Here is a 72,089-nt window from a genome sequence, read left to right on the forward strand (position 1 = left end):
CCAAGCTGAATCTTTGCCCCGGGTGTTGGAGAACCTAGCTATGCCTCTGGATAGCCCAACACACACACAGCCCCCTGTAGGTAGCCCAACACACACACAGCCCCCTGTAGATAGCCCAACACACACACACACACACACACACCATGTAGATAGCCCAACACACACACAGCCCCCTGTAGATAGCCCAACATACACAGCCCTCTGTAGATAGCCCAACACACACAGCCCCTTGTAGGTAGCCCAACACACACACAGCCCCCTGTAGATAGCCCAACACACACACACCCTGTAGAAAGCCCAACACAAGCACAGCCCCCTGTAGAAAGCCCAACACACACACACACAGCCCCAGTGACGTCAGTGGCTACTCCTTGCCGACTCTAGCCGGGGATTATTCTCCAGGAGGAGCCCCTGACGTCAATGTTCATATATGGACAGTAAACTCAGGGGTTTCCTGTAGGAGCGGAATCCCCTGCCAGTTCATAGGCATTGGGGATTCCGCTCAATCAGTAGCCACTGACGTCATTGTTCAGTAGTGCTGTGCCCTGGGGGGAGTCCTCGGCGAACGGAGGAGCTACCTCTGCTCCTCCGCTCTGAACTAATGCTGAAGCAGGGAGCTGACGGTTCCCCGCTTCAGTATTGGGTTCAACTGTATGTCTGTCCTGATGATGCAGATACAGTTGACAAGGGGACATAAACCTGGCAGCCTGGGACAGCGGGACAACAACTGGAATCCGGGACTGTCCCGCTAAATCCTGGACGGTTGGGTGGTATGAATTATAGGCCCCAGAGCAAAGAGCGGTAGCTTACTGCTACCGCTCTCTGCCCTGCCCGACGGGACTCACATTTAGCAGGTAATGCGGTGGCGGTCTGAGTGAGGGTGCAAGCCTGGAAATGAACCAGTCCAGTGACCTGACCTAAGTCAGTCACCTGAGTCAGGTCAGGTGACCATAGTGGTCCACTCCCGGCACCTGTTTTTGTGGACTTAAAAGTCCTGCTGTTGTGGCGCTGCAAGTAAAAACCTGATTCCGTTTTTTACATACAGCGGACCTCGCAGGCCACATAAAATGAGGTAGCGGGCCGAATTCGGCCTGCGGGCCTTGTGTTTGACATGTGTTATAAAGAGGATGGGATTAATAGCACTGTTTTTATTTTTCAGATGACACCAAGCTATGTAGTATTGTTCAGTCTATGGAAGATGTTCGTAAATTACAAGCCGATTTGGACACACTGAGTGTTTTGGCATCCAATTGGCAAATGAGGTTTAATGTAGATAAATGTAACGATATGCATCTGGGTACCAACAACCTGCATGCATCATATGTCCTAGGGGGAGCTACACTGGGGGAATCACTTGTTGAGAAGGATCTGGGTGTACTTGTAGATCATAAACTAAATGACAGCATGCAATGTCAATCAACTGCTTCTAAGGCCAGCAATATAATGTTGTGTATTAAAAGAGGCATGGACTCGCGGGACAGGGATATAATATTACCACTTTACAAAGCTTTAGTGAGGCCTCATCTAGAAGATGCAGTCCAGTTCTGGGCTCCAGTTCATAGAAAGGATGTCCTGGAGTTGGAAAAAATACAAAGAAGAGCAACAAAGCTAATAAGGGGCATGGAGAATCTAAGTTATGAGGAAAGATTAAAAGAACTAAACCTATTTAGCCTTGAAAAGAGACAACTAGGGAGGGACATGATTAACTTATATAAATATATGAATGACCCATACAAAAAATATGGTGAAAACCTGTTCCATTTAAAATCCCCTCAAAAGACAAGGGGCACTCCCTCCGTCTGGAGAAAAAAGGTTCAATCTGCAGAGGCGACAAGCCTTCTTTATTATGAGAACTGTGACTATATATATATATATCTGGAACAATACAGGTAAGACAAAGTTGTATCGTTTCTCCCATCCCTTCCCTTTCTCCCATCCCTTCTTGATGGACATATGTCTTTTATTCACCCATATTAACTATGTAACATTCCTATATTGTCTGAAACATCTTTCTTTCACACACAATGGGTGTCCCCTGGTCCTTTGTAGAGTTCTTTGAAGGAACAGATTATGTGCTAGTTCTTTGTATTGACCAGACATATACTTATACATATTAATAAGATCTTTAAGGCATCTTTTTTGCAAGCTTAACCCCTTAGTGACCAGCCCATTTTAGGCCTTAATGACCAAGCTATTTTATTCGTTTTTCTATAGTCGCATTCAAAGAGCTATAACGTTTTTATTTTTTCGTCTACATAGCTGTATGAGGACTTGTTTTTTGCGGGATTAGTTGTGCTTTTTAATAGCACCATTTTTGGGTACATATAATTTTTATATTAACTTTTATTAACCTTTTTGGGGGGGATTATAACAAAAACCTGAAATTCCGCCATTGTTCTATGCGTTTTTAAACGCCGTTCACTGTGCGACGTAATTAACATGTTACCTTTATTCTATGGGTCGGTACGATTATGGCGATACCACTTATGTAGAGGTTTTTTTATGTTTTACGACTTTTGCACAATAAAAACACTTTTGAACAAAAATTATTTATTTTTGCATCATCGCTTTGCAAGAGCCGTCATTTTTTTATTTTTCCATCAATGTAGTGATTTTTTGGGCTTGTTTTCTGCGGGACAAGACGTAGTTTTGAATGGTACTGTTTTGGGGTGCATGGGACTTATTGATTCATTTTTATTATGACTTTTTTGGGGGGCAATGGATAAAAATTGCAATTTCGCCATGGTTTTTTTTTGTTTTTTTTTACGGTGTTCACCTTGCGGTTTAAATGACATATTAACTTTATTAATGGAGTCATTACGGTCGCGGCGATACCATATATGTGTACTTTTTTTTTTTTTTTACACTTTTACTAAATAAAACCACTTTTTATGGAAAAAATGATTTTATTTATTTTTTTACTGTACTTTTTATTGATAATCTTTATTTCACTTTGATGACTTATTTTATTAGTCCCACTAGGGGACTTTACTGTGCGATGTTCCGATCACTGCTATAATGCTTTGGTATACTTCGTATACCAGAGCATTATTGCCTGTCAGTGTAAATCTGACAGGCAATCTGTTAGGACGTGCCTCCGGCGCGTCCTAACAGGCATATGTCCAGGGCAGACCTGGAGGCTTTTATCAAGCCCCCGGCTGCCATGACACCCCATCGGAGACCCGCGATTACATTCGCGGGCCGCCGATGGGTGACAGAGGGAGCGCACTCCCTTTGTAAACAAAGTTAAATGCAGCGGTCGCTATTGACGGCGGCATTTAACGGGTTAAACTGCCGCGATCTAAGTAAACTTCGATCGCGGGCGTTGGAGCAGGAGCTCAGCTGTCATCGGCTCCTGCCTGCACGGGAGACCCGTGCAAGACTTAGACTAGGCTGACGTGAAAAGGCGTCAGCCTAGCCTAAAGCCCATTAGTGACTCACGTGAAAAGGCGTATTGGTGGTCACTAAGGGGTTAAACAAGCCCAATTTGTCTAGTCGTTCATTGTATGGGACACCTCCCATCCCATTTATTAATCTAGTCGCCCGCCTTTGAATCCTCTCCAGTCTCCCTATATCCTTTTTACAATGTGGTGCGCAAAACTGAATTCCATGTTCAAGATGTGGCCTTACAAGGGCTTTATTGTGGGGTAATATTAAATTTGAATCACAGGTTTTTAGCTCTCTTTTTATACACCCTAAAATCTGATTTGCAGCTGCTGATTGGCATTGAGTACGGCTGCTTAGCTTATTTGTAACCAGAATACCCAGGTCCTACTCTAGTTTCGTTATGCCCAGTTTTATTACATATATGCTTTAATATTATTGGTGCATTACTTTACATTTATTAAAATTTAATTTCATCTGCCATGTTTTTTGCCCATGCTGCCAGCTTACCTAGGTTGCTCTGTAATATTTTATAGTCAAGCTGAGTTTTAAGTATCCCACAAAGTTTTGAACTGTCAGTAAACACTGACACCTTGCTACTAATCCCATCCGCAAGGTCATTAATAAAGATATTAAAAAGAATTAGACCTAACACCGATCCTTGTGGTACCCCACTGCTGACTTCAGCCCATTTTAAGCAAGTACCATTTATAACGTCTCTTCTGTGCCCAATAAGCAATGCAAACATACCCTTACTAAATCCTAAGCAAAATTCCCAGATAAAATCTTCCCATGATACTATATTGTCATATAACATTGATTATAACTCAAACAGTGACAAATGCTCTTTAACTCCTTGGAGACACAGCTAGTTTAACCTTGTGAACACCGCCCATTTTTTCAAATTTGACATGTGTCACTTTATGTGGAAATAACTGTGGAAGGGTTTTACTTATCCAGGCGATTCTGAGATTTCTCATAACACATTGTACTTTATGTTAGAGGTAAAATTTGGTCGATACATGCAGTTTTTATTTATAAGAAACACCAACATTTATAGAAAATTCAAATTGTTCTGCTTGTATGATAAAAAGTAATACTACACTAAAAGGTTACTAGTTAACATTTACCATATAAATACTTTATGTTGGCATCAATTTTTGAACATTGTTTTATTTTTCTGGAACGTTACAAGGCTTATAACTTTAGCAGCAATTTCTCACATTTTCAAGATATTTTCCAAATCTTTTTTTATGTATCAGTTCAGTACTGAAGTGGCTTTGAGGGGCTTATTTCTTAGAAACCCCCCATAAATCACCCCACTTTAAAAACGGCATACCTACAATTATTCAAAACAGCATTTAGACATTTTCTTAACCCTTTAGACGTTTCACAGAATTTAAAGCAAAGTGGAGGTAAAATTTACAAATTAAATTTTTGGGGCAAAATTTTTATTTTATTCAATATTAGCTGTAGAAGGTTTAACCAGAGAATCTCAACTCAATAGTTAATACTCAGATTCTTACGTTTTTATAAACATCCCACGTGTGGCCCTGGTGTGCTACTTAATCCAAACACAGGCCTCAGAAATTAAGAAGCACCTTGTGGATCTTGGGGGCTCCTATTTTTTACAAACTTATTTTAGGTATATATCAGATTTGAAGAGGTCTTGTATTGCCAAAACATAGCAAACAACAACCAAAAAGACAACATTTTGGAAACTATGGCAGGGCTCAGAAGAGAAGGAGCACAAATTGTCTTTTGGGAGTCAAATCTAGTTGGAATGTTTTTTTGGGTGCCATGTTGCATTTGCAAAGACTTTTAGGGATCAAAACAGTGGAAACGCACCAAAAGTGACTCTATTTGAGAAACTACACCCCTCAAGGAATTTATCTAGGGTCATACTGAGCATTTAGACCATGCAGGTCTTTTGCAGAATTTATTCGAATTAGGTAGTGAAAATAAAAATCTTAATTTTTTTATTTTTACAAGAGCTAAAAAAGAAAAAGCACCAAAACATTTGTAAAGCAATTTCTCCCGAGTACGGCAATACCCCATATGTAGTCATAAACTGCTGTTTTGACACACGGCAGGGCACAGAATGGCAAGAGCAATATTTGGCATGTAGATTTTGCTGTATTGGTTTTGGGTGCCATGTCCCATTTATAGAGCCCCTAAAGTACCAGTACAGTAGAAACCCCTGAGAGTTGACAGAATTTTGGAAACTATACCCCTCAGGGCATTGATCTAGGGGTGAAGTGAGCCTTTTCCCTCCACAGATTTTCATAGATTTTATTAGAATTAAGCAGTAAAAATGAAAAAAATTGTTTTTACAAAAATATGTAATTTTATCTCCCAATTTTTGACTTTCACAAGGGGTAATAGGTGAAAAAACACCACACAATTTGTTACTCCATATCCAAGTAATGGCAATACCCCATATTTGACCCTAAACTATTTAGGCACATGGTAGGGCTCAAAAGGCTAAGAGCGACATTTGGGTCTTAGAGCGCAGATTTTGCTGGATTGCTATTTGAGCATCAAGCCACATTTGCAAAGCCCCTTAGGTACCAAAGTACAGTGGAAAGCTCAGAGAAGTGACCACATTTTGGAAACTACACCCTTTTGCCTGGACATATGATACGGCTCAAGGTTGAAAGAGCACCATGTGCATTTAAGGGCTATTTTGGTAATTTTCACAGGATTTTCCCACAACTTCAGGGCTCCGAGTCCCATTTTGGAAACTGCACCGATCAAGGCATTTTAAGGGGGCTAGTAAGTATTTTGACACCACAGGTGTTTTGTTTTTAAACTTAGAAATCATGGAGCAATGCAAAAATTTAAATTTTTCTTTAGATATTTCATTTCAGTGCCCAATATGTAGTGCCCATCTCGTGCCACTATGAAAAGGCAGCTCTCTAATTATTATTCTGTTTCCTGGCTTTAAAAACACCTTACATGGGGTCCCAATCTTTTGTTCGGACATTCAACAAGGTTCAGGAGTGAAAAATTACCATGAGCATTTGATTCACGCAGCATTGGCATAAACTGCAGTTTGGGCACACTGTAGAGCTCAAAAGCGAGGGAGCTCCATTTGGCTTTTGGAGCATGGATTTCGCTTGGTAGTAGTTTTGTGAGGGGGTTTTACAGGTATTTCATTTTATAATGTGGTGGCATATGTAAGCTGGGCAGAGTACATCAGGGCATAACAAGGTGGTATAATAATGCAGTAAATAAATAATAATCAACAGATTTGTGGACAGTGTTGCACTGATAAATGGTGCCCAATCTTATTCCTCTTTTGGAACACAATCTGAGAACCATAAGTTTTTTATTTTTTTGTCGACAGAGCTGTGTGCGTGTTTATTGTTTGCAGGACAATCTGTAGTTTTCATTGCTACTATTATACGGTACATGTAATTTTTTTATTACTTTTATTCAATTTTTTGGGAAGCAAGTTGACCAAAAACAGCAATTCTTGTATTGTTTTTCGTTCACCCTGCGCTATAAATGACATATTATCTTTATTCGGCGATACCATATTTATATATATATTTTTTAATGTTTTACAGTGTTTGCACAATAAAATCACTTTTTTTTTAAATCATTTATTTTTTGTGTCACCATATTCTAAGAGCTATAACCTTTTTATTGTTGTGTCGACAAAGCTGCAAAAGGGCTTGTTTTTTGTGGGAAGTTTTTATTGTTATTATGTAGTGATTACGTTTTTATGACGTTTTTATTGGTATTATTGGGGTACATGAGACTTTTTAAAGATTATGCTTTCAAATTTTTGGAAGGCAAGGTGACCAAAAAACAGCGATACTGGCATTGTTTTTTTATAATTATTTATACAACGTTCACCGAGCAGGAAAAAAAAAATCATTTTGTAGTTTGGGTCGTTACAGATGTGGCGATACCAAATATTTTTTTTATATGTTTTCAGGTTTTTCCTATCATAAAAGTCGATTTTTGTTTTTTTAACTTGAAACGTTTATTTTTGTAGAAGATTTTTACTAACTTTTTTAAACTTTTTTTTTATAGTACCACTAGGGGACTGAAGGCATAAAGCCCTGATCGCTGGCTCTGATCCCTCTCGATACAGTAGAGTGTCAGCTGGAAGATACAGCTGACACCCACTGGTGATAGCGCGGGCTCAGCTTCTGTGCCCTCTCCATCACTGGCACATACAGCTACGGGACAATGTGCTAACCCCTTGGTGCAGGGCCGCCATCAGTAATTTCTGGACCCCATACAGCCAAGATGTCTGCCCCCCCCCTCCATTATCGGTGTGGACAACGGAAATTGTGGCTTGTACGTTATACGCATTAAGTGATTTTGGTGCTGATGTCAATTACAGTGAACGAAACCATGGAGCAGGCAGTGACCGGTTAATGCCCTGAATTTTGATCTCTTCAGCCAAAATGTATCGACACTGTATGACATATGCCCGGGGAATAGCCCTGGGGATACTCATGAAATCACTGTTCTTAAATGGACATATGTTAGATCAAGAGATCTCATTTACATGCCACAGATTTTTTCTGCACAAAAACTGACCTGTGGTGCATATTTGAATATATGCTACATGTCAATTTATCTTGCGTCTCCGCTTGCGAATTGTTTCTGACTAGTTTAAAAAAATAAAATAAAACCTGCAGCATAAAACCTGCACCTATTTCCGCATCAAAATGTAAAAACCGCACCTATAAAACATATATAAAAAAAAAAAACACTATTAGGCCGGGTTTCCACGTAGCATAAACGCTGCAGAATTTCCACAACGGAATTCTGTGCGGAAATTCCACAGCGTTTACAGTAGCAGCAAACTGTGTGAGATTTAGTAAATCTCATCCTCATGCTGTGGAAAAAAAACGCAGCATAAACGTTAATAAACTGACCTGCGATGCAGAATTTAAATCCATGTAAATTTATGCTGCGTTTTCATTGATTTTCTGTTGCGGGTTTTCCCTATTGAATTCACTGGGGATGCAAAACCCACAACAGAAAACCATGTGTTGCGACTTTTGCGGCGTATTCAAAGCGTTTAAGCCCCAAAAATCGCAATGCCAAAAAAAAACAATCATACTTACCCAGAACGCGCTCCTTCTTCGTGCAGTCCGGTCTCCTGGGATGATGTTGTATCGGATTTTGTGTACCAAATTCCTCAATGTGTGCGTGTAGCCTTTGCTAGGTATTTACAGCAAATTAACCTATTACATTGTAAAATATGAAATACGTTATAATTCTACCTAATGAAGATATATTGTACACGTTCATTTAAATATAAGTTAGTACTGCCTGAAAGAACGATTAAGAAAAAAAAAATATATATATTATTAAATATATTGTATTAAGAATGGGATAATAGCCAAAGGTAACTACGGTAACAGGCATAAGCAATAGTCACCAAGATGAATGCGAGAGTGCTAGTAACAAGAAGCAAAACGCTCCATCCACAGGTCTCTAGCAACCCCTCTCATACAACCATGTAGTAATGATGCACATTGCCTGTAAATTCAAACATGACTAGAACAAACAGTGTCCCTACGCGTTTCTGCACTCTATTAGTATAAGAGTGCGTCCTCAGGGTTACACATGCAAACAGGCGGTCCTCTGATATATTTTAGGACTAATCCCAGTTTGCGTTTTTATATTATTTACAGTTTATGCCTGACAGCACTTATCAGTGAAGTATCGTATCTACCGGCGTGCGAACAACACTGATATCTGGCCACTCGCACACTGGGAGAACGCCCAGTATAAAAGGACTAGATCCCGCCCATACAATCGGCGTCATCGGAGGACCTCAGCCAATCAAGATTCAATACGTCATACATGACATCAGTGACTGGGAGCGGCCCCACTGTCAGTGAGCCGCCAATGAGATTAGTGGAACATACTAGCGTCCCTGGTTCCCAAGGAAGTCCAGGCGGCTTATTTATAATGTTCACTGGAGATCTACACAGAAACTATTAACTATACAGGGTAAGTATTAATCCAGATCAGCGAATTGTGCAAAACACACTATGAGGGGAACATGAGAGTAGTTAGTACATGTAGAATTGGGAAATTAGAACTCCTGAGGGAGTCTTAAAGAATGCATACCAACATGCTATAGTGTGTAATAGAGACCAACTTCTTAATCCTAAGCAAAAGAAGATCCAGGAAGATCAACCGAGAATTATAGGGACCTTTGACTCCGCCAGTTGGGAAATACGCAGAATCCTCGAAACCTATTGGGGGATCTTAAGGGTTGACCCTGATGTGGGAGATGTAGTTGGGGAACACCCTTCAATTACATTTAGGCGAGGGCACAACATCAGAGATCGACTGATACATAGCCATCTCACTCCACTGCAAATGACAACGTGGTTGACCTCGCCCATCAAGGGTACCCATCATTGTGGGGCATGTAAGGCGTGTGACTCCATCTTCACGAGAAAACCTTCAAAAGTAATTCCACTCGAAGGACCTATGAAAATAGGTCTTTTATAAATTGTAAAATCAAAGGTGCGGTCTATTGCCTAACGTGTATTTGTAATATCCAATACATAGGAAAAACCATCAGGGAGTTTAGGAGACGTATCAGAGATCACGTATGCGACATCATTAAGAAAGCAGATACTTCCATCTCTCGACATTTATGGGATGTCCATCAGGGAGATTATAGGCTGATTAAATTTCAAGGCATAGAAAAGGTTCACCCACCGGTTAGAGGTGGAAACTGGGATAGACGCATTCTTCAAAAGGAGGCCCAGTGGATCTTCAGGATGGAGACAATGAAAGTGATGGGTCACAAATAATATATGTTGTTCACATGTTTCCTTTGACCAATAGGGGTTTTGAGAACCCTTGGCCTCACCCTGTGGGACCCATTAGCTAGGGCTTTGTCTTGGCTGTCCTTTTGTGGTTGTCCTCATAAATAAGTGCTACTTTAGTGGTTGTTTATCCATTATCACGAGGATCACCAGCGTATATTTATGCCTTTGAACATATTTTATTCCCTAGGCCTATATTGAATGTTTACATTCCCGATGACTCCTTTCTCTTTTCTGAGTTTATTCCAGAGTTTTATTTCCCAATTCAACATGTACTAACTACTCTCATGTTCCCCTCATAGTGTGGTTTGCACAATTCGCTGATCTGGATTAATACTTAACCTGTATAGTTAATCGTTTCTGTGCAGATCTCCAGTGAACATTATAAATAAGCTGCCTGGGCTTCCTTAGGAACCAGGGACGCTAGTACGTCCCACTAATCTAATTGGCGGCTCACTGACAGTGGGGCCGCTCCCAGTCACTGATGTCATGTATGACGTATTGAATCTTGATTGGCTGCGGTCCTCTGATGACGCCGATTGTATGGGCGGGATCTAGTCCTTTTATACTCGCGTTCTACCGGCGCCTCTTCTAAGTGCTGTCCGGCATACACTGTAAATAATATAAAAACGCAAATTGAGATTAGTCCTAAAATATATCAGAGGACCGCCTGTTTGCATGTGTAACCCTGAGGACGCACTCTTATACTAATAGAGTGCAGAAACGCGTAGGGACACTGTTTGTTCTAGTCATGTTTGAATTTACAGGCAATGTGCATCATTACTACATGGTTGTATTGGAGGGGCTGCTAGAGACCTGTGGATGGAGCGTTTTGCTTCTTGTTACTAGCACTCTCGCATTCATCTTGGTGCCTATTGCTTATGCCTGTTACCGTAGTTACCTTTGGCTATTAGCCCATTCTTAATACAATATATTTAATAATATATTTTTTTTCTTAATCGTTCTTTCAGACAGCACTACGTTATAATTCTGCAACATAATAGGCATGCGCTGATTTAAAAATCAGCAGCACGTCCTAAATTCCATGCAGATTTTTGTTCTGCTGCATGTGCATGGAGTTTTAAAAACCCCATTCACATGAGTTAGGGCTTATTCAGAGGAACGTGTTAATGGTCGTGTGAAGAACGTTTTTTTAACGGCCGTCACACGGCTGCATGTATTTATATGGGGCTATTCACACGGTTGTTGTTTTAAAGGACTGTGTGAAGGGCCTGTAAAAAAATAGGACACGTCCTATTTTTGGCCATTTTCATGGATCCCTCAATAGACTCAAGTCTATGAGGGATCTGTTAAAACGAGTCCTGCACGGGTGCAAATCGGCCGTTATTCATGGCTCATTTCGCAGACATTCGTCTGAATATAGCCTCATTTTGTAATTTGTAGTGAATTTTCAGTGCGCAATCCGCACCAAAAATAGAAGACAAGTGGCCTTATTCAGACGTCCATGTTCGGTCTGTGATATACGGACCATGTGTCGGCCGTATTTCCCAGACCGACCACAGTTCAGGGAGCCGGGCTTCTAGCATCATAGTTATCTATAATGATAGGAGTCCCTCCCTTCCCGTGGAAATACAGTCCCCGATCCCGTACTGAATGATAACAGTACAGGACAGTATTCCCGCGGAAAGGCAGGGACTTCTATAATTATAGATAACTATGATGCTAGAAGCCCGGCTTCATGGACACAAAAATCAGTTAGTGATAAACCTGATGTAACCCTATCATCCCTGTATATAACCCCATCATCCCTCTATATAACCGCCATCATTAATCATCCCTCTATATAACCGCCATCATCAATGTATATAACCCCATCATTCCTCTATATTACCCCCATCATCCCTGTAAATAACCACCATCATCCCTGTATATAACCCCCATCATCCCTGTATATAGCCCAATCATCCCTGTATATACCCCATCATACCATGGCTGGCTGGTATATACAGGGACGATGGGAGTTATACACAGGGATGATGGGAGTTATACACAGGGATGATGGGAGTTATAAACAGGGATGTTGGGAGTTATATACAGGAATGATTGGAGTTATATACAGGGATGATGGGGGTGTATTTAACTCCCATCATCCCTGTATATAATCCCGTCATCCCTCTATATCACCCTTATCATCCCTGTATATAACCCCCATCATCCCTGTATATACCCCATCATACCTGTATATACCCCATCATCCCAGTACATAACCCTCATCATTCCTGTATATAGTCCCCATGATCCCAGTATATAACCCCCATCTTTCCAGTATATAACCCCCATCATTCCTGTATGTAATCCACACCATCCCAGTATATAAAACCCACATCATCCCTGTATATAAGACCAACATCATCCCTGTATATAAAAACCCACATAATCTCTGTATACTAACCCCATCAACACTGTATACAGGGATGATGGGCGTTATATACAGGGATGATGGGGGAATACACTGGGATGATGGGGGTTATATACAGGGATATTGGCCGTTATATTTAGGAATGATGTATATAACCCCCATCATTTCTGTATATAGCCCCATCATCCCTGTATATTACCCCCATCAACCGTATATACAGGGAGGATGGGAGTTATATACAGGGATGATGGGGTTTATATAAAGGAATGATGGGGTTATATACAGGGATGATGGCTGCCTGGTATATAAAGGAATGATAGGGGTTATATACAGGGATGATGGTAGTTATATACAGGGTTGATGGGGGTTATATACAGGGACCTCCATCATCCTTGTATATAACCCCCATCCCCATATATTACCCCATCAACCCTGTATTTAACCCCCATAATCCATGTATTTAACCCCCAGCATCTCTGTATATTACCTCCATCACCCGTGGGTACTGTCCTTCACGCTGGCGCATGGGCATTGATGACGCAAGATGCTGTGAACCAATAGGATGCCTGACAGCGGAATCTGAAAATATGCAGAAGGCAGAGCATGGTGGGGGTGGAGTCCGCGCTCTGCCTTCTAGGGTAGTGGTGTCACCTACTTTCTTGTTTGCACTGCACATATAAGTTTGGCGCATGCGCAGTGCAGACTTTGAGGAGAAACAAAATTCATGAACAGTGTTTTTTTCTGCCGGACATTACAGACGGCAGAAAAAAAAAACTTTTTTTGTGCGGACTGTCCGTGAATTTACTGAGGGTTGGCAACCCTGACCACTACAGTCATGATGGGGCGGCGGGCCCCACCATATCAGTGGGTCCAGGGCCACCGCCCTCCCCGCTAGTTACGTCACTGTCATCAGTAGCTTGTGGACAACCAAATTAAAGCTTAATGTGTTTGACGGTGGTGTCATCAATTGCACATCTGTCCTCGAGTTACGGAGGTGCTGTCTGTATTATTATTGGAGCATGTAACAATGTGAAAGATTCTCCTAAGGCCTCAAAGCTATTTGTACAGGGAAGGTGTGGAGGCACAAGGAGTCCCACTTGCCACTGTATGTTGCTCTGTCAGATGCCACATTACGGAGATATTCTTCTCTACAAAAAAAAATTCTAATGGAGTATAGCTTCGATACGGCATGCTATGATTTTGTGTTCTGTTGGATTCATACAGAATCAAACCAAAAAGACCTCTGTATGCCTCCATATGAAATCAGAGACATACAGAGGTACAGTAAGGCCCAATAGAAGACTTGGAGGTTATACAGAACTGTAATATGCTGGTATGCATGTGGCCTGAATCAGAAACATGTCATCATTCAATTTTAACATTTAATATTCTGATGCCTATAGATCCTTAGTTTATTTAATTTATTTTTTAGCAATTTACTATTGTATGGAAAAAAGTGATTGAAATTAAATAAAAATAGATCAAAACATAGAATATTTGTTACATTTAAGGTCAAAACAAACACAGGCCTCTGTTTACGGGAAACACTGGAGTATAATGTAATTGTAAGCCTGGAAGTTCCCTAATTTTTCTATAAATAATAACCAACCTCACAAGAAGGAAATAATTTGATTATTTCTGTTTATACGCCATACTGAATGACTGATAAAGAATACAATGCCGAAAGAGCAAATCCAGACTTGAGTGTAAGTACAGAGGCTTGTAAATAAAACATTCTATGATTGCTTTGAGGCTTTTAAGTACTATTGCTACAAATCCATAAATACCTGCTATGCTCTCTGACAGTTTCTATTAAAAGACTGAGACTGATCTTTCCACCCAGCTCACAAATGTATTCATGTGCCTTCCTAATCTGTATATTTGAAGCATTAATGCTGTGTTGACGTACTTTTAAACATTTTATAACTTGGGCTTGAATAATCCTTCTATAAAAGGTATTACCAAGGTCTTAATTAATATAATTGTTTACATAAGCCCTTTATCTTCAATGTACCAGGAGAGAACTATAAGTTAATATTTAAAATTCTGATCTGCTTTAATAAATTCCCGTAGGTAGCTGTGGCTTGTTATAAGCTCCTTGTAATGGAACATTTTGTGTGACCTTCTACCTTACGTAACCTTATGTTCTATGATAGCCCACAAAAATCATCCCAACATGTGATTATTAAAGTTTCCTAGGAAGTTGTATAATAGGGTATATTGTCAGGGGTATAGCTAGGGGCGCAGAGGTAGCAGTCACAAAGGCTTATTTGCCACATACAGCAAGAAGTATTATAAATCACACATGGTAAGTGTGGTGCCCTGTTTGAGACTTTGCATTGGGGCCCAAGAGCTACCATAAAAACCCTCTATATATTGTGGAAACCATTCATCTTAATCATAATTAAAGGGCCCATTGTTATGATTTGGTTGCATACGTATCTAGCGATTACATTGAGGGAGGGGAGATGCTACGAGTCTTATGTCTCTATTTGTACTCTTATGCTCATATGGATCACAGGACACATTACATTGCATAGAGTCTATGGACTATTCGCTGACTTATTGTATATTGTATTGTATTGTATTGTATTTTCTGTAAACTTTTGTAACAGGACTATGTTTTTGGGATCGGGGTTTGGGGAATGTTTTGTACTGTTTGTACTTTAATGCAAAATCACAATAAAAATTTCTTGAATTGAAAAAATAATTGAACTGCCCCAAATCTAATTTGATGTTGATGTGCAAAAAGCACTTATGTTAGAAGCATTTTAGGTTATTATGTAATGAAATTTGAAGTAAGATGTGGTCAAGTGTTTACTACTCTGTTAAAACTGGGGCAAACTCTTGTCACTTTGCTGATATTTCACCAATTCTGGCAACTTTGGGCTTTTGAAAAAATAAAAATAAAAATAGGGTTAACTGAAACAGCACACTGTGAGAATAAATATTAATATAAATTATTTTATTATTTACCAAAAGTTGAATATCAAAATATAAGACATAAATTGTATTATTTAAATAGGTAGTGTAGATACCATTCCCTTATGCCTTAGTCACATACCAATCACAGATAATTCAAACAAAAATAGTGAAGATTAAATATAGAATAATATAGTTTAAAAAAAACACCTAAGGTCGAATAACCAGGTGAATAGACCGCAGCAAAACCTTATTACATCTCGGGCAAACAGGGATTACCTACACATAAATGCAAACCAGTGTGTATACACAGAGCACATGTAACGAGTAAGATAATATGTTATGCAAAGTTACACCATAATTAAATATTGAGGTCAAATTAATCAGATTGCACACAATATATGTACATGGATCCAGAGGTACTCATCTATTTGTAGATATATTCAAGGGGCCCCATTGACATATGTAATCTGGAGGAGTTAATACTCGACCAATTCACTATCCTTAAGTAGTGATTCAAGCAGGTAGATGATATATACTGCAGTAAAGGGCCAACAGATATTGGCTAAGCAGTTTAAATCACGTCTTTCGGGACAGGACTGAAGGGGAGATAGAATCTTCACTCTCCAAATAGGTAGACACGATCAGGTACCGACCCATATAGTTAGTCTATGGTGAACATATTCAGTCACGTCTTTCAGGACGGGACCGAAAGGGAAAATGAGTCTTCACTCTCCAGGTAGGTAAACCCGGTCCAGTTCCGAACTGTATGGCTAGTCTGTGTCACCCACATCACGTAGTCTTGAACACAGTGCAAGTTAGAAAGGTAGTCATGTAGCATGAAGTTTTGCTATAAAGCGAGTACACGGCGTGTGACGTCCCCCACGCACGTGTCAGTACAAAATGGATTGGCTAACACGTTTCATCCTGTCCGGGACTTCCTCAGAGCCATCGAGAGTGTGCTGGTTTAGTCCAGGAATATCCCTATTTTTATTTTTTTTTCATACTTCATTTGTCTTGGACGGCACTGGGCAAAATAGCTTTGCATTATCTGGGTTATTTAATTGGATAAACATCTGGTTATTCCATAAACTTTGGGCTTTTGCAGACCGAAACTGGCTGTAAACATGAGATCCATAAAAATGCATGCTTGGCTTATGGTACAATAAAAAATCAGAGCAGAATCATTTGCTGTATGTCAGGAGGGATTGTTTTGTAACAGGGAGGATTCGGTCCCAGTGACGAAACTGGAGACTCTCCTAGCCAAACCAACTTTACTGCTCTCGTGCAAGTATACAGATATACAAACAATTGTCCTGGCAGCTACTTTAGTTCAGTGAGAGTATTTATACCACCATAATTTGGACCGGCTTCCAGTCAACAAGGCGAATAGACAATGCAGTAATCACTAACTTGACACAGTTCCAATGGTACACAGTGCCTGTTTTCACATTGAGCTACTAATGCCTAGCTGTAAATCTCCTTATGGCACTGTGCTAATTCTCAACACTTGCAACTTTAGCTTGAGCCCGGGTAGGATCAAACATTTGGGTGTATAGCCCCCACTGGCAACACAAAATCTCTCTAAACTAACTGTCGTGTCATCCACAAACCACTTTGTGAAAAACCCACCTCCTGTATCTCAACTCTCCCTAACTACTCCCTAGTTCGACCCATGCTGCCTGCTAACGCAGCTACTGGGCTTCTAGCTCCCGCCATTCTACCATGCTCTGCACAGTCAGCCAATCAGGATGCCGAGCAGAGGAACTGCGGGGCATACCCGCTCTGTGTCTGGTTGCCAAAGAAACCACTCCAATCTGCCACTGCCTGCTACCTGCTGGCAGTCAGAACGGCTCCTCGCAATAGGCCAGGTTCTCGCTTTTGTCTCCCTGCATTTCCAGCAAGGAGACAGCTACAGGAGGTACAGGGAGAGACAGGATGCCATATAAACATACACATAAATACAATATAAAAAACAAGTTAGACAAGAGAAGAAAAAGCGGTATCAAAACACAAGCACACGTCCCAAAAATTACGAAAAATTGCACTTTATTTTCAAAAAGAATAACATAAAAATTTGAAAGCTGTATACAGGTGAAAAACAACAATGGGGTAGTCCATGATAAGACATACCAAAAAAGTATGAAGCCCAAAAAATGTACAGACCGGACTAAGAAGAAGTACACGACGTATACATTTTCAGAAAAAGCTGCAAGCATACTATTGTACATACAGCAGTTCCAACATAAGCAAGTAAATGTATGCAGAACATGAAAAGACAGGACTGAATAAAGTTATAAAAGAGAGGTCCAGTCTAGGGCTACATATCAATACCTGCCGCCAGGGCCGGCCTTAGTTTGGATGGCGCCCTGTGTGGGATTCTCTATTGCTGCCCCCCCCCCCCCAAACAAAAAAACGTAACCACATACACACACAAATATATATATATATATATATATATATATAGACACACACATCCTGGGACATATATACTATACATAAATAGAGGCACATATTTAGACATACAGGCAAATATTCATACATATACATACACATATATATATATATATATATATATATATATACACACAAACACACACACACACACACACACACACACACACACACACACACACACACACACACACACAAGGCATGTATACACACATAATGGGTCTTATACAACTACATATAGGTAAATATATGGACATACAGGCCCAAATATACCCACGCAGGCACATATATACACAGAACAGATAGTTACCTGCAGTCCTATGTAACACCACAGATAACACAGTGATATCTCTCCGAGTACAGATAATGTAGTAGATGTTACCTGCAGTCCTATGTAATGCCACAGATAACAGTGATAACTCTCTGAGTACAGATAATGTAGATGTTACCTGCAGTCCTATGTAACACCACAGATAACACAGTGATAACTCTCTGAGTACAGATAATGTAGTAGATGTTACCTGCAGTCCTATGTAACACCACAGATAACACAGTGATAATTCTCTGAGTACAGATAATGTAGTATATGTTACCTGCAGTCCTATGTAACACCACAGATAACACATTGATAACTCTCTGAGTACAGATAATGTAGTAGATGTTACCTGCAGTCCTATGTAACACCACAGATAACACAGTGATAACTCTCGGATTACAGATAATGTATTAGTGTTACCTGCAGTCCTGTGTAACACCACATATAACACAGTGATAACTCTCGGATTACAGAAAATGTATTAGTGTTACCTGCAGTCCTACGTAACACCACAGATAACACACAGTGGCACATGCAATATTTTTGGAATGCACATCTGCCATACATACACGGATAGTGTTAAGAGGTTAAAGGGATTGTCCGGGTTGAAACTTTTTATGTTGTAGCAGGAGAGGAGTGCTTCAAATAAAAAGCAGCCCATACTTACCAGGGCCGGCGTCAGCACCCGGCGAACCATATGCGAGTGACGGGGCCAACTTCCCTTGGGGGGCCCACTCGGCCGCCGGGTGCTGACGCTGCCATCGTCACGGCATCACTATCCATATGTGGACAGTGATGTCAGGAGCAGAGCAGGAGTCCTGAGGCAGGAGTGCTAGTAGTGCTCTGCCCGGCACTATGATTCTGGGGCTGCCTCGGAAAACACTGTCCATATATGCACACTGATGTGAGGGGCTGCTCCTGAAGCAGAATCCCCACCCAGAGTGTCGGCAATGCTGTGGCTGGGGATTCCACTCCTAGAGGGAACCCCAAAGGTGCAACTACCAGGGAGGGGGGCTGTGTGGAACTACCAGGGAGGGGGGCTGTGTGACACTACCAGGGAGGTGGGGGCTGTGTGACACTACCTTGGAGGGGGGCGCTGTGTGGCACTACCTTGGAGGGGGCGCTGTGTGGCACTATCAGGAAGGGGGGCTGTGTGACACTACCAGGGAGGTGGGGGCTGTGTGGCACTACCTTGGAGAGGGGCGCTGTGTGGCACTACCAGGAAGGGGGCTGGTTGGCACTACCAGAAAGGGGGACTGTGTGGCACTACCAGGGAGAGGGGGCTGTGTGGCACTACCTGGGACAGGGGGCTGTGTGGCACCACCTGGGAGGGGTGCTGTGTGGCACCACAGGGAGGCGGGCTGTGTGGCACTACTTGGGAGGGGGGCTGTGTGGCACTACCTGGGAGGGGGGCTGTGTGGCACTATCTACTGAGGGTGCTAAACTTATGGGGGTACAAACTGGGGGCCTAACGTCTATATGGGGGCACAAAGTGACATTTTCTGCCATTTTACTGCCGCCGTGAGTTCCGCCACAAAGGGGCCTACTAAGTCTTGTGTCGCCCAAGGGCCCACATAAACCTAGAGCCGACCCTGATACTTACCGCTCTCCTTCCAGACGTTCCTGCGCTGGGGGTTTCTATCATCTCTGTTCTGTGTGTACACAGAGTGACTGCAGCAGTGACATCACGTCGACAGTACATCACCACCACAGCTAATTACTGGTCTCAACTGAACACCGCTGAGGCTATTAATAGGCTGCAGCCATGGTGTACAGTCAACATGATGTCACCGCTATATACAAGCAGAGAACAGATCTGACGGGAGCCCCCAGCGCAGGAACGTCTGGGAGGAGAGAGGTAAGTATAAGTTATTATTTTTTTTTTAACTCCTCCTGCTGCTTCAACAAAATGTTTCATTTGTATTCCGGACAACCACTTTAAAGGCTATGCCCACCTTTGAAATGTTTTTTTTTTTTTTTTTTTTTTTTTAAATAATCTGTGTGTTTTGTGCAACTTTCTAAATAAATACTTTTTATTAAAAACTATTTTTACTTTTTGAGATACAACTGCTTTGTATTCTGTATACAGAGCAGCCGTATCTAGCCCTGAGACCTGAATCCGTCAGGCCAGTGGGACTAACGGGTTCAGTGTCAGCAGGTCCTGTATCTCTGACACGCAGGATCCACCTGTTATCGATCACATCTAAGTTATGAACCGTCGACACGCAGGACCCGCTGACACTGAACCCGTCAGTCCCACTGACCTGACGAACTCAGGTCTCAGCGCTAGATACGGCTGCTCTGCATGCAGAATCCAAAACAGCTGTATCTCAAAAAGTAAAAAGAGTTTAATAAGGCTCTGTTCACGTGTGTGTCAGGGCTCCGTTCAGGAGTTCCATCTGAGCTTTCCGTCAGAACGGAACCCTGACTGAATCAATACTGTAGTCAACTGCGCTTTTTATTCCATCAAAACGACGGAACCCTTGCACAATGGAGACAAATGCAAACCATTTGCGCCGGATCCGTCACCATTGAAATCAATGGTGATGCAAACCTATGGTTTCCGTTTGTTTCAGTCAGGGCTCCGTTCTGACGGAAAGCTCAGATGGAACGCCTGAACGGAGCCCTGACGCAGATGTGAACGAAGCATTAAATGTAATTACAAAGTTGCACTAAACACACTAATTTTTATAGAAAAAAATAAATAAATGTCAAAGATGTACATAACTTTTCACGTAATCTGATCAGGGTTTAAAAGGGCAACAAATGGTAAATGTGCACTATGAAGGCACTGAATTCTGTGCCCATTTGACATTTATTAACACTTTAGTGCCTTTCAGTGCCACCATGGAGTATGTTTCCTTTTTACTTTTGACCAAAACAGAGATGGGTTTTGTGTCCATAAAGGAGAAACTTTAGCAAAGACTAGTTTGTAGAACAAAAGGCCATCGTTGTAGTTAAAGGTTTTAGAGCTTTGCATCTCATTAACTCTCTTACGTCATTCCTTAACAGAAACGTTCTTTATGAAAGCCTAAATGCAGCCTTTAAAATGAGCATCATATGTAGAAGAGGGAAATTCATTCACATTTGTTACAAGCCCTGTAAATGATTTATTATCCAACTGTTAAATCATTCCTCCATATAGTTTATTTATGTAAGTGGAAATTTCTCTATGGTATAATGTTCATTGGTTGGGCAAAGCTCTCTGTAAGGTCTTTGATATAGCCTGAAGTGGCTCTTTACTATGATCCCGAGGGGCCAAGGAATGTTTAATTTTAATGTGGTAGGAAGTAAAGGGGAACAGCAAAGAACTCTTAGTAAATAAATGAGTGAAATAACTGGTTTTCCTATAGTCTGTAAACACAGTAACATTGATTGTAATTTTTTTTTCAAGTTGGTTTACTTTCACCATAAGGACCTCAAATGACCTTTCGGTAAACCTACAACTTCTGTGGCACTAATAAGGATCTCAGTCTAAACAACTAGTCAAGTTACCAACATGTATGCTCAATGTCAAATGTTCCTTTCCGAATTTTGTAGCCTATATAAAACATTGGAAAGGAAAAGTATATGTAGGCAGTCCATTTTGTACTAAGAAAATATCATGATTTATCTTTCATATGTCTTTAGAATAGTTTTTAGCAATGTGGTTGTATCTTTGTGAAGAAGTATTTTGCTCACTGTAAAATGATTTTTGTGAACTTAACTTTCTCACTTTTGCTTTGAAGCTGCCGTTTTCAGTTTAAGGGCATGACCTCTTGTAGCAATTACATGTGTTGTACAAGCACCATCTGCTTTAAATTTCAAGCGAGCATTTATTGAAAACTGAGTGTATTCATGCTAAAACAGAACATAGAATATCCAAATCTGTACTAAGACCAAGTGGTATGGTAGCAATGAGGCCTCATCTTTGATCTCCTTGGATGCCCGGCACATGATTACTCCAGCAAAGTATGCTCATAAGTTTTGAATTCAGGGCCATATTGCACAAGCTCCATTGTACGCTGCCAACCATGTTGTTCTGACCCCAGGGCCGATTCTAGCTTTTCTGCTGCTTGAGGCAAAATTAGAAATTGGGCCCCCCAGATTTTGATTGACTTCCCCCTGGCTGTTCTACATCACTACCAGCCTTCTCAAACTCTTGCAGATGCGCCGTTGCCTTGTACTCCCCTGGCATGCGCAATGCAGCGATGAAGCCAGGCAGAGTATACCTCGCTGCACGGTGCGTGCCCAAGTAGTACAAGGCAATGGCGCATATGAGAAAGTTGTATCAGCCAGGGGATGTCAATCAAGCATGGAAAGGTGAGTTTGGAGGCAGGACTATATGACTCTTCAGGATAGCGGCACCGCCCCATGACCCTTTAATGAGTAATTAGCATATAGAGTGCGCTGTTTTAAAAGTTAATTTAGTTCATATAGATTTAGATGCATCTGGAATGTTGAAATATTGTCAGGTCATGTATTACCGCATGGTGGCGGTTCAAGGGGTTAATACTACCAGATAAGATCTCATTAAATACACAATGAATTGAAAACAATCCCATCTGCCCTGCAATTTTGTTATTATAAATATGTCCTATATAATTACAGCGTCAGAACCAAGCTCAGTACATATATACAGCACCAGAACCAAGCTCAGAACATATACTGTATATATCAGCTGAACCAAGCTCATTACATATATACAACACCAGAACAAAGCTCAGTACATAATTACTGCCCCAGAACCAAGCTTAGTACATATATAGAGCACCAGAACCAAGGTCAGTAAATATATACAGCACCAGAACCAAGCTCAGTACATATATATACAGCACCAGAACAAAGCTCAGTACATATATACAGCATCAGAACAAATACAGCTCAATTTAGTGCAATCCCTGCTGTATAGGTTTGTATGGCGTAAATTTACAGCCATCCCAGCATTGCGCAAACAATGGTAAGGATATGCTGGGAGATGCTGTTTCCCCCAAAAAAAGAATCAGATAATAATCAAGCCACCCATCATCTCGATGCAGATCAAACAGTGACAACATTACTGATTAGAGGCAGAATAAACATTTACATTAAGTAACTCACCGGTGACATCTCAGATTCTAGTTCTTTTTCTCTTTTCTTCTCCATCCAGTCCAGACCTCTATGATGACTTCTCCCATCCACAACCCATTTCTGTGGTTTTACGCTCAGATGTCTTCAGCTTCTCACTTTTAAAACATTTCTGCACCTATAAACGAAGATAAAATTCTCAACGTCCCTAAATATAATAGCATCATATACTGCACCTCTAATTATAATAGCGCCATATACTGTGTCCCTGATTATACCACCATACACTGTGTCCCACAGACAACGTTCCCCCTGTAGATAGTGCCCCCATAGCCCCCCTGCAGATAGTGACCCACATAGAGCCTCTGTAGTTAGTGCCCTACATAGTAGCCCCTGCAGATAGTGCCCCACATACAGCCCCCTGTAGATAGTGCCCACATATGGACTCCAGAGCTACAACGCAATAATGCTAACCAGTGAGCCACCGTACTACCCTACATATAGTATCCCCTATAGATAGTGCTCCACATATAGCCCAACTCAAGGGGTCCTTGTGGCAGAGCCAACACTAGTTTGGACACTTTTTGCTGTAATGGGTAAGGATGCTTTATGACTGATATCTCCATGCACTGACACTTTTTCCTGTGTCCCCGTTTACCAGTTAATAATGTTTACAGGGTACTAGAGGCAATCAGTGTAGAACCCAATGTGGTCTACAATAGATTTTTTTGTGGCTAGTCAGTACAGCCTTTCTATATTCTTTACATATTATCCAGCAATTTCCATGTTGTGCTCTATAATACCACATTGTTTGTACTAGAGTCTTGTATTCATATGTTTTTTAAGTGTTATATTTGTGTAATAAAATTGGTATATTCTAATATATTTCTGGCTATATGCTCTATATTCTTTTGGTATGGTTTATATAGCCCAACTCTGTATATAGTTACTCACATATAGCTTCCCCTGTATATAGTGTCCCACATATAGCCCACCCCTGTAGACAGTGCCCTACAGATAGCCACTCTGTAGATATTGCCCCACAGGTAACCCACCCCTGTATATAGTGCCCCACATATAGCCCACCCCTGTAGATAGTGCCTTACATATAGCTTCCCCTGTAGATAGTGCTTCACATCCACACATCTAGACCCCTCCTATAGATAGAGCCCCCTTGTAGATAATGCCACTCATAGTTTTATTAGAAAAAAAACAACTTTACATACTCACATGATCCCGTTTCCACACCGTCCGATGGCAATGCAGACCTGCTCATTTCTGAGCATGTCTGCTGGGGCTGAACGACGCAACCATTGTTGAAAGACGCTGATTGGCAGGGCAGAATTACTTGCCCCGTCATTTTGCCCTGCCAATCAGCGTCATTGTAAGTCGCTGAATGCATGTAATTGTATCTGCGTGCTATAGATGCAGGTACAATTAGTGCAAGAGGGGGTGGCGGTGGCTGGTTTCAGTGGCGCTGCCCCCTCTGAGAGGCAGCAGGCCGCCGCCTAAGGCGAAAAGCTAATCTCGCCTCATTAACGGTGTGGCCAGGTCTGACCCCTTATTGCTAAACACTGAATAAACCACATAACGCAGAAACCTCGTCAAATTTACATGGTTGTATAAAATTACAATGTTCAATTAACAAACTAATAATAATTTATCAACGCCTTGGCAAATAACAGTATTTGCTGAATTAATCAAAAAAGGTAATTTATAGGAAATTGAACAAATAAGGCAGACATCTAAAAAGTGGTGCCCCATGCACTTTTTGGGAGACAAAATAGCCCCAGCATTTTCTTGTCTGGCAAAACGGACACCGTGACGAAAATCAGACCGGAGCCATTAGGGCCAATGGGTTCAATTTGTCGACAGCTCTGTTTTTTTTGTTGTTTTGCTCCTATAAAGGAGTTAAACAACCAAAAACAATAACGCAGATGTAAAAGCAGTCTAATAAGTGCGAATCCAAAGATACAAATGTTCTGTCAGATAAATCAAATAATATAATTATCTATTATATTATGTATAAATAATCATAATGAGCAATAAGCAACAACAAATTTTAAAACATCAGCAAAATATCATCCTGGACCTGAAGGAAGAAAGCAAACATCAGCACATCATGAGAATAAATGTTTATCAAAGTGATCATTCTCTATGGACCACATAGTTCTCAATTTGTTTATCCAGAACATTTTCTTAGTTTCAGCCTTTAATGAACAAACCTTTTATTAAGCAGTTTGAGGTTTGAGTAGCAATGCAGACAGTCAGTTAATATAATAGATACAAGTAGATCAACAAATACTTCAACACATCATTTCAAATAGCAGAGATTTTGATTTCCATTCCGGTTAAAAGCATATAGTCAACTAGTATTATACAAAGGTTCAACTAGTGAATACGTAAAGAAGGAAAAAATCCAGTTATAATGTCAATGTTGAATATCCGTAACTGTACTTGATCTTTAATGCTGCCCCAATAGTAAAAATTAAAGAAAAGAAAAGGGGACAGCATACATTAAAGGGGTTTCCCACTACAGGACAACCGATGATCTATCGACCGGATAGGTCATCAGTATATCATCGGTGCGGGTCCGACACCTGGACCCCAAACCAATCAGCTGCTCTGGTGGCCTGCTGGCACCGAATGTTATGGCACAGTATGCAATGTACGAAGCCGGAAGCAGTTGGCTCCATACATTGCATAGCGGCAGTGATGAAGAACTGCAGATCTACTCCTATTCACTTGAGCGGAAGTACTGCAGCTTGGCCACTAATTCCATGACCGGAGCCATCTGCAGGGGGGTGCACACTAAAAAACAGAGACCAGCCCCACGTGTATTGCTAGAGAAAACCTTGCTTCCTCAAGGGTATAAGTTGAACTAGTATGCTGTCCTATTTATATATACATAGTAACAAGTTTATTTAATACAATATAATTGCAATTGAGACTTGCTAGCTCATGTGGCGGCGTCCCAGGCATTATACTGCGTCTGCGCAGTGTTGAGGGTGACTGCGCAATGAATCAAAGCATAGTATATGTCCAGAGAGCGAAGATACTATAATAATATACACCTGCATTGAGTCGTGATTGCCCCTCTGATTGCCTCTCTGCCAATTGCGTGGGCGCCGGCGATTGGCGGTGGCGTGTATTAGTGCATAGGTGCCTCAACCCTCTGCGCAGGTTCCAAGCTTTGGGCCCACTCGGCACCTGCATGGTGTGGTTGATAGCCCCTCGTACATACATTGACAAGCTTTTGCTTTTGTATGTTCTGCATACTCCACAGGTTAGATGGTTACTAAATGTCTTCTGGGCATGTACTGACGTCAGGCGCATGTGCAGCTCTCCCTTGACTAACCAACACAGAGATGCCTTGACTATCTGCGCAGGTCCGGATTTTCTTTTTCTGGCACCTGCCCAGTAGAGCCAACTGCTCTTCTATGTTTGGTGCTGTTCCATTCCACTGCACACAGGAAGCCCATAGAATAGGTGATACCTTTATCCAACAATCTTAAAGATGGTAAATGTCGCTCTTTGTCATTGCATTTCCACCGAGAAATTAGGGAAGAAGGATATTTTTACGTTGTCTTGCTTGATGTCTTCCTTGTGTTGCGCCAATTCCAGGATTTTGTCATGGTCATTACAAATGTGGAGTCGCATGAGGAATGGCCTCGGTGGGGCCCCTAGTTGCAAGGGTCTTGTGGGCACAGGATGGCTCATTCGAGAAAAAGGCCAACGATCAGGCATCCTCGCCAAAGAGCTCCCGTAGTTATCTTTCAGGGAAACATTCAGGATGCTGTCCCTTGGTTTTTTATGGCGGGCCTACAACTCTCAAGATGCTGCGGCACAGGCGGTTCTCCAAATTGTAGGCCTTGGAAGGCTAGGATGCAGCGTGAGACGCCATGTCGTACGCCCGGGAAGACAGGGGTCTGACCTGATCCTTCACACCAGAGGCACAATTCTCAATGTCAGTCATCCGCTCCCGAAGCACATGTACATCATCGCATAGTAGGCCGAGATCGATGTGTACCGCTTCAAGCATCCCATTCAAGGTGACCTGGCACAATGTAATGGCAGTCAGTAGTTGGGTGGACACCTGCTAAAAGGTCAGTTCAGGTTGGTTCCGTCCAGAGTGTGGAGCAGGGTTTTCCAAAGTGGGATCAGAGGCCATACTTGACTCAATTTTGTCTCTGTTTCCACGCATAGTGGTCTGGGCTCGGAGTGGCAGATAACGACCCAATCTTCACCATTTTGTTAGCGAAGCGATTCCCAGGTGAGTTCAGAGACCTTTTAGAGCTAATCTTGGTAAATGCTGGAAAATCAGAAAGTGCCAGGGTGGAGGTTCAGGATACTCGGCAGCAGGAACTTAGCAGTAGCACGTCTGCTCACATCCTCAGTCAGGCCAAGTGTCCTAAAGGTCAAACTTATTTTTGATTGACCGAAATGCAGACCTTATTGTATTAGGCAAAATTGTTAATAATTTATTACGGCTTCCAGTGTATGATTTACAATCGTTTGTATTTTTACTGTATTTGTAAAAGTACATAAATGGCCCATACAAAAAATACAGTGAAAATCTGTACCATGGAAAATCCCCTCAAAGGGCATTGGGCACCCCTCTTGCTGAATAAAAAAAGATTCAATCTCCAGAGGCAACAACACTACTTTACCATGAGAACGGTGTATCTGGTTTTAAAAAATACAGTTGACCACTACAAGAAAGGCCTAGATGGTTGCTAAGAACAAAATAACATCAACATTTAAATAAATGTATAGAATTGTAGTTTAAATGTTGATCCAGTCTGATTGCCACTTGGGATCAGGAGGAACATTTTTCCCTTTTTGGGCAGGTTGGCTCATTCCTTGTGGGGTTTATTGCCTTCCTCTGGATCAATAAGAGAAACAAAGTTCCCCATCCTTTCATCTTCTTGCTCTCACTTCCCCTAGTTGAAATTATTGGACATATGTCTTTTTTTATTTGTACACTATAACCATGTAATTCTAGGAAGGGCTCCATTGGTACAGGCAAACCAGCATATCATGCCATTGTTATATTCAAAACTACTGACATCTAATGAAGGTGTCATTATACAGGTATGATGAATATCCGAGTCCCCTAAACCTGTCTGTTGTGAGTATAATCATATTAAATATGTATCTGTACTATGTGAATATCAACATTTTCATAAATTTTCATGCTATTGAAAATCCCCACAATCCGAAGGGAACTGCCTTAGAATTACAGTGCCAGGACTTTCCACATTTTTGACAGCCCATGTACCTTGAATTGAGCACAGATCAGAATGATTTGGAATTTCAAAAAAAATCAGTGACACTTCAAACTCTGTATTACATGCTCAGGTCCATAACAGGTCTTATCTAACCACAGGCTAAACCATTGATAAATGCAGTTTAAGCATTTTATGTTCCAGTTCAATTTTCTCAGCGTGAATTTGTAAGTTATTGGCCATAAGGTGAATTACTGTTAAACAAGTGCTTATTTACAAGTGAGACAAATATATGTTAGGTATTGAATTTGTGGTGAATACAGTCTTCCAGTGGAGATCTGATGGCTTAATAGAGACATCCAGGGCACTCAAGCATTACATACATATTTACATGCCGGGAATCAAAAAGCACCTGCGTACTGATGGAGCGCCTTCTATTCCTATATTGTTTTCTTTGACCAGATTAATGTAAAGCTCGTATATTTGTGCTGGAGTTTTGTTCCCAATCCATAAAAGGGGACATACAGATCAAACCAAAATGCTGTTTATGTAGACATTATTATGTTTGCTATAGACTTTGAACTGACATCTGACTGCTGCGCACCCCCAACCCAAAAAAATCCAAACAAAACGGCATGGAAAAGGCACCTAAAAACTGTGTGTCAAACCAGACTAACACTTTTACATTGGCTAGGTGTTGTTAAATGCAGTACCTACAACTGTGATACTGATAAAATACTGCTGAAATCCAATCCTCTACAAAAAATTAACAGAGCATGGCAAGGTACTAGGTAAGTGTCTACAGAAAACGGCAAGAATAATGGATTTAATGTGGAAAAAAAATCCAGCAAAGCAGCAAACACAGTCTGGTAAAGACTGGGACAAGCCACAATACTTGAATATTGTTTAGATTTCCATGTAGTCTTTAGTAAGCCCAAACAAGAAACAATATGACTTCCATTGGCATGAAGATTGGCCAAACTAATTGAGGGAAGGGATGACAAAATAGCACCCTTCAGTGTAGAAGTGCAACATAGAAGTCTTCCCAAGAACTGCCTGGTCAGATATGAAAAAAAGACACTTTCTGTTACACATGCAGTGATATATGTGTTTATCTGATATGCCTTTAACCCCTTAATGACCGGGCATGTTTGTACCTTAATGACCAAGCCAGATTTGTCAAATCTGGTATGTCTGACTTTATCAGAGAATAACTCTGTGAAAGTTTTGAATATCCAAGTAATTCTGACATTGTTTTTTTGTCACATGTTGTACTTTATTTTAGTGGTAAAAGTAGACTGATACGATTTGCGGAAATTAATTAAAAAATAGAAAAATGGAAGAAATTTTGTAAAAATTACCATTTTCCCCTATTTTTAACTGCAATATGTCACATATGTACACACATACTGTACAATTTTTTTAATTAAATATATATTTCTATCTCTTTACTCCATTTTGGCAGCACTTTTGAAAAAAGAAAATAAATTTTCAGCAATTTAGAGGACTTACAAATTTAATAATAATTTTATAAATTTTGAAGTACATTTTGTTTTCCTGCACCAAGCCAGGTTTTCAGAGGCTCATAGGTCTCAGAGTGATGGAAACCCCCACAAATGACCCCATTTAGAAAACTAGACCCCTTAAGGTATTTACCTAAGGGTATAGTAAGTATTTTGACCCCACAGTTTTTTGCTAAATTTAATACATAGCAGGTGAAAAAAAAAAATGTCACTTTTTTTCATAAAAGTATCAGTTTGAAGACCAATTTCTTTGTAAAGCGACCATGAGAATGAAGAAACACACCACAAAATCTATCACCCTGTTTCTCCTGTTTTCAAAAATACCAACATTGTGGCCCTAATGCGCTGCCTGGACACACGGCAGGACCCAAAAGGAAGGGAGCACCCGGAGGCTTTCAGGACTCATATTTTGCTTGAAAATGTTTTAGGCCCCACTGTACATTTGGAGAGGCTTTGAGCTGCCAGAACGATAGAAACTCCCCGTAAACTACCCCATTTAGAAAACTAGACCCCATAACGTAATTATTTAGGTGTATAGTAAGTGTTTTGACCCCACAGTTCTTTGCTAAATTTAATGCATATCAGGTGAAAAAAAAAATAATTTAACTTTTTTCATAAAAGTATTAGTTTGAAGACCGATTTCTTTGTAAAGCGAACATGAAAATGAAGAAACACACCCCAAAATCTATCACCCTCTTTCTCCTGTTTTCAAAAATACCCACATTGTGGCCCTAATGCGCTGCCTGGACACACGGCAGGACCCAAAAGGAAGGGAACACCCGGAGGCTTTCAGGACTCATATTTTGCTTGAAAATGTTTTAGACCCCACTGTACATTTGGAGAGGCTTTGAGCTGCTAGAACGATAGAAACTACCCATAAACGACCCCATTTAGAAAACTAGACCCCATAAGGTATTTATTTAGGGGTATAAAGTACAGTGAAGTTTACCGCTCAGACGGCACTGGTAACAGTACAATATCATTCAGTATAGACACTCTCTCCCAGAAAAATGCAGTGGACAGTCCGCAATCCAATGAGGGTGTGGATGGTAATTCTTATCCTTGTAGTTCCACCAAGCTCCTTATCGTCTCCCTCCACATTCAAAGAACTCCTGGTAGGAAAAGGATCTTATGTCTCTAATAGATGGAAAAAGGAAGACACATAGTGCAACACCCTCTGCAAAAAGATTGCTCCACGCCAAGTTTAATCCATACTCACAGAAGTAACAAGAAATAAAAGCATCAAGGTAAGTAAAAATCTTTAAAATTCCTAGGCGGCACGCCAAACACTCTCGCCCGACCCTGGGTTTCGCCCTTCCGGCTTCCTCTGGGGCATGTGTGACGTGTCTAATTAACAGGTTTATATAGCCGCATATCATTTAAATTTACATAAATTTACATGCATAAAAAATGGTTAAAAAAAAAAAAAAAAAAACATATACACCCACAATGAGCTCTGCAATATATAGAGATAATCTGATCTTACCATCATAATCATATACATATATATACACTTTTATTATTTTTATATAAATGCCTAATCTCTTTAAAAAGTAAAAAAATATATATAATATATTATGCTAAACAAGCCTATTTGCCACCTTTATAGTTGGTTAGATTCCACATATCATCCCATATCCATTATATTGATTTTTATTTATATTTTATCAGTTGTTTTATATTTTTTCTGTCTCTAATTTTCCACTTAGTCTGAACTGTGGCCAATCTCTAAAGCTTCCAGAGCTTCAGTGAGCTGCAGCTAATCAGAACAATTAAGTTCTGCTGAGACAAGATCCCTTGGTCATAATGCTATGTGTGAACAAGTCTCTTACTAATACTATACATAGGGCATTTTTTGGCATAATTGTTTTCATAACATGGAACTACAAATATGGACCAGAATATCTATCAGATGGTATCTCACCAATATTAATAAATACTTGTATAAACAAAACAAAAACAAAAAAACATTTTTATAAAAAACACTTCAATTCGAAGTCTGAATTGAGTCCTAAGGGCTGAAGCGTTTTTAATTGATAGATCCAAAAACTTTCTTGCTTGCTCATTTTTTTAATAAAATCCTCCCCCCTCCAATGATTATCAATTGTCTCAATAGCAAAGAATTTAGTGTCCTTGGGATCTTTATGGTGGAATTTACAATAGTGTGCTGATACACTATGGTCCATCTTGCCTTTTCTGATGTTATTACAGTGTTCTGCTATTCGAGTTTTCAATTTGCGGGCTGTACGTCCTACATATAACTGCCCACAGGGACACTGCAATAAGTATATAACCCCTTTAGTATTACACGTTGTGAAATGTTTGATCTCATATTTTCTTTTATTTTCGGCATCCATGAAAAAGGTAACATTCCCCTTTCTTTTATTATACCCCACTTCTTTACAAGCTTTACACTTGTTACAGGAAAAAAATCCTTTTGTCGCAATAATTGGTTTTGTAGGAGCTTTTATAAAACTATGAGTAATTTTATCCTTTATATTAGGTGCCCTACGATGTACAATACTAGGATTTTGGGGCAACCTAGATCCTATAACAGGATCGTTCCTTACAATATGCCAATTTTTTCTAATAATATTTCGTATCAATGAAGAACTTGTGGAATATGTGGTAATGAACGGAACCCTTAATGTTTTATCATTATCATCAATTCTCTTTGTATGAAAATTATCAATTTTTTTGATGTTATCGCCAGAATGGACTGCGATTTCTTCTCTAACCTCCTTCAATGCTGACGACACCCTCTGTTCCTCATAATTCCTTTCTATCAAACGAGATTTAATAACTTGTGACTGTACATCAAAGTCCTCTATTTTTGTACAGTTTTTCTTTATCCTTTTAAACTGCCCTTTTGGGATATTCTGAAGCCAAGGTTTAAAATGGCAACTTGAACATTCAATATAACTATTACAGTCAGTAGGTTTGAAATAATTTTTGGTGTATAGTACATTGTTTTCTATAAAAATTTCCAAATCCAGAAAGCTAACTCTATTTTTATCATACTCTGAAGTAAAGGTCAGATTACATTTATTGTTATTAATATAATCTATGAAAGTTAATAAATTCTCTGTTGTTCCTTCCCAAATGATAACCACATCATCTATGTAACGTTTGTACAACTTTATGAATTCACAGAAAGGATTATTACTAGAGTAAATAAAAGAATCTTCCCAGACTGCCAGGTACAGATTTGCATAACTTGGTGCAAATTTAGCGCCCATAGCAGTACCGGCAGTCTGAAGGTAATAGTCTGAATTATACCAGAAATAATTCTTCTCTAAACTAAACCTAATGAGGTTTAGTTTAGAGAAGAATTATTTCTGGTATAATTCAGACTATTACCTTCAGACTGCCGGTACTGCTATGGGCGCTAAATTTGCACCAAGTTATGCAAATCTGTACCTGGCAGTCTGGGAAGATTCTTTTATTTACTCTAGTAATAATCCTTTCTGTGAATTCATAAAGTTGTACAAACGTTACATAGATGATGTGGTTATCATTTGGGAAGGAACAACAGAGAATTTATTAACCTTCATAGATTATATTAATAACAATAAATGTAATCTGACCTTTACTTCAGAGTATGATAAAAATAGAGTTAGCTTTCTGGATTTGGAAATTTTTAGGGCGGGTTCACACATAGCGGAATTTCACTTAAATTCCGCTGCGGACACTCCGCAGCGTTAATCCGCAGCGGAGCCGTTTCTCCATTGACTTTCACTTTAATTTAGCAGTGTTCGTTTACACGATGCGTACAATTCCGCTGCGGAGCATAGACTGCGGAGCGGAATTTGGTGTCCGCAGCATGCTCTGTCTGTTGCGGAGCAGTGGCGGACTGGTTGCGGACTCATGGCGGAATTTCTCCATTGACTTCAACGGAGAGTCAAAATTCCGCAATGAAGTCCGCAGATCTTATGTGTGCTGCGGAGCGTATTGTTTTTACTACCATGACATTTCTTCATTCTGGCTGGACCTATGTATTTCTAGGTCTACAGCCAGACTGAGGAAGTCAATGGGGCTCCCGTAATGACGGGAGCGTTGCTAGGAGACGTCTGTAAATAGTCACTGTCCAGGGTGCTGAAAGAGTTACGCGATCGGCAGTAACTGTTTCTGCACCCGGGACAGTGACTACCGATCTCAATATACATGTATCTGTAAAAAAAAATATAAGTTCATACTTACCGAGAACTCCCTGCGTCTGTCTCCAGTCCGGCCTCCCAGGATGACGTTTCAGTGTAAGTGACGGCTGCAGCCAATCACAGGCCAAGCACAGGCTGCAGCGGTCACATGGACTGGAGCGTCATCCAGGGAGGTCGGGCCGGATGCCGAAAGAGGGACGCGTCACCAAGACAACGGGCGGTAAGTATGAATTTCTTTGACTTTCACTAGGGAAAGTGCTGTCCCTTCTCTCTATCCTGCACTGAATAGGGAGAAGAGAAGCACTTTTCCTGCAGTCCGCAGCGGCCAGTCCGCATCAATTTTCTGCACATTTTGTGCAGATCCGCTGCAGAATCTGCAACGCAGATTCTGTGCGGCATTGATGCGGACAGTTGCGGAGGAATTCCGCCATGTGTGGTCATGCCCTTATAGAAAACAATGTACTATACACCAAAAATTATTTCAAACCTACTGACTGTAATAGTTATATTGAATGTTCAAGTTGCCATTTTAAACCTTGGCTTCAGAATATCCCAAAAGGGCAGTTTAAAAGGATAAAGAAAAACTGTACAAAAATAGAGGACTTTGATGTACAGTCACAAGTTATTAAATCTCGTTTGATAGAAAGGAATTATGAGGAACAGAGGGTGTCGTCAGCATTGAAGGAGGTTAGAGAAGAAATCGCAGTCCATTCTGGCGATAACATCAAAAAAATTGATAATTTTCATACAAAGAGAATTGATGATAATGATAAAACATTAAGGGTTCCGTTCATTACCACATATTCCACAAGTTCTTCATTGATACGAAATATTATTAGAAAAAATTGGCATATTGTAAGGAACGATCCTGTTATAGGATCTAGGTTGCCCCAAAATCCTAGTATTGTACATCGTAGGGCACCTAATATAAAGGATAAAATTACTCATAGTTTTATAAAAGCTCCTACAAAACCAATTATTGCGACAAAAGGATTTTTTTCCTGTAACAAGTGTAAAGCTTGTAAAGAAGTGGGGTATAATAAAAGAAAGGGGAATGTTACCTTTTTCATGGATGCCGAAAATAAAAGAAAATATGAGATCAAACATTTCACAACGTGTAATACTAAAGGGGTTATATACTTATTGCAGTGTCCCTGTGGGCAGTTATATGTAGGACGTACAGCCCGCAAATTGAAAACTCGAATAGCAGAACACTGTAATAACATCAGAAAAGGCAAGATGGACCATAGTGTATCAGCACACTATTGTAAATTCCACCATAAAGATCCCAAGGACACTAAATTCTTTGCTATTGAGACAATTGATAATCATTGGAGGGGGGAGGATTTTATTAAAAAAATGAGCAAGCAAGAAAGTTTTTGGATCTATCAATTAAAAACGCTTCAGCCCTTAGGACTCAATTCAGACTTCGAATTGAAGTGTTTTTTATAAAAATGTTTTTTTGTTTTTGTTTTGTTTATACAAGTATTTATTAATATTGGTGAGATACCATCTGATAGATATTCTGGTCCATATTTGTAGTTCCATGTTATGAAAACAATTATGCCAAAAAATGCCCTATGTATAGTATTAGTAAGAGACTTGTTCACACATAGCATTATGACCAAGGGATCTTGTCTCAGCAGAACTTAATTGTTCTGATTAGCTGCAGCTCACTGAAGCTCTGGAAGCTTTAGAGATTGGCCACAGTTCAGACTAAGTGGAAAATTAGAGACAGAAAAAATATAAAACAACTGATAAAATATAAATAAAAATCAATATAATGGATATGGGATGATATGTGGAATCTAACCAACTATAAAGGTGGCAAATAGGCTTGTTTAGCATAATATATTATATATATTTTTTTACTTTTTAAAGAGATTAGGCATTTATATAAAAATAATAAAAGTGTATATATATGTATATGATTATGATGGTAAGATCAGATTATCTCTATATATTGCAGAGCTCATTGTGGGTGTATATGTTTTTTTTTTTTTTTTTTTAACCATTTTTTATGTATGTAAATTTATGTAAATTTAAATGATATGCGGCTATATAAACCTGTTAATTAGACACGTCACACATGCCCCAGAGGAAGCCGGAAGGGCGAAACCCAGGGTCGGGCGAGAGTGTTTGGCGTGCCGCCTAGGAATTTTAAAGATTTTTACTTACCTTGATGCTTTTATTTCTTGTTACTTCTGTGAGTATGGATTAAACTTGGCGTGGAGCAATCTTTTTGCAGAGGGTGTTGCACTATGTGTCTTCCTTTTTCCATCTATTAGAGACATAAGATCCTTTTCCTACCAGGAGTTCTTTGAATGTGGAGGGAGACGATAAGGAGCTTGGTGGAACTACAAGGATAAGAATTACCATCCACACCCTCATTGGATTGCGGACTGTCCACTGCATTTTTCTGGGAGAGAGTGTCTATACTGAATGATATTGGACTGTTACCAGTGCCGTCTGAGCGGTAAACTTCACTGTACTTTATATATGCTATTTAGGGTATTTGTTGGATCATACCCAATTTAGTTTTGCCTGCTCCGGTCTGAGAGAGATTTTGTGGGTATTTGAGCCAAGAGAAACCACCATTATATTTATTTATTTAGGGGTATAGTAATTATTTTGACCCCACAGTTCTTTGCTAAATTTAATGCATATCAGGTGAAAAAAATAATAATTTCACTTTTTTCATAAAAGTATTTGTTTGAAGACCGATTTCTTTGTAAAGTGACCATGAAAATGAAGAAACACACCCCAAAATCTATCACCCTCTTTCTCCTGTTTTCAAAAATACCCACATTGTGGCCCTAATGCGTTGTTTGGACACACGGCAGGGCCCCAAAGGAAGGGAACACCCAGAGGCTTTCAGGACTCATATTTTGCTTGAAAATGTTTTAGGCCCCACTGTACATTTGGAGAAGCTTTGAGCTGCCAGAATGATAGAAACTCCCCATAAACGACCCCATTTCGAAAACTAGACCCCTTAAGGTATTTATCTAGGGGTATAGTTAGCATTTTGACCAAACAGGTTTTTCGCTAAATATATTGAAATTAGTCTGTAAAAATTAAAATGTACTTTTTTTCTGAAACAACATAGAAATTTTTATTATTTACAAGGAGTAACGAAGAAAATGCATCCCAACATTTGTAAAGCAATGTCTCCCGATTACGACAATACCCCATATGTGGTAATAAACTGCTGTTTGGACCCACAGCAGGGCTCAGAAGGGAAGGAGCGCCATTTGGATTTATGATTTTGCTGGAATGGTTTTCGGTGCCATGTCGCATTTGCAATGCACTGGAGGGACCAAAACAGTGGAAACCCACCAAAAGTGACCCCATTTTGGAAAAACCTTCAAGGAATTTTTCTAGGGGTATAGTGAGCATTTACACCCCACGGGTCTTTTGCAGAGTTTATTGGAATTAGGGCGCGAAAATTAATATCAACATTTTTTCCACTAAAATGTTGCATTTTCTCATTTTCACGAGGGATAAAGGAGGAAAAAACAACCATTTTTATAAAGCAATTTCTCCCGAGTACGGAAATACCCAACATGTTGTCATACGTTTTTTCATTAGAAATGAATTAACCCTTTCAGGACTGATCCATTTTTTGCTTTCATATTTTAGATTTTCACTCCCCGCTTTCCAAGAGCCATAACTTTTTTATTTTTCCATCAATAGAGTGGTGTGAGGTCTTATTTCTTGCGGGAGGAGCTGCAGTTTTTATTGGTACCATTTTTTGGTACATAAAAAGTGATTCAAAAGTTGTATTACATTTTTTTTTTAGAGCGAAGGTGACAAAAAAAATAAAATAGCGATTTTGGCGGTTTCAATTATTACATTTTTTTATGGTGTTCACTGTACAAATTAAATATTGCTATATTCTAATAGTTCGGACTTATACGGACGTAGCAATACCAATTTTGTTCACTTTTTTACATTACTTTAGAAGAAAAATGCGAAAAGGTGTTTTGTTTTTTTAACTTTAAAAAAAAAAATTCTCACTACTAATAACTATAATTCTTCTACACATTTTATTAATCAATCCCCTTAGGGGACTTGATCCAGCGATTAGGGCATGACCACACATGGCGGAATTCCTCCGCAACTGTCCGCATCGATGCCGCACAGAATCTGCGTTGCAGATTCTGCAGCGGATCTGCACAAAATGTGCAGTACATTGATGCGGACTAGCTGCTGCAGACTGCGGGAAAAGTGCTTCCCTTCTCCCTATCAGTGCAGGATAGAGAGAAGGGACAGCACTTTCCCTAGTGAAAGGAAACGATTTTCATACTTACCGGCCGTTGTCTTGGTGACGCGTCCCTCTTTCGGCATCCAGCCCGACCTCCCTGGATGACGCGCCAGTCCATGTGACCGCTGCAGCCTGTGCTTTGCCTGTGATTGGCTGCAGCCGTCACTTACACTGAAACGTCATCCTGGGAGGCCGGACTGGAGACAGACGCAGGGAGTTCTCGGTAAGTATGAACTTATATGTTTGTTTACAGATACATGTATATTGGGATCGGTAGTCACTGTCCCGGGTGCAGAAACAGTTACTGCCGATCGCGTAACTCTTTCAGCACCCTGGACAGTGACTATTTACAGACGTCTCCTAGCAACGCTCCCGTCATTACGGGAGCCCCATTGACTTCCTCAGTCTGGCTGTAGACCTAGAAATACATAGGTCCAGCCAGAATGAAGAAATGTCAAGTTAAAAAAGCAAGACGTATCCGCAGCACACATGACATGTGCATGACAGCTGCGGACTTCATTGCGGAACTTTGAATCTCCATTGAAGTCAATGGAGAAATTCCGCCATGAGTCCGCCACTGCTCCGCAACAGACAGAGCATGCTGCGGACACCAAATTCCGCTCCGCAGCCTATGCTCCGCAGCGGAATTGTACGCATCGTGTAAACGAACACTGCTAATTTAAAGTGAAAGTCAATGGAGAAACGGCTCCGCTGCGGATTAACGCTGCGGAGTGTCCGCAGCGGAATTTAAGTGGAATTCCGCCATGTGTGAACCCGCCCTAATTGGATCACTGGTACAATATACTGCAATACTAATGTATAGCAGTATATTGTTATTCTTACAGGCTTCTGTAACAGAGCGATCGCTGTACCTGTCCGTTAGTACCGAGGGGGCCTGCTGTAATACACAGCCAACACCCGCAGCTTATGGAGCGGGCTCAGCATGTGAGCCGGCTCCATACATCAACCACCGCATCATGACGGGCAATTAAGTCATAGTGCGCAAAGTGGTTAATGCGCAGCGGATGGTTCAAAGTGAAAATTGCAATTTTCCACTGATACGCCATTTTAGTGCATAATATGTTGTGCCCAGTTTGTGCCACAGAAGACAAATACCTCATAAAACGTTAAGCGGGTTCTCTCGGGTATGGCGTCGCCATATGTGTGGGCGCAAACTGCTGCTTGGGCACACTGTAGGGATCAGAAGGGACGCCATTTTGCTTTTGGAGCGCAGATTTTGCTTGGTAGTTTTTCTGTTTTGGGTTTTGCTGGTATTTCAGTTTATAATGTGGGGGGCATGTGTAATCTGTGCGGAGTACATAAGGGGTATAATAAGAGGGTATAATAATGGGGTAAATAAATAATAATTCATAGATGTGTGGGCGGTGTCGCACTGATAAATGGCGCCCGATCTTATCCGCTTTTGGAACACTGCACATTTTGCATCGCTATATTCTGAGAGCCAGAACTTTTTTATTTTTTCACCACCGGAGCTGGGTGAGGGCTTATTTGTTGCGGGACAATCTGTAGTTTTCATTGGTACCATTTTGGGGTACATGCGATTTTTTTTGATCACTTTTTATTCAATTTTTTTGCAATCCTGAGCAAAAAACAGGAATTCTGACACCGTTTTTTAGGTTTTCTTTTTGCGGCGCTCACCGTACGCTATAGGTGACAATTTTACTTTATTCTGCGGGTTGGTACGATTACGGCGATACCATATGTATATAGGTTTGGTCCTTTTTTTTAGCGTTTGCGCAATAAAATGACTTATTTATTAAAAAAAAAAATTCTGTGTCACCGTATTATGAGAGTCGTAATTTTTTAATTTTTTAGTCAAAAAAGCTGTGTAAGGGCTTGTTTTTTGCGGGACGGATAGAAGTTTTTATTGGTACTATTTTCGGGTCCATGCGACTTTTTGATCACTTTTTATTCTTTATTTAGGGAGCGGTAGTGACCAAAAAAATTGCGATTCTGTCGTAGTTTTTTATTGATTTTTTTTGGGGTGTTCATCGTGCGGGAAAAATAACATTACAGTTTTATAGTTGGGGTCGTTACGAACGCGGTGATATCACATATGTGTACTTTTTTAACGTGTTCATTTTTTTTCTATAATAAAAGTCTTATTATAGGAAAAAAAGCATTTAGTGTTTATAGAACTTATAACTTTTATTTTTACACTTTTTTTAAAACATTTTTATTACTTTTTTTTACTTTTTTAACTTGTCCCACTAGGGGACACTTAGTCTTGCAGCTTTGATCGCTGCTAGAGTACATTACACTACACACGTAGTGTATTGTACTCTAACTCTCATTGTGACGTGACAGTCACACTGACAGGAAGCAGAGGAGGAACGGCCGGAGGCTGTTCCTCCGAGGCTTCCGTGCATGGCAACCCGGAGGTCATTATCTGACCTCCGATTGCCGTGACAAGCATCGGTAGCCCCCACGATCACTTCGTGGGGGCTGCTGATGTGCTTCAAACCACTTAAATGCGGCGACGGCAATCCGTCGCCGCACTTAAGGGGTTAACTGCCGAAATCAGCGGCGATGGTCCGCTGTCCGGCAAGACTGATGTCTCAGCTGTCGGGGACAACTGTCAGCGCGGGTCTGTCACTCTGTGTTTACACAGAGTGACAGTTTGAAATGCGGACGAAAATGAACGTCATGGTGCGGGAACTAGCAGCCAACCATGACGTTCATTTTCGTCCTTGGTCGTTAAGGTTAATCTCAGGGTGTTTGACATGCTCATTCATGCAATTTACTCACACAAATGTGCAATTAATTCTCAACAGCAGATAGGGACACCTTCCCCTGTGGCCAGACCCACACCATAGTTACATAGTTAGTACGGCTGAAAAAAGACACATGTCCATCAAGTTCAACCAAGGGACGGGAAATGGAAGGAAAAATTTCTACACATAGGAGCTAATATTTTTTTGTTCTAGGAAATTATCTAACCCTTTTTTAAAGCCATCTACTGTCCCTGCTGTGACCAGCTCCTGCGGTAGGCTATTCCATAGATTTACAGTTCTCACGGTAAAGAAGCCTTGTCGCCTCTGCAGCTTGAACCTTTTTTTCACCAATTTATGCATCTCTATTTAACATGCTATAAGTGGTATCAGTCAGGGCCGATTCTATCTTTACTGCTGCCTGAGGCAAAAATTTAAATGGCGCCCCCCAGATTTTGATTGACATCCCCCTGGCTGTTCTACATCACTAGAAGCCTTCTCCAACTCTTACGGATGTGCCATTGACTTGTACTCCCCTGGCATGCGCGGTGCAGCTGGGCAAAATACACCTCGCTGCACGGTGCCTGCGCTAGTAGTACAAGGCAATGGTGAAACTGAGAAAGTTGGAGTAGACTGGTAGTGATCTATAGCACGCAGGGGATGTCAATCGAGCATGGAAAGGTGGATTTGGAGGAGGCACTATGTGACTCTTCAGGATAGCGGCACCGCCCCATGGCCCTTTGAGGAGTAATTAGCATATAGCATGCATCACTTTAAAAGTAAATTTTATAGATTTTGCTGCATCTGAAAAAAACATACAAGGGAATGTTTGGAAATATTGTCAGATCATGTTTTACCGCATGGTGGCGGTTCAAGGTGTTAAAATGACCTGAGAGGTTCCCTTTAAATATACAATGAATTGAAAACAATTCTATCTGCCCTGCAATTTTGTTATTATAACTATATTCTATATAATTACAGCATCAGAACTATGCCCTGACATATACGGCACCAGAACTAAGCTCAGTACATAAATACAACACTAGGACCAAGCTCAGTACATATATACAGTACCAGAATAAAGCTCAGTACATATATACAGCACCAGAACAAAGCTCAGTACATAAATACAGCACCAGAACCAAGCTCAGTACATAAATACAGCACCAGAAAAAAGCTCAGTATATATAAACAGCACCAAAACTAAGCTCAGTACATACATACAGTACTAAAACCACCAAACTCAGTACATATATACAACACCAGAACCAAGCTCAGTACATATACACAGCATCAGAACGAATCTCAGTACATATATACAGCATCAGAACCAAGCTCATACATATATACAGCACCAGAACAAGGCTCAGTACATAAATACAGCACCTGAATAAAGCTCAATTCATATATACAGCACCAAGCTCAGTATATATATACTGTCACGTTGGGTTCATGGACCCACTGGGCCGTACCGCCTTAACTATATGGCAGCTGGCCAACAGGACACAGGTTAAAGTCTATAGTTCAAATAAGTGTACCTGTGGCAACTTCAGACAGCAGCAAGACAGGCTCGGATGAGACTTTGGCAGCAGGCAGAAACCAGGCATGGTGTAACAGGACAGGAGTAGTACATAGCGCAGCTCGACTCCAATTCTATATGGCACTTGGTTCTGGATAGCACGGGACACAGGATACAGGTAGCAGGAAAGGGAACACTGGGAACTAGGAAACACTAAGGGACCATTTGCAGAGACAAACATAGGTAAATGACAACAATGCTCAGGCAATGCAGGAAGGGGCTGGGCCCCTCTTATAGTCCAGGGTGCTCATGGGCTAATTTGGTCTTTAATTCAGTTGTGCGCTGGCCCTTTAAAGGGAATGTGTTGCCAGAAAAACATGTTTTTGTTTTTTTAATTAAACATTTAGTGTGTAGGTGATTAAACATTGTTCAAATTTTTATTTTATTTTTCACGAGTCAGGAAATATTATAAATTAATTCTAATTTATAATATTTCCCATTGCTGGTCACTAGATGGAGCTATTCCCGAAATTGCAGCATTGCAAAATTGGGTAAAAAGCCCTCGCTCTAGTGAGCTCTCAGCATTCCCCCCTCCTTTATCCTGGCTAGTGCCGGGATAAACGAGGGGTTTGAACGGTCTAACCTCCTACACTGTGTGTCGCCATTTTTTGAGCTAACACACAGTGTAGTAGGTTTACATACAGTAGTAAACGTACACAAACACGAACATACATTGAAATCTCTTACCTGCTCCTGCCGCCGCGGCTCCCTCCGGCCCGTCCGCTCCGTCTGCTGCCGCTGGTCCAAGTGCACAAGTCCGGAAGCCGCGACCGGAAGTAGTAATATTACTGTCCGGCCGCGACTTCCGGTCCACAGGAAAATGGCGCCGGACGGCGCCAATTTCAAGTTGGAGTGTGCGGGAGCGGCGCATGCGCAGTTCCCACACAGGCGGCGTACATAGAAGTGGATGGGACGGGACCCGTTCGCAGTCTCTATGGGACTGTGGCTGCCGTATTCCATGTCTGTATGTGTCGTTAATCGACACATACAGAAATGGAACAAAAAATGGCAGCCCCCATAGGGAAGAAAAAGTGTAAAAATAAGAAAAAGTAAAACACAAACACACAAATAAATATAAACGTTTTTAATAAAGCACTAACATCTTTAACATATTAAAAATTTGTGATGACACTGTTCCTTTAAGAGCAGGCACGAGCGTGCGTGCACCCTACAGGACACAGCAGAGTGAAGCGGAAGTGAGTGCTAGCGTCTCTTGAGGAGGAGATGGGGACCATGGCTGCGGCCCTCAGGAGGTAATTAAACCTGGTGACCCGCGGCCATGGGCATTACATATACAGCATTAGAACCAAGCTCAGTACATACATACATACATCCCCAGAACCAAGTTCAGCACATATATACAGCACCAGAACAAAGCTCAATGTCACTGTGTATGGGTATGTGGACCCACTAGGCCATACCACCGTAGCGGGAAAGCAGCTGGCCAAACAGTGTACCATGTCAATGTCTGTAGTCCGATTAAGGATACCTGTGGTAGTTAAGACAGTAACGATGGTTGGGCTCGGATGGGACCTTGGCAGCAGACACCTGGCATGGTGTAACACAGCAGACGTGATCAGTGGCACAACACGACTCCAACTCTCTAAGGCACAGGAGCAAGGTAACACGGGAAAAAGGATACAGGTAGAAGGATACAGGTAGCAGGAACACTAGGAACTGGTAAACACTAAGGGACCATTTGCAAGACTAACACAAGAACGCTCAGGCAATGAAGGAAGGGACAGGGCCCTTCTTATAGTCCAGGGTGAGTATGGGCTAATTAATGATTTTCTTCATGTGCGCGCACTGACCCTTTAAGGCCGGGCACGAGTATGCAGGCGCACCCTATAGGACACAGCAGAATGAAGCGGAAGTGATCGCTAGCGTGTCCTGAGGAGGAGATGCGGGCCAACGCTCACGGATCCATGGCTGCGGCTGTTCGGGGGGTGAGTAATCCCATTCGTGGCCATGGGCGTTACACTCAGTACATAAATACAATACCAGAACTAAGCTTGATACATATATACAGCACCAGAACCAAGCTCAGTACATAAATACAACATCAGAACTAAGCTCAGTACATACATACAGCACTCGAAACAAGCTCAATACATATATACAGCACCAGAACTAAGCTCAGCACATATGTACAGCATTAGAACCAAGCTCAGTACATAAATTCAGCACAAGATCCAAGCTCAGTACATATATACAGCACCAGAACGAAGCTCAGTACATATATACAGCACCAGAACAAAGCTCAGTACATAAATACAGCACCAGATCCAAGCTCAGTACATATATAAAGCACCAGAAGCAAGCTCAGCACATATCTACAGCACCAGAACCAAGCTCAGTACATATATACAACACCAGAACAAAGCTCAGTACATATATACAGCACCAGAACAAAGCTCATACATATATACAGCACCAGAACAAAGTTCAGTACATATATACATCACCAGAACAAAGCTATGTGCATATATACAGCTCCAGAACCAAGCTCAGTACATATATACAGCACCGGAACCTCAGTACATTTATCCAGAACCAAACTCAGTACATAAATACAACACCAACACAAATACAGCTCAATTTAGTGCAACTCCTGCCGTATAGGTTTGTACAGTGTAAAAGTACAGCTCCCAGCATGGTCCGAACAATGATAAGGATATACTGGGAGTTGCTTTTTCACAAAAAAAATCATACCAACTATCAACTTCCAGCAGATCCTATAGTGACTACAGTACTGATTAGAGACTGAATAAACATTTACATTAAGTGAATCACCGGTGATGATCTCAGATTCGAGTTGTTCTTCTTCTCTTTTCTTCTCCATCCGGTCCAGACCTCTATGATACCTAAAAAGAGAAAATAGATACACAGCACCACATGATGCAAGATAAACCTGGTTGATAGGATCAATAAAATGCAAGGAGAAACAGTTGCGCTCACGTATGGAAGTTGTACAGTTCAGGTACAACACTGATGTAAGCATGTAGTAGTAAAATCAGCTGCAGCTCTCCAATTCAAAAACCAGTACCATGACCACCGTACCGCAACAAGACAGCAATTAGGTAAAAGATAGATGGATATAATGGAAAGCGCTTATTCTACCAGTAGCGCTTTCCATTATATCCATCTATCTTTTACTTAATTGCAGACCCCTATGATGACTTCTCCCTGCCACAGACCATTTCTGTAGTTTGCCGCTCAGATGTCTTCAGTTTCTCACTTTTCAAACATTTCAGCACTTATAAACGAAGATAAAATTCTCATGATGCCACACACTACACCCCTAAACATAATAGCGCTATACACTGAACCTCTAATTATAATAGCACCATACACTGTATCCCACACACACCCCGTGACCCCTGTATATAGTGCCCCCCATAGAGCCCCCTGTAGATAGTGCCCTACATAGATCCCCCTGTAGACAGTGCCCTATACAGTGGCCTATATAGTGCCCTACATAGAGTCCCCTGTATATAGTGCCCTATATAGATCCCCCTGTAGATAGTGCCCCACGTATAGCTCTCCCTGCAGATAGTGCCCTACATATAGCCCCTCTGTAGATAGTGCCTCACATATAGCTCTCCTTGTAGATAGTACCCTACATATAGCCCTCTGTAGATAGTGCCCTACATAAAGCCCCCTGTATATAGTGTCCCACATATAGCCGCTTGTAGATAGTGCCCCACATATAGCCCCCTGAAAATAGTGCCCCACATATAGCCCCCCTGAAAATAGTGCACCATATAGCCCCCTGTATATAGTGCCTCACATATAGACCCCTGTATATAGTGCCTCACATATAGCCCCCCTGTATACAGTGCCCCACAGATAGCCCCCCTGTATATAGTGCCCCCCATTGAGCCCCCTGTAGATAGTGCCCTACATAGATCCCCCTGTAGATAGTGCCCTATATAGATACCCCTGTAGATAGTGCCCCACGTATAGCTCTCCCTGCAGATAGTGCCCTTCATATAGCCCCTCTGTAGCTAGTTCCTCACATATAGCTCTCCCTGTAGATAGTGCCCTACATTTAGCCCCCTGTAGATAGTGCCCTACATAAAGCCCCTTGTAGATAGTGCCCCACATATAGCCCTCCTGAAAATAGTTCCCCATACAGCCCCCTATATATAGTGCCTCACATATAGCCCCCCCTGTATATAGTGCCTCACATATAGCCCCCTGTATACAGTGCCCCACAGAAAGCCCCCCCTGTATCTAGTGCCTCACATAGCCCCCTGTATATAGTTCCCTACATATAACCACCACTGTAGATAGTTCTCTACATATAATTCCCTCTATAGATTGTGCCCAACATGTAGCTCCCCCTGTATGCAGTGCCTCACATAGCCCCCATGTATATATTTCCCTACATATAGTCCCCACTGTAGATAGTTCTCTACATATAGCCCCCTCTATAGATTGTGCCCAACATATAGCCCTCCCCTCCTGTAGATAATGCGAAGCACACTTTTTAAAGAAAAAAACAACTTTACATACTCACCTTGATCCTGTTCCCACGTCGTCCAGTGGCAATTCAGACCTGCTCTCCTCTGAGCAGCTCTGCTGGGGCTGAATGATGCAAGCGACACGATAGCGACATCGCGCTGCTTGCGTCGTTGTAAGGCGCTGATTGGCAGGGCAGAATGAATTGCCCCGCCAATCAGTGCCTCATTGCGCCGCTAGTGTAGTTGAAAGGTGCACATTGGCAGGGCAGAATGACTTGCCCCGCCAATAAGCGCATTTCAAAAAGGGAAGCGACGCACGGCGTTGAAAGGCACTGATTGGCGGGGCAAGTCATTCTGTCCTGCCAATCAGCGTAACTGTGAGGCGCTGAATGGTCAGGCACAGAACGTGCCCTGCTATTCAGCGCTTTAGCATGTAATTGTATCTGTGTCATATAGACGCAGGTACAATTAGTGAAGGAGGGAGTGGTGGCGGCTGGTTTCAGTGGCGCCGCCCCCTCAGAGAGGCATCTCACCTCATGGATGGTGCGACCCTGGTATCAGTGTGTAAACTCCTTGAAACTTATGTAAGTTCCTCTCATTTACGTTACATATTTCTATGTAAAGAGAGTATCTGAAACTCTATTGCAAGTGAATAGTGATATACACTAATACCACCCTTTCTCTCCCAAATAAAATAAACAAATTAAGAATAAAATTAAATATCTTACAAGTTTGCAAAAAAAAAACAACAACATCTTTATATATAGTTATGCTCTGTATCCACACACGAGAACACAGACATTCCATTTGTAAATTTTAGCCAAATAACTGTTTTTTCTATCCCTCTCAAGCAACATGCCTGTCTGCCTTAATCACTACCATGCCTGTCCACTGCCCCACTACTTGTCCACTGCCACAGCTACTGTAGACATCAGCTATGATATCTATAATGACTGCCCTCTGCCTTTTTGCTACAAGAACCACTAAAACGCGAAATTTTCCCTAGCTTCTATCCGTGTCGGACTGGAGTATCTTGGGCTGACCAGAGGAAATCATTTTTAGGGCACACCCTTCAGCTATGTAGAAATACTGTGACCACTCTTAAATTGTGCAGTAAAACGTGTGTAGTAAAAAAAAGAGCAATATTACCACCATAAAGTGACCATATAGTGGTAGATACCACGTCTTCACAGGTGCTCTGCAGACCATATAGGTGAATACAGTACAGTGCAGTAATAGTACCCTCCTTTAGGCCCTGCAATAGTGCCCCCTTTTGTGCTCCACACAGTAATAGTGTCCCTCTTAGGCCCCAAACAGCAATAGTGACCCCCTGAACAAGAATGCTTCCCTAGCAGTTAGGTCCCATTTGCCCCCCCCCCCCCTGAAGAAGTAATGTCCTCCTTTGTGCCGCCTTAGAGTCGTTCGGTCCCCCTTTGTGTCCCCATATAGTAGTTATAGTAGTTAGGAGCCCTTTGTGTCCCAATGTTAGTTAGGTCTCCTTTGTGTCCTCATTTAGTAGTTGACCGCCTATGTGTCCCCATATAGCGGTTAGGCCCCTTGTACCCCCAATTAATTAGTTAGGCCCATTGTGCCCTCCATATAATAGTTAGACTATGAGGGTATATATATATACATCTATATATATATATATATATATATATATATATATACACACAGTGGAGGAAATAAGTATTTGATCCTTTGCTGATTTTGTAAGTTTGCCCACTGTCAAAGACATGAAGGTTTGCATACATGTTAGATGGAATTTTGGCCCACTCGTCTTTGCAGATCATCTGTAAATCATTAAGATTTCGAGGCTGTCGCTTGGCAACTCGAATCTTCAGGTCCCTCCATAAGTTTTCGATGGGATTAAGGTCTGGAGACTGGCTAGGCCACTCCATGACCTTAATGTGCTTCTTTTTGAGCCACTCCTTTGTTGCCTTGGCTGTATGTTTCGGGTCATTGTCGTGCTGGAAGACCCAGCCACGAGCCATTTGTAATGTCCTGGTGGAGGGAAGGAGGTTGTCACTCAGGATTTGACGGTACATGACTCCATCCATTCTCCCATTGATGCGGTGAAGTAGTCCTGTGCCCTTAGCAGAGAAACACCCCCAAAACATAATGTTTCCACCTCCATGCTTGACAGTGGGGACGGTGTTCTTTGGGTCATAGGCAGCATTTCTCTTCCTCTAAATCTTAATGATTTACAGATGATCTGCAAAGAGGAGTGGGCCAAAATTCCATCTAACATGTGTGCAAACCTCATCATTAACTACAAAAAAACGTCTGACTGCTGTGCTTGCCAACAAGGGTTTTGCCACCAAGTATTAAGTCTTGTTTGCCAAAGGGATCAAATACTTATTTCTCTGTGCACAATGCAAATAAATATATATAATTTTGACAATGTGATTTTCTGTTTTTTTTTTAATATAATCTATCTCTCACTGGTAAAATTAACCTAGCCTAAAATTTCTAGACTGTTCATGTCTTTGACAGTGGGCAAACGTACAAAATCAGCAAGGGATCAAATACTTATTTCCTTCACTGTATATATAAAAAAAATAATATATATATATATATATATATATATATATATACCCTCATAGTCTAACTATTATATATATATATATATATATATATATATATATATATATATATGCTATATACATCGTATTTGTAATGACAGGGATAGGGAAACAGACAAGAGAGCCCTAATCTACCCGCCACTCAGTCCCTGCCTACTTTCAACGACCCGCCCTAGGCGACGGGGTACAACTGGGCGACGGTCCCTACACTCAGTAAGTGCAAGACAGACAACCAGACAAGGAAACACAGAACAAAGGGAAGCGGGGCAGTTGCCCACGGCAACACCGTGAGCAACACGAGTAGTAAACGAGCCGAGTCAAACCAGGAGTGTACGAGGTACCAAACGCAGAGCAGAAGAGTAGTCAGTAAGCCAGGGTCAATAAGAAGCAGTGACAAGTAGTTCAAGAAGCTGCAGCAGGGCCAGGAAACCAACAGAGAAGAATCACAAGCAAAGGAGGAACAGGAAAGGCAGGTATAAATAGACAGAGGGCGGGAGCTAGCTCCATCTGGCCAGGCTGTGATAGGCTCTCCCACTCCTAAGCCTGCCATCCTGAGTGGTGGAAAATGGAGTCAGTCTCACAGACATAGAAGCAGGTGCAGACTGATTACCTATGGGCGTGGATACAGAAGCTGTGCCTGGCAGATCCTTAACAGCACACCCCCTTTTATGAGGGGCCACCGGACCCTTTCTAGATGGACCTGGTTTATTGGGGAAACGAAGGTGGAACCTCCTGACCAATACCCCAGCGTGAACATCCCGGGTGGGTACCCAAGTCCTCTCCTCAGGCCCGTATCCTCTCGAATGGACCAGGTACTGGAGGGGGCCTTGGACCATCTTGCTGTCCACAATCTTGGCCACCTCGAATTCTACCCCCTCAGGGGTCAGAACGGGGACAGGAGGTTTCCTCGAGGGAGCCAAGGATGGGGAGCAGCGTTTAAGGAGGGAGGCATGAAACACGTCGTGTACTCGAAAAGATGGGGGTAACTCCAGTCGGAAGGAGACAGGATTGAGGACTTCAATGACCTTGTACGGCCCTATAAACCGGGGAGCAAACTTCTTGGACGGGACTTTAAGACGCAAGTTCTTAGACGATAGCCACACCAGATCCCCGACCATAAACAAGGGGTTAGCATAACGTCTTCTATCTGCCTGAGTTTTTTGTATGCTCTGGGACGCCTCTAGGTTCTTCTGAACCTGGGCCCAAACTGTGCACAGTTCCCGATGAACGAATTCTACATCAGGATTGTTGGAACTACCAGGTGAAACGGAGGAGAACCGTGGATTAAACCCAAAATTACAGAAAAAGGGGGAGACCCCCGACGAGTTACTGACCCGGTTATTAAGGGAAAATTCGGCGAGGGCAATGAATGAGACCCAATCATATTGACAGTCAGAGATAAAACACATTAAATATTGTTCTAGAGACAATTGTTCTAATTTGGCCATTAGTTTCAGGATGGAAGGCAGAGGAGAAGGACAGATCAATCTCCAACTTTTTACAGAAGGCTCTCCAAAACAAAGAAACAAATTGTACCCCTCTGTCAGAAACAATATTGACAGGGACCCCATGGAGACGCAGGATGTGTTTGACAAACAAGGTAGCTAACGTCTTAGCATTGGGTAGTTTGTTGAGGGGCACAAAGTGGCACATCTTACTGAAGCGGTCTACTACAACCCACACCACCGACTTGCCTTGAGATGGAGGCAAATCGGTGATAAAATCCATGGAGATAAGGGTCCAAGTTCTCTGGGGAATGGGCAAAGAATGTAGTAAACCCGCTGGTCGGGACCTGGGAGTCTTGGACCTAGCACAAACCTCACAAGTGGCAACGTAGGCCTTAACGTCTTTAGGCAACCCAGGCCACCAATAGTTTCTGGCAATGAGGTGCTTGGTACCCAGGATGCCTGGATGAACAGATAATGCAGAGTCATGATTTTCCCTAAGTACCCTTAGCCCGAATTGCAGGGGAACAAACAGCTTGTTCTCAGGAAGGTTCCCGGGGGCTGAACCTTGATCAACCGCAATTTCGGAGACTAAATCAGAATCAATAGAGGAAATGATTATACCTGGAGGCAAAATACAGGCAGGAGCTTCCTCCGAAGGTGGGCTGGCCATGAAGCTACGCGACAGTGCATCAGCCTTAATATTTTTAGACCCAGCCCTATAGGTAACCAAAAAATTTAATCTGGTAAAAAATAACGCCCATCGAGCTTGTCTCGGGTTTAGCCTCCGGGCAGATTCTAGGAAAACCAGATTCTTGTGGTCGGTAAGGACCGTTACCTGGTGCCTAGCCCCCTCCAGGAAGTGACGCCACTCTTCAAATGCCCATTTAATGGCTAAGAGTTCGCTGTTGCCAATATCATAGTTACTCTCAGTGGGCGAAAACTTCCTGGAGAAGTAGGCACAGGGACGGAGATGGGTGAGGGACCTGGTACCCTGGGACAAGACAGAACCCACTCCCACCTCGGACGCATCAACCTCCATGATAAATGGCTCCATTTGGTTGGGCTGAACCAACACCGGGGCCAAGATAAAGCACTTCTTAAGGACCTCAAAAGCCAGGACAGCCTCAGGAGGCCAGCGGAGGAGATCAGCACCCTTGCGAGTGAGGTCCGTAAGAGGCTTAGCGATGACCGAGAAGTTAGCAATAAATCTCCTGTAATAATTAGCGAACCCCAAGAAGCACTGTAACGCCTTCAGGGAGGCAGGTTGGACCCATTCCGCCACAGCCTGGACCTTGGCAGGGTCCATGCAGAATTCATGAGGAGTGAGGATTTGACCCAAAAATGGTATCTCCTGCACCCCAAACACACATTTTTCGGTCTTCGCAAACAGTTTGTTTTCCCGAAGGACCTGGAGCACCTTCCTGACATGCTCAATGTGGGAGGACGAGTCCTTGGAAAACACAAGTATATCATCAAGGTACACTACAAGAAATACCCCCAGGTAATCTCTTAAAATCTCATTTATGAAATTCTGGAAGACCGCGGGAGCATTACACAACCCAAAGGGCATGACGAGGTATTCGAAATGACCTTCGGGCGTGTTAAACGCAGTCTTCCACTCATCCCCCTCTTTGATGCGGATATGGTTATACGCTCCCCGTAGATCAAACTTAGAGAACCATTGGGCCCCCTGAACCTGATTAAAGAGATCAGGAATCAAAGGAAGGGGATACTGGTTCCTTACAGTGACCTTATTCAAGTTACGGTAGTCAATGCATGGCCTAAGACCACCATCCTTCTTCCCTACGAAGAAGAAGCCAGCACCTACCGGAGAAGTAGAGGGGCGAATGTAACCCTTGGCCTGGCATTCCTGGATATACTCTCTCATGGCTTCACGTTCGGGACAAGAGTGATTAAATATCCTACCCTTAGGGAGCTTAGCTCCTTGTACCAAATCGATAGCGCAATCGTATTCTCTATGAGGAGGTAACACTTCGGAGGCCTCCTTAGAGAAAACATCAGCGAAGTCCTGAACAAACTCAGGTAGCATGTTCACCTCCTCAGGGGGAGAAATAGAATTAACAGAAAAACATGACGTCAAGCATTCATTACCCCATTTGGTAAGATCCCCAGTATTCGATTCACCGCCTGAAAGAACGATTAAGAAATTGTTTATTATTATATTGATTAAAAAGTATGGCTCAACCAGCCACTAATTCCAGAACCAGGCATAAGCAAGTGATTGGCGACAAGGAAGGTGTTCCAGAGGGAATGAAATCTCTCTAACACTCAAGGACATATCTTCCCTGCTTATTGTATAATATTTCGCTACACCCTTGCCAGTAGGTAACAATCTATCCAGATCCTACGCGTTTCAGCACCACAGTCAAAGTGATGCCTCATCAGGGATTCCTAGATAATGATTCTTATTGTATTGTTAAAATTCAAACACTGGATAGCACTGTTCATGTGCTGATTTTAGCCTCCAGACGCGTGTTCGGCTCTGATACACTGACCGCACACGCGCCCGGGAAGCTGCAGGCTTATACGGTTGAGAGCCCGCCCTCTTCAAGTCGTCACCGGAGCAGACCGCCAGTCCGCATGAAACACGACACATTGTGACGTGCCAGAGGCAGCGCCCCATGGTCCTAACAACCAATGAGGGTACCTGGACGACCAACGCGTCCATGGTTACTAGGGGACGCTAAACGCGGCTCCTGTACTACCCATCAACATCAAGCAACAAAATGGATAGTGAACGAGTGTCCCTCCTATCGCACATAACACCGTCCCCAAACAAGCGGGGCAGTGTGGAGTAGAGGGAGATGTATTGTATCACGGGAGCCGTCAAAAAGACTGACTCCCAGTGATTACATCATTGCCTAACAACTTACCGTCACCTTACTAGCCAGGGGTCTCATCTCAGATGAATATGGGCATAGCCCATTATATCGCCCATTGGGAAGGAGTCCAAAAAACGAACACGGACTGCAGGCACCACGCACAGAGGTCCTGTACGGGTCCCCTCCCAAACAGGGAAGGAAGGGCACCCGGCGGAGCTATACTCCTATCCAAAGCCGATCCCCACTAGAACTAGTACAGTATGCATCTCCCATGGGATGCACAATACATGTCAATATGCAGTGTTTCCAGGGAGGTATAGGGGTCAGCACATGGATATATAGCCAGCCATACGATCACGATAAAAATCGCAATATAAAACGCATGGTGTGACCAGAGAACAGGATACACAATACATGTCAATATGTAGTATTCCCAGGGAAGTCTTGGGGTCAGCCGAATGATATGTAGCCAGCAATACAAATCACGATAAAAATCGCAATCTGTCGCAATATAAAACGCACAGTGTGACTAGAGAAAACAGGAATAGGAGATTTGCTCATTAAGGCCATGGGGATTTATGGTCTGCATCCTAAATATCCATTCTGCCTCTTTTTGTAATATTTTCTTACCCAGATCCCCACCTCTCAGGAGGGGTCTGACATGTTCGATTCCCTGAAAACCAAGAGCAGTTACATCCCCATCGTGGCAGGACCACACATGTCTTGATACCGGGGTGTCCACCTTCCTTCTGACATCCCCAATGTGGTCACGGATCCTTCTCCTGAACTCCCTTCTCGTTTTACCCACGTATTGTAGGCCACATCTACAAGTGATCATATAAACAATACCTTTTGTTTTACAGTTAATATATGACCTGTTGTCGAATGTTTTTCCAGTTTTAGTGCTCGTAAAGTTCCTGCTACATATAATGGACACACATGCTTTGCATGTTCCGCATCTGTACGTCCCTTTTAGACTATTATCCAGCGAGGTACTGCACTGTGCCTGTGGTTGTAGGTGGCTATGAACCAATCGATCCCTAATTTTACGTCCCCTCCTATATGTAATCAGCGGGGAGTCCCCTACCAGATCCCCCACATCGGCATCTGCCTTGAGGATGCCCCAGAAACGTTTGAGGACTTCCCTCACCTCTCTGCTGGCAGAGTCAAAAGTGCCTATAACTCTGATTGACTCTTCCTCCATTATCTTCGGTTTGGGGTTCAGGAGATTGTTTCTGTTACAACTCAGGGCATTTTGATATGCCCCTCTCAACACATCCCTGGGGTATCCCCTGTGTCTGAATCTGTTCTCAAGGTCACGTGCAGATACCCTAAAATCCGAGATGGTAGAGCAGTTTCTACGTGCCCTAAGATATTGGCCCTTCGGTATTCCTTTCTTCAGGTTCATTGGGTGCCAGCTTTCACAGCGCAGTAAGCTATTAGTTGCAGTCTCCTTGCGGTACATATTCGTCTGTAGCGTCCCTGTGTCTGTTTTGGAGATCATAATGTCCAAGAATGTAATTTTGGTGTCTTGGATTTCAGATGTAAAAAAGAGACCCAATTCGTTTGCATTTAATATCTCCACAAACTCCTGAAAATCCCCCCTGGTCCCTGTCCACAAAATCAAGACGTCGTCTATAAATCTAATCCAGAGTAAAATAAATGCTGACCATTTGTCCATCAGGTCACTGAACACAATCTCTTTTTCCCACCACCCCAGATAAAGGTTGGCAAACGTGGGAGCACAAGGGCTACCCATGGCCACTCCTCTGAGCTGGTGGTAAATCTTCTGATCGAATAGAAAGAAGTTGTGTTCTAGAATAAATCTCAACAGTTCAATGACGAATTTATTATGGGCCTGATATTGTATCCCTTTATCCATTAGGAAATATTCAATGGCTCTACAGCCCTGATTGTGTGGGATGGAGCTGTATAGGGACTCAACATCTAGAGATGCCAGCAAAACATCACCATCGAAGCGTATACCCTCTAGTCTTCTCAGCACATCCATGGTGTCCCTCACATATGATGGCAGGGACACCACGAATGGCCTGAGGACCTGGTCCAGGTACAGACTAGCATTCTGCGTAAGGCTGTCAATCCCAGACACAATGGGGCGACCTTTCAAAGGATTCACCCCCTTGTGTATCTTGGGCAGGCTATAAAATGTTTGTGGGTACTCCTTCAGTATAAAGTTCATTTCCCTGTCATTTATGAGATTGCCCGATTTCGCTGGACCAAGGATATTCTTTCGTTTTTCTTTAAAGATGGCAGTAGGGTTGCTAGTAAGTTGCTAGTAAGTACCCCATAACAATTGCGATCATCAAGGATGTCATGACACATCCTACTGTATTGCGATCGATTCATCACCACTATATTCCCCCCTTTGTCAGAGGGCTTTATGATGATGTTGTCATCCCTTTCTAGAGATAGTAGACCCGCCATCTCATTGCTAGAAATATTAGAACAATGTTCTCTTTGGTTAATCAGTTTTAGCTGGTCCTCCACCACTTTCACAAAAACATCGATGGGGGTGTTGTCACTGAGGGGTGCATATTTTGTTGATGGAACCCTTAATTCGGTAAATTGCCCTCCTCCCTGTGACCCTCCTCCCATAGACCCTCCAGTAGTCTAAAGTGTGGGAGATCTTCCTCCATGATACCCAAATCGATTCACTGTCGTTTATTATGCATCTTAAAAAACTTTTTCCACTTCAGTTTTCTAGCGAAAAGGTTCAAATCCTTGACCCAGGTGAAAAGATTAAATTTGTTGGTCGGGACAAATGATAGACCCTTGCCAAGCACCTCCACTTCCTCCCTTGTAAGGTTACGTGTGGAGAGATTAACTACCTGGAGCCTATCATTCTCCCCTGATAATGCACCTATACCTCCCTTCTGTCTCGCAGAGAGTACTCTGAGATCGGGTGGTTCTTGGCTAAAAAACCACCACGATGCTGACTCTTTCCTCTCCCTCTGCCTCTAATGTTGGGACGGGTTCGGGTATCTACCAGTCTCACTCCCTCCCCGACCTCTCCTAGGTGGGTTCCTACCAAACTCTGAGTCCGATTGTTCCTGCTCCGATGAAGAGAGATCGGTATCAGGCTCATGAGATACACCAGACCTGGCACTATAGTCAAAAATTCTTCCTTCTTTGAAGTCCAACGTGTCACGTACGAACTGGGAATGTTTCCTTTCCTTTATGTGACACGTGAACTTCTCTATTGCTTGTTGTAAAACAGCCTCCTTTCTTTCGTATTCCAAATTATTGTTGAATTTTTTGACAGCAACAATGCACTCCTTAAGTTCTTGAGTGCTGCGTGCCAGATTGATATTCTCTTCTTCTGGCAAGATTCCCATAAACCTCAGTGAGGACTCGATCGATTCTTTCTCCCACTTTTTTAAAAGTTCAGGGGAGCGAACCCTCACTGCAGGAATAAGGGTAATTCTGAGGCCCCTTGGAACAATTTTATTTTTAATATACGTCTCTAACGTTTGGATTTCCCACCAAGATCTAATGTGGTCTTTATATACTTTAGTAAGTTGTCGAAAAGAGGCAGTAATGCTTAAATTTTGGGACTGCGATATAAGTTCTTTATCTGAGAAAACCTCCCTAGCATCTGTAAGCCATTTTTCTGTATTGATGTCACTAGTCAGGAATCCTGCCATCCCCACTCAATAAGGAATAAGATAAATGATTCACTGTATATTTGATACCAAGTGTCGTTCAAAAATGTTAAATTGGATTCACCGCCTGAAAGAACGATTAAGAAATGCATGGAGCCAACAAGGAGTTCAAAAACAGGGGTATGCTGTGTAAAATAACCATTAGCAAGAGGAGTGGAGTCGATACCCACTACCGGGACAGGTTTCGGCAAATCAATCAAAGGCATAGCTAGAGACATAGCAAATTCCACAGACATGATATTAGCAGACGACCCTGAATCCACGAAGGCACTGCCGGTAGCAGACGTACCACCAAAAGAGACCTGAAAGGGAAGCAAGATTTTATTATGTTTCATATTTACGGGAAATACCTGTGCACCCAAGTGACCTCCCCAATGATCACTTAGGTGCGGAAGTTTTCCGGCTGCTTATTCTTACGCCTAGGACAGGTGTTCACTTGATGCTTGTCATCCCCACAATAGAAGCAGAGACCATTCTTCCTGCGGAACTCTCTACGTTGTTGGGGGGACACGGAGGCCCCGAGTTGCATAGGTACCTCCGAGTCTTCCGTGGAAGAACGAAGCAACGGAACCTCGGGAGGCATCATGGGGGAGTCAGAGGAGAAAACACATAAACGTTCACATTGTCGTTCCCTGAGACGTCGGTCAAGTCGTACCGCTAAAGCCATAACCTGGTCTAGGGAGTCAGAAGAGGTATAGCTAACTAGTAGGTCTTTCAGGGCGTTCGACAGACCCAAACTAAACTGGCACCTTAAGGCAGGGTCATTCCACCGAGAAGCTACGCACCACTTCCTAAAGTCAGAGCAACACTACTCAACAGGTCTCTTACCCTGACGTAAGGTCACCAGCTGACTCTCGGCAAAGGCAGTCCTGTCAGTCTCGTCATAAATGAGTCCGAGAGCAGAAAATAAAAGATCAACGGAGGAAAGTTCAGGGGCGTCAGGAGCCAAGGAGAAGGCCCATTCTTGGGGCCCTTCCTGGAGCCGGGACATAATTATACCCACCCGCTGGCTCTCAGAACCTGAGGAGTGGGGCTTTAAACAAAAATAGAGCCTACAACTCTCCCGAATGGAGAAAAAAAGTCTTCCGGTCCCCTGAGAACCGGTCAGGCAACTTGAGGTGGGGTTCAAGAGGTGATGTGAGGGGCACTACCATGGTAGCATCAGGCTGGTTGACCCTTTGAGCCAGTGCCTGGACCTGTAGGGAGAGACCCTGCATTTGCTGAACCAGGGTCTCAAGGGGGTCCATAGTGGTGTGAGGGACCAGGGTAGAGTAGGTATATGGGCTTGTGATTATGTAATGACAGGGATAGGGAAACAGACAAGAGAGCCCTAATCTACCCGCCACTCAGTCCCTGCCTACTTGCAACGACCCGCCCTAGGCGACGGGGTACAACTGGGCGACGGTCCCTACACTCAGTAAGTGCAAGACAGACAACCAGACAAGGAAACACAGAACAAAGGGAAGCGGGGCAGTTGCCCACGGCAACACCGTGAGCAACACGAGTAGTAAACGAGCCGAGTCAAAACAGGAGTGTACGAGGTACCAAACGCAGAGCAGAAGAGTTGTCAGTAAGCCAGGGTCAATACGAAGCAGGGACAAGTAGTTCAAGAAGCTGCAGCAGGGCCAGGAAACCAACAGATAAGAATCACAAGCAAAGGAGGAACAGGAAAGGCAGGTATAAATAGACAGAGGGCGGGAGCTAGCTCCGTCTGGCCAGGCTGTGATAGGCTCTCCCACTCCTAAGCCTGCCATCCTGAGTGGTGGAAGATGGAGTCAGTCTCACAGACATAGAAGCAGGTGCAGACTGATTACCTATGGGCGTGGATACAGAAGCTGTGCCTGGCAGATCCTTAACAGTATTCTTCTATTGTACATCATAAATGATGTATGTGAAGAATGTGTGAAGTGTATGTGTCTCCCATAAGAGTGTTTAAGGAGGAATTATTTTTTACCATCCTCTCATTATATTGTTTGTGACATATATGTACCTTAATGGATATCCTTGAAAATTGGGTAAACTAAAAAAAACTAAACGCATGCTATTTTAATGAGCTCACTTGTGATATTATTGTGTATACGTTTTGGCTTTGATGAAACATAAAACATATTTTCTTTGTGTTCTAATTTTATTTTGTATTCTACAGCTGTTATAGTATCAAGAAATGACAGACTATCTGCTAGTTTACTTTTAGAGAAGAAGAAGATTCATAGATCCATGTGATATAACTTATATATAATAGGAGACAAAACTTTTCTTCAGCGCTAACTATTTGGAACAAAAGAACTCAAACATACATAATGCTTTGTTTGGAGATCCAGTGGATATTCAGAGTTCAAAATAACTTGTATAAGTGAATGGAAAGGAAACAGTGTTTGTATTGTTATATGTCAAGACCTTTAGTTGGCACCAGTGACCTGCTGAAAAGGTGGATTGATCTGAGTAGAAGAAAGAAGTTACAAGCAGCCAGACCAAAGGGGGTTGGCAACATGTTACGTGGTAGGTGGTACCTTAAAGGAACGTGCATACTGCAATGACAGCTCCTTGTATTCATCCCCTAACACAGAGAATATCACATGCGGCTAAACCCCAATGTAAAAAAAAAAAAAGTATATATAAACTTTCCTTCTTCATTTACTTATCTAGGCGAGGATATGTTTTGAAAAAATAAAGCTACAGCATATTGCATTTGTATAGCATGATTGTGTCACAACATGAAACGGTAAGAGAACCTGCTCAGCACTTCATATATGGGCTATATTACAAATCAATTCCAATGGTCAGATATAAATGAACATGTGGTAGTTCAGTGACTAGTATAAATAGTAATGTATGCACCATGTATAAACTCTACATAATACACACAGGAGATTGCCTGTGCAGATAACATATATAGATATGGCAAAGAGGGGTGTATACCATATATGAGTGGTCTATACAGATACTGACAAGGAGCTCTTACCCATCACGGAAGTCACCGTCTCTGGTGTCAGCCCCGACGCGCATTTCGGCCCGGAAGTCTACGCTACTCTACCGTTCAAAAGTTTGGGGTCACCCAGACAATTTTGTGTTTTCCATGAAAACTCACACTTATATTTATCAAATGAGTTGCAAAATGACTATAAAATATAGTCAAGACATTGACAAGGTTAGAAATAATGATTTTTATTTCAAATAATAATTTTCTCCTTTCGTCAAAGAATGCTCCATTTGAAGCAATTACAGCATTGCAGACCTTTGGCATTCTAGCTGTTAATTTGCTGAGGTAATCGGGAGAAATTTCACCCCATGCTTCCAGAAGCCCCTCCCACAAGTTGGATTGGCTTGATGGGCACTTCTTGCGTACCATACGATCAAGCTGCTCCCACAACAGCTCTATGGGGTTGAGATCTGGTGACTGCGCTGACCACTCCATTACAGATAGAATACCAGCTGCCTGCTTCTTCCCTAAATAGTTCTTGCATAATTTGGAGTTGTGCTTTGGGTCATTGTCCTGTTGTAGGATGAAATTGGCTCCAATCAAGCGCTGTCCACAGGGTATGGCATGGCATTGCAAAATGGAGTGATAGCCTTCCTTATTCAAAATCCCTTTTACCTTGTACAAATCTCCCACTTTACCAGCACCAAAGCAACCCCAGACCATCCCATTACCTCCACCATGCTTGACAGATGAAGTCAGGCACTCTTCCAGCATCTTTTCAGTTGTTCTGCGTCTCACAAATGTTCTTCTGTGTGATCCAAACACCTCAAACTTCGATTCGTCTGTCCATAACACTTTTTCCAATCTTCCTCCCTCTGTCCAATGTCTGTGTGCTTTTGCCCATATTAATCTTTTCCTTTTATTAGCCAGTCTCAGATATGGCTTTTTCTTTGCCACTCTGCCCTGAAGGCCAGCATCCCGGAGTCGCCTCTTCACTGTAGATATTGACACTGGCGTTTTGAGGGTACTATTTAATGAAGCTGCCAATTGAGGACCTGTGAGGCGTCTATTTCTCAAATTAGAGACTCTAATGTACTTGTCAAGTTGCTCAGTTGTGCAGCGGGGCCTCCCACTTCTCTTTCTACTCTGGTTAGAACCTGTTTGTGCTGTCCTCTGAAGGGAGTAGTACACACCGTTGTAGGAAATCTTCAGTTTCTTGCCAATATCTCGCATGGAATAGCCTTCATTTCTAAGAACAAGAATAGACTGTCGAGTTTCACATAAAAGCTCTCTTTTTCTAGCCATTTTGAGAGTTTAATTGAACCCACAAATGAAATGCTCCAGATTCTCAACTAGCTCAAAGGAAGGTCAATTTTATATCTCCTCTAAACAGCAAAACTGTTTACAGCGGTGTACCATTAGAACACTGGAGTGATGGTTGCTGGAAATGGGCCTCTATACACCTATGTAGATATTGCATTAAAAACCAGACGTTTGCAGCTAGAATAGTAATTTAGCACATTAACAATGTATAGAGTGTATTTCTGATTAATTTAATGTTATCTTCATTGAAAAAAACTGTGCTTTTCTTGCAAAAATAAGGAAATTTCTAAGTGACCCCAAACTTTTGAACGGTAGTGTATATGTATATGTATATGTATATGTATAGACAAAATTGTCTGGGTGACCCCAAACTTTTGAACTGTAGTGTATATATGTACTTATATATATATATATATATATATCACAGTGCTGCTCCTACCCTTGATTTGTCTATATATATATATATATATATATATATATATATATACATATATATATGTGTGTGACTGGGTTCATCAAGAAGGGTCTTGCAGCTTTCATTGATGTTGCCCGGGGCTGGACTTTGCCGCCGTTGACAAATATACAGTAAACCAACAACCAGCGGGTCTAATAAGCTTCCAGTCACAACACCCTGTGGGAACGTAAAGGGGAGGCCATACCTGCAAGCCCCTCCCTGAAGAACGGAGAAAACGTCAATGCTGCATAAAGGACAGCTCTGAACATGGCTACCACAAAAAAGGGGCTCTATACTCTGCATTTGCAATTGAGAACACACCTGCTCTCCCCTCACCCATCAACATAGAGGGGGAAAAGACTGCAACAAACCATCAAAGGTGTAAAGGGTGGGGACAGATTCTTAGGGTCTGTGCTGTAGCCTTCCAGGGAAAGTAGTACAATCTCCTTGGTAATAGGCTATTGGTGACGAGGGGCACAATAATCCCCAGTTTTTCCCTTCACCAGAAACCCTGTAGTCTTGGGGACTAAGAAAATCTGAAGAGAAAAGACCTCTAAAAAAAGAGAGACATTTTGTATTTCCAGATATTTATACTCCTGTGCTTGTTAGCCCAAAACACGCACAAACAGGTTTTTTTTTTTGTATCTTTCTGTTTGTTTTAAGACCAATTATGACCAAATTCGTTTTCTGTTTTCTAGAGCAACAAGAAAACAAGAGAACCATATAGAAGCAGAGTCCTGTAAGTAAAATATATATAGATAAGATTTAGGCTAGGTCATTGATAATACATATGGACATTAAAGATGCATAGATAAGCCACATGAACTCTGCCCACTTCCTCAGTGGTCATATGTCAAGGAAAACCCCAAGAGGGGGTTTATTAGGAAGTCAACGTCTCCAGGAGGAGACAGATTTTTGTTTGTAGGGTAAAAAGATGGATCCCTACGGCCCTGCCTTGACTATCGTAATCTAAATAAGATCACTGTCAAAAACAAGTACCCCTTGCCGCTTATCTCTGAGCTCTTCTACCATATTAGTGGAGCCAAGATTTTCACTAAGCTGGATTTCCGTGGGCTTATAACTTCGTATCTGCATGGGTGACGAGTGGAAAACCGCATTCAACACCCGAGACAGCAACTATGAATATCTCTTTATGTTTGTGTAATGCTCCAGGTGTGTTCCAGGAATTCATGAACAATATATTCCAGGATCTGTTTTATGTCTGGGTGGTGGTTTATCTGGATGGCATCTTTATCTACTCACCTGATCTGATGACGCATCGGAATCATGTTCGCCAAGTCCTTTTGCAGTTAAGGGGGAACAATCTCTATGCTAAATTGGAGAAATGCATCTTTGAAAAATATTCCTTGCCCTTCCTGGGCTATATTGTCTCTGATCATGGACTCCGGATGGATCCAGAGAAAGTAAAGTCAATTCTAGATTGGCCTCGCCCTCAAGGTCATTGTGCTATACAGAGATTTATGGGTTTTGCGAACTTCTACACACAATTTATCCCTAACATTTCCTCGCTTATCCCTCCCATTTCTCCCCTCACCAATAAGGGATCAAATGCAAAGGAGTGGCCCCCTGAAGCTGAATCCGCATTCTCAGAGCTTAAGAGGTCCTTCACTTCTGCCTCCGTTCTACACCATCCAGATGTCTCCCGTCAGTTCTCGTTGGAGGTTGACGCCTCTTCCATTGGTGCTGGAGTACTCCTCTGCCAAGGAAACTCTAAGGGAAAGCCTGTCTCCTGCGGCTTTTTCTCTAAACTCTTCTCAGCAGCGGAGAGGAACTATTCTATTGGGGACTGTGAGCTTCTAGCAATCAAGTTTGCCCTAGAAGAGTGGAGACATCTGTTGGAAGGTTCGGCACACCCAGTTGTCATTTACACAGATCACAGGAACCTTACCTACTTACAGTCGGAACAATGATTAAATCCATTTCAAGTCAAGTGGTGACTTTTCCTTGGCAGGTTTAATTTTCAACAATTAAATAAATTTCATCCAGCGTACAAAAACATCAAGGTAGACACTTTATTCCGCTCGTTTGAATCAACCGACTATGAAGAGGATCTACAGCACATCATTGACCCCTCATACATAATATCTGTTACTACTCAGCAGATCAAAGACATTCCTCCAGGAAAAACCTATGTCCCTCCTGCAGACTGTAAGAAAATTTGCTCCTGGGGTCACAACTCCAAGTTGGCAGGTCATTCAGGAATTCAAGAAACCCAGAATTTCATCACTCGCCACTATTGGTGGCCGACGCCACCCAAGGATGTCTAGGACTTTGTCCCCACCTGTAGGAAGTGTGCCCAAAACAAAGTTGCTCATTCCAAGCCTGTGGGTCTACTCCAACATCTGCCGGTTCCTGATAGTCCCTGGTAGCATATTGCCATGGATTTTATTACAGATCTTCCTCCTTCTGGCAATTTACCACTGTCTGGGTCATTGTAGATCGTTTCTCCAAGATGGCACATTTTATCCCTCTGTCTGGTCTTCCCTCAGCTCCTCGGTTGGCAAATCTCTTCATTCAGCATGTTCTGTCATCCAGTTTACATCCAAATTCCGGAGAGCTCTGTGTAAACTTCTGGACGTAAAACTGGACTTCTCTTCTGCGTACCACCCACAATCCAATGGCCAAGTCAAACAAAAAGTGCTCGAAAACTATCTCCGCTATTTAGTTTCAGCTCAACATGAGAACTGGGAACAACTCTTTCTGTGGGCTGAATTTGCATATAATACTCATAGAAGTGAATCCAAAGCTACTTCTTCATTTTTCATAGTTTACAGCCAACATCCTTGTGTGCCTCTCCCTGTGCCTGCTACCTCCGAAGTGCCCGCAGCCAGTATTTCCTACAGAAGCTTTCTCCAGATCTGGCAACAAACTAAGTCAGCGATCTTGCAGGCGGTAGCAAGCATGAAGAAATACGCTGATAGGAAGAGAAAGCCACCTCCTCAATTTTCCCCCGGAACTAAGGTCTGGTTGTCCTCTAGGAATATCCACTTAAAGGTTCTTTCCTACATATTTGCTCCAAGATTTCTTGGTCCTTTTGAAGACTTACAACAGATCAATCCTGTGTCCTACACACTACGTCTGCCTGCTACTCTCAAAATTCCCAACTCCTTCCATGTATCTCTCCTGAGACCTATAGTTCTTAACTGGTACAGGAACTCTGCATCTGCTCCTAGCGGTTCTTCAGATGTCTTCGAGATCAAGGAGATTCTGGACGTCAAGAAAGTAGGAGGGAAGACCTTTTATCTTGTGGACTAGAAAGGTTTTGGTCCTGAAGAGAGATCCTGGGAACCTAAAGAGAACATTGATGCTCCCGATCTCATCAAAAAATTCCTCTTATGCTCTGGACCTAAGAAAAGCGGGCGTAAGGAAAGGGGTACTGTAGCACAGGGTCCCACTCACCCCAGCGGCCACCACTCTGATTATCCTCATTGCCGGTGTCTACCTGCTAAGGGACACCGGCGTGCTCTGATCTCTCCTTCTCCGGTCTATGCCCATAGGGTGCACGCACGCGCTCACCCCAGATCTTAAAGGGTCAGCGCGCACACAAGGAATATTGCACCCAGCCTATCCCCGCACCCCTGGACTATTTAAGGAACTCTGCCCACTTCCTTAGTGCCTGAGCAACGTTATTTCTAACCCAGAGTTAGTCTGTGAAGGTTCCATAGCCTGTTCCCTGAAGCCTGTATCTGTGTCCAGCCCTGTATCCCGAGTCCAGTGTCCGTGTCGAGTCCTGTGTCAATGGTAAGTCCAGTGTGCGTGATCAGCCCTGGTTCCAATAATCCAGCACAAATCAGCTTCCGATAATCCAGCACAAATCAGTTTCCCATAATCCAGCACAAGCCAGCTTCCGATAATACAGCATTAGCCTGCTCCCTGCTATCCGGCACAAGCCTACCTCCAGTATTCCGGCACCGCCCTGCCATCAAGGTACCATCTGCCAGTGACTGTGCTTTACTTGTCTGGCCAGTGGCTACACCATTACAGCGGAGTAGCCCAGTGGGTCCACATACCCAGTGGACGTTACAACCAACACACAAACCCTTTTTATGTATTAAGCTGCCTTTTTAAACTAAGGGGTACCACAGTAAAATAACCGTTGTAAACATTTTTAGTCTTATTTTGCCATTGTGTGTTATTGTGCAATGGTTCACAGATCAGGTTTTATGGTTGGATGACTTGCCATTGGTTAGAGTTTATTAAAGTGGTAGAACCAGTGTTGGAATGTAAGCAAGTAGTTATTCTTTGTTGGCTCTACTACTTCGAGCTATTGTTATTGCAAACATATACCGAGGGGACAAGGACAGTACAAGGACGCTATAAATGCCTAAGAGTAAAGGCCCTTTTACACCAGCCGATAAATGGCCGGTGCAGCGAGCGCCGATCAACGAGACATCGTTGATCGGCGCTCGTTTGCTCCTGTCACAGGGAGCTATGTATGAGGATGAGCGGTCGTTACTTCGATCGCTCGTCCCCATACATTATCATCATGTCGGCAGCGCGCCTCCCTATTTATACAAGGAGATGTGTTGCCGACAACGATATTTTACTTTTTTAAAACTATACTACCAGCAGATGATCGAGCGTTTGCTCGTTAGTCTGCTGATCGCTGCCCTGTTTACACAGGGCAATTATCGGCAACGAGCGCTCTATGAATGCTCATCTGCCTGATAATCGCCCAGTGTAAAACCCCTTAAGAGCTCACAGCACGCATGTGACAGAATGTATACCGATTAATGTAGGGTAGTCTTGAAACTTTTCGAATCTGAATATTTGCCATGGGTTGTGCAAGAGGAAACTGGAAACCGTCAGGCTAATGAGAAACATTGGATAGACAAAAAAGGCAGAGCTCACCTAGAACTGAATTGTCCAGGACTCCTGCGCTACTTTTATTCGAACTTCCGAGTGTTTTTTTGTTTGTTTTTTCCAAACGGTTTTATTGATTTTACAGAGAACAGAACAAAGGAAACAAAACTAGTGTTGTCACAAACAGAAGTATGACAATATACAGCAACAGCGCCAGTTAAGTAGAATGTCATATAAAAAGTTTTAACAAAATAGGTGTATAAAAATAAACTAATATATACAAGACCCTCTACTCGAGACCCAAATGTTGAATGAAAGTATAGCGTAAATTGCAAAGTAAAAATCCGAAAGTTCGGATCCCAGTTAAGGGATGTCAGAAACACAAAGGGGTAATACAAAAAAAATTTTTTTTTTAAATGTCAGAAAGACAAAGGGGTAATACAAAAAAACAAAAAAAAAATGTCTACCATAAGAGGTAAAAGAGAAGGGAAGGAAGGTGTGGAAAGAGAAGAAGGGAGGGATATATCCCATCTCAGAGGGCCAGAGGGCAGAGAGTAATTGGGGGAATGCCCCAAACTTTAGTTGTGAGTCAGAGAAGGTAAGGCCATTGAAGGATGGCCATATGAGATCCAAGGATACCAGAGTTTGTTTTTTTCTAAACGAGCGGTTGTGTCGTTCAGGGTGCTGGATAAACATTCATTGACCATACAACTATCTATTCTTAATTTAACAGAAGAGAATGGTAAGGACAGTAAAAGATTAAATTCTAATTTAAAGTAAAGGGTTGCGGAGGGGATAGACTTCCAAGCTTTCTCAGCATTATCAAGTTGAGTCGTCAGGTTACTTATCTTTTGAGTGTGTTCCCTTTTCTTGAAAGAAGCTAGAGAGATAAGGCTTCCTCGTAGAGTCGCCTTGTGAGCTTCCCATAGAGAGGCAGGAGTTGAAACCGACTGTGTATTTAGTTGGAAATAATCCTCCACTGCCTCCATGATTTACGCAAATGTATCTTTGACTATGTGTAGGGAGTCTTCTGAGTGTTTGTTTTTTTTAAAAAAAAACAATGGGCTCTTGCCAGATAAGTCAGGTGAATACTCAGCTGCTTTTATATGTTTTGTCTGTTTACTTCTTTCTTTGTATCTTTGCAAACTATCTGTTATTCACTTAGTAGTTGTGTGTAGGCCTATTTATTTGCACAAACATTGAATCTGTTGTAGAACAGGCAGTCCAAACGTTAGCCTGTCTTGCCTGGCATTGCTTCTGGTGGGTGGTGACCCTGCTCGCCATTACCATTTAATGTGAGTCTTCTACCAAGAGTTTATAATTCGGTTAAAACTTTTCTCATAAAGATAACATCTGTACATATCCTCTATTAGGGCATACGAAGATCATAGAGATAGGTCCACCTCCTCGGCTCCTTCCATTGTGGCAGACTCATCAGAATGGTCACCATGTGATACTACATTCCTCCCGCCGCTGCTGGGGTATACCTGGCTGGTCACAGTTTCCCCAGGCAAAATCAGCAGTTTGTCAGTGGTGCCGGGAGCCACCTTGGTTCTAATCTGAAAGGAATTGTCTCGGATAAGATAACCTCATTAACTCTTGTTGATAGGGCCAGTATAGAGGCTGGGGCGAATGCCCTGCCAGACCCTACCATTCATTTAAATCTTAATGATATGTTATGTAAAGGAAAAGATTTCAAAAGGTTAAAATATTGCTAAATATCAAATCAACACAGTAAGGTCTAAACACAGCAGGACTGCAGGTTTTCTGTCTCAATTCGTTTAATCAGTTGTTCTACTTAGTACTGTAAATATTACTGTGTTAAAGTAATGGGAGGTTCAAAGATAAATTACCTTTCAATTAGCTGTCAAACGTGAAACGCTTAACGTGATTTAGATATGGCTGATGGATAGGGATTTCCTGCACATTGACTGTTACGTTTTCAGGAATTTGAAGTTGATGATTCATTTTATTACCTTGTAAAGCGTCATAAAATATATCCAAGGATGCATTCATTTTAGATGACGCAGTCTCAAAATCATTAAGAGTAATTGTGATCAAAACAATATTTTATTTAGGAAAACCTTTTAGTCTTAACGTCAGACCACATGCAGCTTCATTATTGATCATAGTACAATCCTGCTTAGTAATGTCTCACATATTATTTAAAAAAAATAAAAAAATACTGATACTAGTGTAGATATTACTAGTGTAGCTCTTGGGCCCCAATACAAAATCTCCAACAGGGCACCCCACCTACCATGTGCCATTTATAATTCGGGTGTCTTCTTATGTGTCAGAGGGGCCTTTGAGGCCCCTGAGGCACTAGGGCCAGGTGCGAATGCTACTTCTGTATTAGCTATAGCTATCTTCCTGTCTGGAGGGGCATTCTTTGGGCAACAGCTGCTAGGATATGTGGTGTTGCTATAGATGCTCTACATTTTGTGGGAGTCTTAAACTTCCTCAGGAGTAAAAAGGCATATTCACACATGGCATATTTGTTGCAGAAACTTATGTGGCTGAAAATTTGTCTCATATACAGTATCTGAATGAGGTTGTTTTTGCAGAATGTGCAAGGTTTTCTGCAAGCCCCATTAGACTGAGGGGAGCTGCCTCACTTACCAGCGTGCTTCACCATTTACTCATAGTGTATGTAAGTTATAAATATTAGGAATGAGTACAAGAGAGACTTCTTGATGGAAAATGTGGGGTAGGTGTAATGATGGTGGTAGGGAAACGGACAAGTGAGCCCTAATCTACTCGCCACTCTGTCCCTGCCTACTTGCAACGACCCGCCCTAGGCGACGGGGTACAACTGGGCGGCGGTCCCTACGCTCAGTAAGTTCACGAGACAAACAGACAAGGGTACACAAAGCTAAGGGAAAAGGGGCAGTTGCCCATGGCAACACCGTGAGCAACAAGAGTGGTGAACGAGCCGAGTCAAACCAGGAGAGAACGAGGTACCAAACGCAGAGCAGGAGAGTAGTCAGTAAGCCAGGGTCAGTATGGAGCAGGATCAAATAGTTAGAAGCTGTAGCTGGGCCAGGAAACCACACGAGAAGAATCACAAGCAAAGGAGGAACAGGAAAGGCAGGTATAAATAGACAGAGGGCGGGAGCTAGCTCCGTCTGGCCAGGCTGCGATAGGCTCTCCCGCTCCTAAGCCTGCCATCCTGAGTGGTGGAAGATGGAGTCAGTCTCAGAGACATAGACTCAGGTGCAGACTGATTACCTATGGGCGTTGACACAGAAGTTGTGCCTGGCAGATCCTTTACAGTAGGCCACAGCTTTATTGATAAACACAAAATATGAGATCATATGTATTTGAAGTGGTCATCTCGAATATCGGCCACCGCTTATTCGCGGTGGACATGTATGACTTTGATGTTAGAATTAGATGACCCTTCTTTATGAACACTGCTCCCTCCGCTCCAACTGTGACAAAGAGAAAACAAACATCAATAAACGTCATCTGTACAAAAGGATCAGAAAAACAGTAGGCCAACGTGCCTACTACTGAAATTGACATTATACAACAATAAAGAAGAATAAAGAAAAATTCTAAAGTGAGGGTGGGAGGGTCGATTTTTACCAGAACACTCTGGGTGAGGAAAAGTTAGTTGGGTTCAAACTTTTATTAACTTAGCTCCAACTCTAGTTAAACAGTGGAAACCAATGGAAAATTGCCAAAAGCCCGCTATTATGAAATACCCCCGAACCTAGCCCCTCAATCAGAAGGCATCCTTTCGTTAACCCCTCGGGTGCCTGCAAGAAAATGGGGTTGTCGCATAAATGTCTTCAACAAATCTGCCACATATAACTGTGGCTTTTAGGTGGAGCTATTCAAATTACTATATTACAAATTACTAAAATTGAAATATACTTGATATATAAAAAATTTGTTAGCCTGTATAGAAATTGGCAAGAAGGGTTAACTAACACATCTCGTGTAACTAAACATTGAAAAAAATTCATATGAGACCTGTTCACATTTCTTGTGTCATCTACTGGTAAGACCTTTTATATACTGATTCTTAAGATTGATTATGGCCTCCTGCACACGACCGTAGATGTGTGCACGGTCCGTCATTACGGCACAGGCAAAACTAGGGTTGCATGCATGACGCCTTTGTTACTATGTATGATTTCTTCTAAGTATAATAATTTATGTGGATTGCCTTACTATCTTCTCAACGTATTCTTAAACTATTCAGGCCAGTCCTAACATTCTATCTAACCAATACTGAATACAGTAGTTATTACCTCTTATTACTCTTATTTATCTTAGAAAATATCTTTAAGTGGACCAAATTGCTGAATATTAGGGATTAGAATTTGGAAAGTGTGTCTAGATTTATGTTACTATATAAGTAATTAAGTAAAGCTAGTAAGGCCCCATGTACACGATCGTGCCCGTAATCATGGTCCATGATTACGGGCGAAGCCGGCCGAGGACGGCTACGGACAGTCATCCGCATTTGCGGAATGTGCTCCTTTACCAAAGTATGGGAGCACGGTCCGTAAAATAAAATAATAGGATATGTCCTATTTTTTACGGAAGGTTTCTGAGGCAAGGACACCTTCCCGTAAATATACGGGAAGGTGTCCGTTGGCCATAGAAATTAATGGGTTTGTAATTACGAACTAAATCTACGGTCTACGGTCATATGGTAACATGTTCCTTTTATATTATAAAAAGATGGCTTCCAGCAGCCACCATTAGGGGGATCTTAGTAGT

Source organism: Rhinoderma darwinii, chromosome 8 (assembly GCF_050947455.1).
Source record: "Rhinoderma darwinii isolate aRhiDar2 chromosome 8, aRhiDar2.hap1, whole genome shotgun sequence".
Lineage (NCBI taxonomy): Eukaryota > Metazoa > Chordata > Amphibia > Anura > Rhinodermatidae > Rhinoderma > Rhinoderma darwinii.